General features: G+C 47.8%; 1 protein-coding gene and 1 long non-coding RNA gene across 2 annotated transcripts; one reads left to right on the top strand and one right to left on the bottom strand.

Moving 5' to 3' along the window:
• Positions 1–1,669: 1,669 nt before the first annotated feature.
• LOC124691612 (putative disease resistance protein RGA4) lies at positions 1,670–33,237 on the top strand. The gene is made up of 7 exons (XM_047224905.1): positions 1,670–1,774; positions 1,948–3,003; positions 26,558–26,685; positions 26,836–28,712; positions 31,307–32,314; positions 32,423–32,583; positions 32,923–33,237. The coding sequence occupies exons 2-6, from the start codon at positions 1,963–1,965 to the stop codon at positions 32,542–32,544; spliced, it is 4,176 nt and encodes a 1,391-aa protein (XP_047080861.1). The 5' UTR covers positions 1,670–1,774; positions 1,948–1,962; the 3' UTR covers positions 32,545–32,583; positions 32,923–33,237.
• Positions 33,238–33,313: 76 nt separating this feature from the next.
• On the bottom strand, positions 33,314–35,475 carry LOC124691613. The gene is made up of 2 exons (XR_006999015.1): positions 35,274–35,475; positions 33,314–33,683 (listed from the first exon to the last, which is right to left on the bottom strand). It is a non-coding gene; the product is annotated as an uncharacterized LOC124691613 (long non-coding RNA).
• Positions 35,476–56,171: the final 20,696 nt, after the last annotated feature.

Below are 56,171 nucleotides of genomic sequence, written 5' to 3'. Positions count from 1 at the left end.
AGTTTAATTTTTTATTTCTTCAGACATGGTGGCACCTAGTACATGCGTTTCTCCATGTAGACTTTGTTTTTCAGTATTCCTGGAACTTTCATGTCCTCCGGGTGCTGTTATTTCAAAGAATTGGCATTTTATCATGGAGAACTTTCCTGGAACTTTCATGTGCTCGCATGAATTTGTGCTCAATTTTTTTTTGTCTCTGCCTTTAAAGCAATTCGAACATTTAGAAACATTGTTTTAGTCAAAATCGACTGCTTATGGGGGTGCATACTGAACTACCGTATTTTACTGCAATATTACTACTGCAGCTTCTCTGTTTATGAATTGCTTTCCAAGTAGTCATTCTCTCCACATATTTGTTGGTACTTTTTTCAGTATCCTTTTTTAAATACAAATGTTTGAGTCGCAATAGACTGCTTAATTGAAATGCACAATGAGTTACAGTATTTAACTGCATTAATGCTATTGCAGCTGTTAAATTCGAGAGTTGCTTGCCACTTGTCGTTCTTTCTGCTGATGTGTTGGCACTTTTAAATATCCTTGGTGTTTTAGCATCTAGATGCTTAGTGTCCAGGTCTAAACATTGGATTGCAATTTTACCTGGTGAACTGGATTAAGTTAGTAGCATCTTCTCTGGTAAATTTAGCTGTATTGCAACACTTGTATTTGAAAAAAATTGTAGCTGTCAACAACTCTCATATTTCGAAAATGAAAATAAGAAATGTCTGGAAGACTTAATGTTGAAATTTTCGGCTGCTGATGGAAAAAAAAGTCGTACAAGTGGTGACTCCTATATCTCAAACTACGAGTAGTTATTAAACTCCATTTCAAAGTTTTTGCGGTGAAGGCTTCAACTTCCTTATGTGAGTTATTAAAAATATGTTTGGATTAGAGGAGGCGTCCAGCTGCCTGCTGGTGCTTGCAATCCTCAATCCGATGCATAAGTCATGACTGCATGTGGCTCTGACGATATATACTTGATTAAAGCTAGTGCAGCTCATCTTCCGGTCACGTGCACACACATTACGCGTGCATATCTGCCTTTGTGACCGTTCTGACGCTACTAACTAGCTAATATTAGATCTAGCATCATTTGTAGGAATTGCACATGAATGGCTCCTTTCACGATGTAATTATAGAGACTAAGCAAGACTAGCCAACATACACTACAGTATAAATATGTACTTGATTAAAGCTAGTGCAGCTCATCTTTTCGGTCGGTCACGTGCACATCTGCCTTTGTGACACCGTTCTGATTAGATCTAGTGTCAATTGTAGGAATATCACATGGATGGCTCCATTCACACGGTGTAATTATAGAGACTAAGCAAGACTAACCACCATATAGCATGTGGATGAATCAGTTCACCGAGAGCTAGTGGATGATCTGCACCGTCAAACTCAACCCCTGCTTCTCGCTGCTCGAACTCCCTGAGAAGCTAACCTCCACTCCTCACTCTCGCCCACTCCTCACTCCGTGCTGCCTCCACCTGCTCGTTACGCTCCTTTCCGGCTGCTGCTTACATCTGCTGCTAACGCCGCATCGCTGCTGCTCCCACCTCTGTGTACCCCTGCTTCTCCTTCCGCTTCATACCGTGCTTCTTCCCTGATACTCCATGGCTACACCGTGATGGTGACAGACAGAAGTTGTAGTGGCAGCAGAGCTGCAACAGCAATGTAGGCGACGTGGTTGAGCGGCTACGACGGCGAAGACCTGAAGGAGAAGGGCACCAAAGCTCTTCTCTTTGGGGTTTGCTTGCATCTATTGCTCTACAAGGTAGCTCGCATCTCTTCTTTCTCATGCTTGATAACTTGTTCCTCATGTGCTCCCCTTTTAGCATTCCAGTGTGCTGTCTTGTTTGTTTCTTTCTTTTTCCTTGTATTTAATTATTAGTTGAATGGAGTGGCGAGGAATGATAATGATATGTTGGTTTATCTTCTTTGTTACAGCAAAACGCAGCGAAAATGGGGATGGTCCTGGATGCTTTTGCATCCTACGTGCAAAGCATGCTGACGGAGATGGTGACTGAAGAGGTGCACATGCTGCTTGGAGTCGGAGACGAGATCGAAAAGATGGGCGTCAAGCTTAGGGACCTCAAGAACTTCCTCGCCGATGCTGATAGGAGGAACATCACTGACAAGACCATGCAAGAGTGGGTGGCAGAGCTCAAACGTGCCATGTACGAAGCTGCTGACATCCTCGACCTATGCCAACTCAAGGCCATGGAGCAAGGTCAATCCCCCGTAGATGTTGGGTGCTTCAACCCCTTGCTCTTTTGCATGCGGAATCCAGCCCATGCCCACAACATCGGCACTCGCATCAAGGAGCTCAATAAGAAACTCGGCATCATCAAGGAGCGAGGCGATGCTTTCAGCTTTATCAATCTTGGTTCCTGTGACGATCTTAACAGCAGGGTGCATGCCTCTCATTCTGGTATTCGCAGCCGTGAGACGTACGGAGACTTTAATCGCTCGGATGTAGTCGGCGAGAAGATCGAACTAGACACAAGAGCAATCGTTGATATCATGCTGGCTGAAAAAGAGGGCAACGCCAATATCATGGTTGTAGCAATTGTTGGGGTTGGCGGAATAGGTAAGACCACTCTTGCCCAGATGGTATTCAAAGATGAAATCATTAATGCAGAATTCGACAAGACAATATGGTTGAGCGTCAACCCGAACTTTGACAAGGTTGAACTGATCAAGACAATCATCACGCTCACCGGAGGAGAATACGGTGGTGGAACGGCGTTGGCTGTGCTTCAGCCAATCCTTACTACTACCGTGAAAGGGAAGAAGCTATTTATAGTGATGGATGATGTGTGGAGCCCCATAGCATACAACGACGTGCTTGGAAGTCACTTGGCTAATGTTGTTGCTCGAGGTAGCAGAATCCTCGTCACTACTAGAGATGAAAGAGTTGCTCGAGGGATGAAAGCTATGCTTCCCTACCACCGCGTCGACAAGTTAGAGGAGGATGATGGCTGGTCATTGCTCAAGGACCAGGTACTTAACAAAACTCAAAGCATCTTTCAAAACGGCTACCTCTTAGCTTAATTTGGTGAATATATACTGTTAGCACTGTTGGATATAATTACCTAGTCTCTTATCATCAGTTTGTACTTTTGATTGAGTTGGGTGGTGCATCAATTTTATATGGTATGACAGTCAATAATCTTGCTCGCGCAGTATTAATAGCAAAAGAAAGAAGATTTTACGGCATGCGCCAAACCCACGCTAAGGACTAATACAGCCTACACGGCCCACCTAGACGTGAGGGGAAGTGTTTTTTTTTTTGACAGATGAGAGGAAGTGTTAAATATAAATATACTGCCTAGTCATCTCTTTCAGTCAGACTTTTGATTGAGTTAGCTAGCGAATCAATTTTGTAAGCACATCATTTATGTGTTTTCTTTGTGCATACAAGACGGATCCATACCACACATGGACACTAGGCATGCCACAACACGTGCACACAACCTCTATAGACCGTAAATAAATATAAGGCATAACATTATGAACCTAGAGATCAAACCCAAGTTTGATCAAGTAAAAAACTTGGCTCCTACCAACTAAAATCTATCGTTTTAATGGTTAGATTGAATATACTTGTATGTTGGCAGTAAGGTAATTCTTAAATTTGGGCTAGACTTTCCAAAGGTTTGTTTTCCTTTTAGATTTATGGTATAAATGCAAGAAACTAGCAAGGTGGTACTGTTCTTCCATCATGATCACAGATACACTATCAGTCCTTGAGACAAATTCAGGTATATGTAGACGGATCCATACCACACATGGGTTGTCAATAGTTCCATTTAAAGTGGTATAGTAATAATACGGGAGGGAGGCTCCATGTAGAAAAGCACTATTCCCCTCTAAAGGGTGACACGAGGGAACCTTAGCCACTGCCTTTCTTCGTCCCGTCCTCCTCCCTCACCCATTGCTCCCATCATAGGCTGCAGAATCTGCTCGCAAGACGTCTTCTTTTGGCTCTCGAGGTGGGTGGTGCGCGTGGATGTCCGAAACGATAGGCTAGGTTGGTCGCAGCTTTTCTTTTTTTTTTCGAAAAAGGGCGTTTTATTACTTCAGAGTTTGATGTAATACATCCGGTCTCTGCATAACTAAGATGCAGACAGCCGTTCACGGATACAACCAGAAAAAGAGTTCAACTAAAAGTATATCTCTGAAACAAAAGCGAGCAAATCATGTCGGTGGAGCCGCTATCCTTAGACTATGCAGCCACCCATGTTGGGTAATAAACTCCTTGGACGAATTCTCCAATCGTGTAGACACCTCCATAAAGAGATCGCGGTCCTCCAAGCGCTGAAGTGACGACCATAAACGGAGCGTAGCCGTAGATCGGTAAATCACCTGCATAAGAGAAGCATTCTTATCATTAAAAACCTTGTCATTTCTACATAGCCAGAGCGATCATAACACGGCTAACGCTCCCACCCTGATAAGACTCCTGTACCTAACCTCTACCCCATTTAGCCAGTTGCCGAAAATATTCGTAACGCTACGGGGAGGGTATAAGCTAGATCCTATCTGAATGATTGACCATATAGCTTTGGTAAACCGGCACTGGAAAAAAAGATGTTTAATTGTCTCGTCCTCTTGACAGAAAACACATCTCCTACATCCAAGCCAATTCCTTTTTGCAAGGTTATCTTTGGTGAGGATAACACCGCGACGTAGGTACCAAGCAAAGACCTTCGTCTTTAGTGGTATCCTCAGTTTCCAAATCTTCTTATTATTATACACCGGTTGAATGGGTTGAATTAAAGCTTCATACATGGATCTTACAGTGAATTTACCGTTCTTGGTAAGTTCCCAACGGAATAAATCTTTCCCTTGGACCAATTGAATTGAAACTAATCTCTGTAGCAATTCATTCCAATTGGTTAATCGGGGACCGACTACATTACGTCTGAATGTCATTGATGGTGGAGAGGTTTCCATTACCCTTTGAAGGGTTACATCCTTATGACGTGCGATCCTATATAAAGCTGGATACTGTTCCCGGAGCGTAGTTATCCCCAACCACTTGTCCTCCCAGAAACGAATTTTCGACCCATCCCGAATGGAGAAAGACCCGTGTGGAAAGAAGTGCTTCTTAGTAGCCATAATGCCAGCCCAAAAGTGTGAATCTCCGGGTTTCCAATAAACCTGAGACAACGCTTTTGAACCTACATACTTCCTCCTCAACAAGTTTTTCCATACTCCATCCTCAGTTAAGAACCTAGCTAACCACTTGCCTAGTAGGGCCTGATTCTTAAGCTCTAGATCGTGGATGCCTAGACCACCTTGATCTTTGGGATGGCATATAACACTCCATTTTGTCAACCGATATTTTTTCTTCTCACTATCTCCTTGCCAGAAAAATCTTGATCGGAGATAATCCAATCTATGAAGAATTCCTTTTGGCAACTGGAAGAATGATATCATATATAGTACCATATTTGTTAGTACCGAATTGGTCGCAGCTTTTCTTAGGCAAGTCCGACAATGGTGTCGGCGAGCAACACGCGAGGGTTGAGCAAAGATAGCAGCGATGTTTCCCTGACCGTGCTAGATGGCGAGGTCTTGCTCTAAGACTACTCATAGTGGGAGTAACATAGCTATATTAACATCACACATCACAAAGCATTTTGGTGATATGGCATGATAATAAATGAACAAAGAGAGTGAGGTGGTAACTAGCTATGTTACCATAACATCACACTTCTCAAGACAAGATAAGTCTACAATCTAATAAATATAGCATGCATGATACCACGTAATAAGTAACTATCCACTATGAAGATAATAACCACCATGTTACTACTCTATGTTACTCTCCACTATGACTAGTCTAAGCAACTGTGGTGGTATGTGTTGTGTTTCCATTGAGTGGCTTGGATGATGGCTCTAGGTGGTGGCTCGACCGGGAATAGCCACATATCTAGCAAGATAGCAGCGATTCAGCTTGGATCCAGCTAGTGGTCGGCCATGCGCCCATGGTGGACGTATCGTGAGGCAGATCCACGTTGACCCTTTGGGATGGAACCATCATTAACATTTTATACTTGCTCCGCGGGAAACCCTAGATCCATGGATCCGATGGTGTCGGTATTCCGTCTCGTCTTCGGGGACATCGTCTTTGGAGATGTGCATCGGCCGGAGGGACCAAAGGATGGCATCATTGGTAATTGTCAGGGCTTATGTGGTAACCATGATGGAGTTCAGAAATGTACGGGTTCACGCTAAGGTTGTGGTAGGAATCTTGTGGGTGTGTCCATGAACTCGCCGTGGTCTACTATTTGTGAATTGGGAGCTGTGATGGCTGAGTCTACCTTGATGAGTTGTAGGTGGTCCATCTTTTCTGTCTCTTTGTGGTGCCAACCTTGGTTTTATTCACCTTCCTATTTCGATTTTGGTCTAGGTTGTCGCCCGTATGTGTATGTGTGGCTGAATGTTTGGCAGTGCTTAGTGTGGCTTCATGTTTCTGTTGTGGTGATGGCATCGTTTGCGGTGATGTTCGGACGCGGTGAAAAATCTTGGGAAAGTCTCAACTTCTCCAGAATAAACTGATGTTAATGTAGACGTGAATCCTTTCACTATGAACGATAGTATTGACTCACATCAATGGTCTAAATTGCTTCTCAAGCTTACAATTCAAAATTTCTACACTAGTATAGATATTTAAATTTCGTATATTAATTCCTAAGATGTGTTTCGTTGTTACAAAGATGATTACATAGTTAAAATGTATAAACACATGTAAAATAAAATGGCCACACGGCTTCAGTAATCATCTCAAAGCATACAAATTGTTTTGTACAAGAAAGAAAATTGATCATACATGTAAAACAAAATTCATATGCGTTCCCCATATTATTCGTGTCATGTCTAGAAAATTCTCGTGATGGCTACATGTTATTTATAGATAAAAAAATCATCTAAATATGCGTCCCGACACGGATGTCTCCCTGACCGTGCTAGATGGCGCGGTCTTGCTCTAAGCAATTGTGGTGGTATGTGTTGTGTTTCCATTGAGTGGCATGGATGATGGCTCTAGGTGGTGGCTCGACCGGCAATAGACACATATCTAGCAAGATAGCAGCGATTTAGCTTGGATCCAGCTAGTGGTCGGCCATGCGCCCATGGTGGACGTATCGTGAGGAAGATCCACGTTGACCCTTTGGGATGGAACCATCATTAACATTTTATGCTTGCTCCGCGGTAAACCCCAGATCCATGGATCCGATGGTGTCAGTATTCCGTCTCGTCTTCGGGGACATCGTCTTTGGAGATGTGCATCGGCCGGAGGGACCAAAGGATGGCATCATTGGTAATTGTCAGGGCTTATGTGGTAACCATGATGGAGTTCAGAAATGTACGGGTTCACACTAAGGTTGTGGTAGGAATCTTGTGGGTGTGTCCACGAACTCGTCGTGGTCTACTATTTGTGAATTGGGAGCTGTGATGGCTGAGTCTACGTTGATGAGTTGTAGGTGGTCCATCTTTTCTGTCTCTTTGTGGTGCCAACCTTGGTTTTATTCACCTTCCTATTTCGACTTTGGTCTAGGTTGTCGCCCGTATGTGTATGTGTGGCTGAATGTTTGGCAGTGCTTAGTGTGGCTTCATGTTTCTGTTGTGGTGATGGCATCGTTTGCGGTGATGTTCGGACGCGGTGAAAAATCTTGGGAAAGTCTCAACTTCTCCAGAATAAACTGATGTTAATGTAGACGTGAATCCTTTCAGTATGAACGATAGTATTGACTCACATCAATGGTCTAAATTGCTTCTCAAGCTTACAATTCAAAATTTCTACACTAGTATAGATATTTAAATTTCGTATATTAATTCCTAAGATGTGTTTCGTTGTTACAAAGATGATTACATAGTTAAAATGTATAAACACATGTAAAATAAAATGGTCACACAGCTTCAGTAATCATCTCAAAGCATACAAATTGTTTTGTACAAGAAAGAAAATTGAGCATACATGTAAAACAAAATTCATATGCGTTCCCCATATTATTTGTGTCATGTCTAGAAAATTCTCGTGATGGCTACATGTTATTTATAGATCAAAAAATCATCTAAATATATCTTTCCACGGCTGCTGGAAAGAAGAATTACAAAAAACCTCAACGATTGCGCACCAAGTTCGGAAATCCGCCAAGATTCACCACTATTTCACAGGTTGGTTACAAAAAGATCATCTGCCCCTTTTAACCGTGTTAGCGGTATGAGTAATGCTAGACGCACGGACAAATCCTAGGGAATTTGCTTACGGCCTCATCGTGCAGCAACCTGATTGGACAGAACGAGTGCAGTTTGGGTCCACCAAATTTTCATGCAGCAGCAACAATCTGTTCCGTAAGTATAGCATTATTGTAGCGGTATCCCTAACGAATGGTACTCATTGCCAGGCTGACGTGGTACGGTGGTAATAACTGCTGAGAACAACAAATATTTGACAGATCTCACTGTTGGGTTTGTTCTAAAAGTTTTGAGGCACTTGTCAGCTTCCCTCGCACACCCTCGTATTTCCTTTCTACTCTTTCTCACTCTAATGCAGCAAAGAAGCTCACTCGGGCGGTCCTTTCGTTCGCTTTCCTTCGCTGCTGGTCAAGCTCCTCGCCGTCGCTGCATCAATCCGCTCTCTCATGGTCTTGACTACAACCAAAGCCGACCTATCTGAAAGGGATTGTGCATGTATTTCAAAAAATTACATATGCACAAAGACTGAAGATCTATTCTATGAAGTTGCAATAACAGGATTCGATTGATATCATCTCACCAAGTAAAGCAGAAGAGCTCGATGAAGATGATGATCCAAGCGATCCCCATAGCTAGGCTATACCTCAGCAACGAGGATATCTCCTCCTTGCTCCAAAAACCGAATGGACGACACCCGTCTGGAGCCATAATCCGCGAGGGCTTTGCTGTCCAGTGATGGGCTACCGCGACGCGCCGACTGGCCTAGATGGGCTGGCCTGGCTGGCTCCTTGAGTGCATGGGTGGCCCAGCCGCCTTGCACTCCCCTCTCTTCCTGCAAAACCTTTCCCTCTATTATTCCGATGACCACTAGACAATCTACATTTCACAGGAATAAGAATTCCTCCAACATGAAATATCGCCAGAATGATTCCGAGAATTACTCCCTATATATGGCAAGCCAAGAACAGTTCCGACATTACCCCAAATCACTTACAACGGGCTCGAAGTGACTCCAGAAATCTCTCTTAGTTACAAAATCTACAATTTCAGGCGCTGCCGGAATTGTTCCGAACAACTTCTGTCAACCACATACCATAAATAGAGGTATCACAACAGATTGCACAACCTTAAGCGTGTGACCACAAGAATTGTTCTTAACAGCTTCTCTCAGCCACATACCATAAATAGAACTCTCACAACAGATTGCACAACCTTAAGCGTGTGACCCTATAGGTTCAGTATAGCGCAGTAATGAGTCCGAACACCTTAGGATCAATAACCAACATTGGGATGTGGACATCAATGTTATCTCCGTTGGGTTCTCGATGTTCAGAACTTGAAAGAACCTTCCGTGTTGTTATATGTTGTTCCCTTTGGTACACGATATGTGGTTGTTGGGATTACAAAGACGACCATACCTCGCTAGCGCTCGGCGCAACTTCCCTATAGGGATTGCAGAGCAAAGAGACTAGGGGGAAACGGAGATCATCCCTCCATGGAGCGCTGAGGGTTCTCGGCGAGGATGGGGCTGCACAAAGGCATCAAAATCGACGGTGGCGACATCATCCGACGAAGAAGAAGGCGGCCACTAGTGGAAAACAGGGCTAATGTCGCGGGTGGTAAGGGCCTTTTGTCGCGGGCGGCCAGCCGCGACAAAAGAGGCGCGATAAAACGGTCCCCCTTTTGTCGCGGGTCGGTTACGACCCGCGACATAAGGTCCACCACGTGGCAGGCGCGGGGCGCGCAGGGGACAGGCCCTTTTGTCGCGGGCCGTATTACGACCCGCGACAAAAGGCCCTCTACGTGGCGCGCGCAGAACCCTGCTGCTTTAGGGTTTGAGGGGTGCAACACCCCCCCCCCCCGCCTCCACCGACCCCCCTTTTATTTCATTTTTTCCATTCGAAAATAAAAGTTGCATATATTTGTACGCTACTAGAAGTTATACACGTTCATTCATTATATATATATATAGATCGATCAAACAAATATGGAAGCACAAGTCGATTCCCCTTACATATTCTTCCCTTACATATATATATACATGGAGCTCACGATCGACAGACTAGCGGTACTAACGACCGTCTATTTGGAGGTAGAGCATCCATTTGGACTAAACAAGCCTTTGTTGTTTAATACTTCTCTAACCAGAAGTCCCGCCAGTTCCTCGGCGATTCCTATTAGGTGTTCCTTTGGTTGGAGTATGTCCCGCATGTAGTCGACCTATATACGAAAATGAGATGAGTATGACTATATCAATCTTGATAACGAAATATTGACGATAATAAATAAAGTTGTAAATGTTATTGCTCACCCCGAATTTATTATTGTTCTGCTTCTCAGTGGTTAACATGCGAATGGACTCGCAAACGTAGTATCCACATAGATTCGTTCCTTGTGGCTGCTGGGGGCACGGTACAGGAGTAAATGTTAGCTTCTCTGCCAAGGTAATGTTCTTATGATGTTTCTTCAAAGCTCTCCAAGCCCTGCTAGGCAAAAGAATGCTTGAATGAGTGGATAATTAATTGATATCTCACGAAAGATAAAGCGCAGCGATGAAGGAAATTACACTTGGAGCAACTTCTGCAAGTCGCAGAACCCGTCCACGCCTCTACTCAGTGGGTCTCTTACTTCAACTATTCCCTTATCAGGTTGAATGTCTAGTAGAATCCAGTGAAAGCTGCACATGTTATGTATATACGTCAGGAATTACACTTAACATGGAGTAAGAAAAATTGAATGTGCATAAAAGATCATTAAGACTCTCACTCGTAGTTGTAAGGAAACAATATTGAATCACAGAAAAATTGCTCCCCCAAAAACCTTAGTAGGTTTCCCCCCGTTTCTGAGCCATTATGCTTTACCGTTTGAACATGTATTTTATCTGGGTCAACAAACCCAATATTGATAATATTATTACTTTTGCATTCACTGATCTTCAGTCTGCATAAGAGAACACATAAGATATAATGAGTATGTGCAATGAAAACGAACATGAACTGAATGAAAATGAACTTATATGTAGTTAACAACTTACAAGCAATAGCAACTCATGAGAGATTTGTCGAGGGCTTCTAAATTGAATAACTGCCAGAGTTCATTCATCTCAATATGGATCTCCTCCTGTCGGTAGTAATATTCACGTGGTATACTCGCCAGGATGTACCTTATGTTCTCCTTGCATGCATCAAGGTACCACTGATGCAAATTCCGCATATGTGTTGGCAGTTTTTGCAGCCGCTCTCGGCTGACCAAGTCGGCCCCGTAGACAAATTTAGGAGCTATATCAGCAGTGGCTAGTGCAGCATCTGTGGCACCCAACAATTCCTCCACGGTAACTCCACAGGTATCCGCTAGCTTTGCAGCTTCTTCCATATCGATATCACCACCATGTTCCAGGTACACCTTGGGAACATCAAACACTTTGAGTGGTGGCATCGATTGTTTGGGCTGATCTCCGAGGAGGGGAACTTCCTTTCTCCTTTTGCCTTTTGTCGTTTGCTTGGCCTTGAGGGGTGCACTTGTTGAACTAGACTTTTTCTCGGCTGCACTTCTAGCTGATGATTTGCTCATGCCAGCAATATCCTTCTCCTTAGCCTTTTCTTCCTTCTTCTCGTCAATTACCTTCGCAAGTGTGCGTGTATAGTCATCCTTCTTCTCGTGTAAGTCATACTGCGATGGTGTGTTCAGAAAACTAGTAGCATATTCTATTTGCTTCTCTGTGTATGGCTCTGGCGCTGGAGGTTTTGGCTTATGAAAAAAATCATAATTGTATTTCTTAACAATGGCATCATTTTCCTCCTCAGTACGATCGTAAGGAAGGGGGAGGAACCTTTGGTACTTTTGGGAGGGGCGACATCTTGCGGACAGGACTCTTGAAACGCTTGGGTGCATTCCGAGTCTTAGTGGGCGGAGGCGGCGGCGCTAGAGATGGAGATGGACTGCAGATGTCGTGGTCGACGTCGTACCCATGGGGTGATGGTGGCGACATGTGATCAGTAGGAGGAGGTGATGGTGGCCGGCGATCACCTGGAGGAGGTGATGGTGACCTGCTGGGATGACTGGTACTAGGGGCTACCCAGCCTGGCAGCCTGATGTTCTTCTTTTCCCAGAGAATGATTTCTCCCAGCACCTCTCTGAGTGTAAGCCCCCCATCACCTCCAGGGATTTGGAGCTCCAATGTCTCCCACGTCGGTACAGCTGAATCCACCCCGACACGAGCATAGCCAGCTGGAATCTGATTGCCATGCCATGTTGCCGGCTTACCTTCAGGTCCAAATGCCGGTAAGACATAGCCGACCGCCACCTTAACAGACACCTTCCTGAACACCTCATGGAGATCACAAGGTGTTTGCTCCTTGATTCCATCCAAGGGGTCGCCAGGACCGGCATCTATCATGATCCGTGTAGGTGGGGCCTCCGAGTCGGCCACGCTGCTGTCTCGTCGCTGAGATATGTCGGCGGTATTATCTGGCTGGCGACGTCCCTTAAGTTCATCAATCTCCCGCTGCTGCTGCTGAATCTCCCGCTTCTGCTGGTCTAGTTGCCGTTGGAACTCAGCCATCCGGTCATTCTGCACCTCCAGCTCGCGTTGTTTTGCTCTCGCTCGGCTTCTATAAGTCTCCGCATCATTCGGAAACCCAAGCGCCCACGGAACACTAGGGCCGTAGCCTCTTGTTCGTCCTCCCTTCTCAGGATTACCGAGGACAAGCGTCAGCAAGTCTTTCTCTCTATCGGGAGCAAACTTCAGTGTTCCCGCTTTAATACCAGCCGTCACTTCAATCCATTTTGCTCTGGGTACCCTAACCTTGCTGTCACTTTCAACAAGGTTCCCTGTCTTCATGTCATACTCACAGCCATGCCCAAGGAACCAATTTCGAGCCCTAGTGTCCCATCCTTCTCGCTCAGGTTCTGCAGTGATCCCATTCAGCTTCATCTCAGCCTCTTGTGCATCCCACTTAGGCATGGCTACTTCGTAGCCCCCTCGGCCCGTATGATGGTGATATTTCTTTTCGCTTGCATTCTTCTTGTTTTTCTTTGACAGGTTCACAGCCTCCTCTGATTCTTTGTACTTCACAAATTCTTCCCAGTTATGCTCCTGCTTCGCTAGATAGTTTTCGAATACTGGAGGCTTCTTCTCGGCCTTATAAGCTGACCATAACCGGTTCTTATACGCCCGGAAAAGTTCCCCCATCTTCTTCAGAGCCCATTTCTTCACTAGCGCCCTCTGCTTGGCATTCTTAGAGTCCGATCCCAAATCTGGCAAAGTGAAATGTGACATGAGGTCGTCAAAAAGTGTGTTCTTGTACCTATCGGCAACCTGATCTTCGGACACATTCTTGGTCTTGTTCCATTCTCTAATAGTGATCGGGAGATGATCTCTAACCAGAACTCCGCACTGATTCTTAAATTTCACTCTAACAGTCGCGGGTGCCACCGGTTGGCCTTTCGGTGATATAGCTTCAATGGTGAAGTGGTCTTTTTTGCCCAATTTCTTTGTCGGGCCTCGTTTCTCCAACTTATCTTCGGAGGCCTAAGAGAATAAAAATCAGTTAATTTATATACACATGTACATATAGAATTCCATTAATGCCTCTATACTAATCGTATACCTCGTCACGACCGGAGCCGTCGGCTTCTCCGTCACCGGAGTCGTCGGCTTCTCCATCACCGGAGCCGTCGGCTTCTCCATGACCGGAGTCGCGGGCTTCTCCATCACCGGAGTCGCGGGCTTCTCCAGCTTCTCCGTCGGCTTCTGGACCTTCGCGGATTATGTCCTCGAAAAAGTCTTCCTGTTCCAAGTCTCGACGGATTTCGAATGGATCCATTGTTTCTGCAAAAAAAATTAAATCGATAAGTACATATGTATATAACCCTGTTCCTAACCCTAATCAAACACTAACCAAACCCTAACCCAAACCCTAACTCAAGGAGGGGAAGGCGGCGTGGAGCAGGGAGAAGAGAGCGTGTGAGGTAGATGATCTCGACAATGCTCACGTGACTAAGAGGTTGTTCACGAGAGGTAGAGGAGAGGGAAGTTGCGGCATCGGGGGGGGGGGTTCGCGAGAGGGGAGAGAAATATAGGTGTTTGCGGCGTCGGTTGTTTGCGAGAGGGAGAGAAGAGGGGAGTTGCGGCGTCGGTGGTTTTCGCGAGAGGGAGAGAGAGGTGTTTGCGAGAGGGAGAGGGTCGGCGTCGGTGGTTTTTGCGAGAGGGAGAGAAGAGGGGGTTTTTGCGAGAGGGAGAGAAGAGGGGGTTTTTGCGAGAGGGAGAGAAGAGGTGGTTTTTGCGAGAGGGAGAGAAATTTTCTCTTTTTTTCACCGCTAGGGTTTCAGCGAGAGGGAGAGGGAGTTGCGCGGTGTCTTATCGACGTCGGGTATTTGCGAAACTAAATATCTTAAAACAAAATAACTTAATAAAACTAATTACTAAACTAAAACTTAGACTAACTAACTAATTAACTTAACCAAACTAAAACCATAAAGCAAATACATATACTAAATTACAAGCTAGTTTGCATATACTTACATATACTAAATACATATACTTACATACTAAATACATATACTTACATACTAACTAAACCTAAACTTACATACTAACTAAACCTAAACTAACTAAATACATATACTTACATACTAACTAAACCTAAACTAACTAACTAAATACTAACTATACTAACTATACTCATTAACCTAACTAACTAAACTATACTAATCAATTAAGTATAAAAAAAACTGAAAAATCAAAAAAAAGCAACAACAGCCGGAGGCGCGGCGGCGGCGCGGCCCGAGGCGGTGCAGACGGCGGCGCCGGAGTAGGTGTGGCGCGGCCCGAGGCGGAGCGGCACAGGCGCGGCGGCCCAAGGACGCGCAGGCGGCGGCCCGAGGCGCGCGAGGAGCGCGCAGGCGGCGGCCCGAGGCGGAGCTTGCGCGCGCGGCTGAGGGCGTCGGCGGCGGCGGCGAAATCCGGCAGCCTGGCGGCGCTATTTTGCGCTAGGGTTGGCCTCCAGTGTCGCGGGTGGCGGCTCGCCCGCGACGCCCCTATTTACCACCCGCGGTGGTGGCTCGACCGCGACAAAGACCCTTTGTCGCGGGTCGTGCCACCACGCGACAAAGGTCTCGCAGGTCGAGCCACCACGGCTCTAGGCTGATCGTGGCAACGGCCTAGAGCCGTTGGATGGGCTGTGCCACGGATCAGCCCATCAACCCTCTATTTTAAATTAATAAAACTATTGTTTCAATAACTTTTGAATGGTAACTCAAATACAAATGTTTTATATATGAATATTGATCAGAAAAAGCTAATGAACATGAATATAACATCCATATACCTATTTGCATCTCGCATCATATGAAACATTGATAGTCGTGTATGTTTCACCCCTGTGCACCGCCGCCGTGCCACACGTGTCGCGTCCCGGCGACGCCGTCGTGCGACGTGTAGCCACCGCTTCCATGTGCCTCGCCCCGGTGACGCCGTCGTGCGACGTGTAGCCACCGCTTCCGCGTGCCTCGCCCCGCCGACGCCGGCGTGCGACGTGTAGCCACCGCTTCCACGTGCCTCGCCCCGCCGACGCCGGCGTGCGACGTGTAGCCACCGCTTCCACGTGCCTCGCCCCGCCGACGCCGGCGTGCGACGTGTAGCCACCGCTTCACGTGTCGCCGCCGCTTCCACGTGCCTCGCCCCGTCGCTGCCGGCGTGCGACGTGTGTAGCCGTGACTTACACGTGCCTCGCCACGTGTTGCCACCGCTTCCACGTGCCTCGCCCCGTCGCTGCCGGCGTGCGACGTGTGTAGTCGTGACTTACACGTGCCATGCCTCGCGTGCGCTATATAGAGTGACGAGTGCGGGCGCAACCACACGTCGCTACAGCCTCCTCCGCTCATCCATCTCCGGGATGCCTCCACGTCGTCGAGGGGCGTCCGGTTTCCGTGGCCTTCGAGTGCGTCCGAGCGGTAGGTTCTACGCCGAGATACGCGCCGGTGGCTTCCGCCTCACCCTCGGCACGTATAACACGCCGGAGCTGGCGGCACGCGCTTATGACGCGGCTGCGTGGCGTTTTCGGCAGCCACGGCGCGACATGAACTTCCCGGATGTTGAATCGCTAGAGGAGGCGGAGTTCCTCGCGCCACCGCCGTGCCTCATCGACGATGAGGACCGTCGCCGGCACCGCCAGGTGCAGCGCAGGATCGCCATCGCCGAGCAGGACGAGCAGTTGATGCGCCAGTGGAGGGCGCAGTTCCCCAACGACGTCGACAACACCGACGTGTTCTTCGCTAACCTTAGGGCACAACGCAGGTCCAACAGGCGCCACCGTCGGGCCGTCGCCACCTGCGAGCTCGAGAACCCGAATACAACTTGGACCGAAAACGACCCTCGGTGGGATGACATTTGGACGGAGACAACCTCCGACGACGAGTAGAGACTAGACTAGTAATTTATCTATTTTATTGTAATTTCAATAAAGTCGTTGTCGGTTCTATTAGTTTAAATTTAGTTTATAAAGTCGTTGACGGTTGTTTTTGTTCAATAAAGTGGTTGACACGAAATTTATTACGATTGAACTGGAATTAAAGTACAGAGCTCAACTGAAAATTAAGATACATGGCCAGATTAGAATGTTGGAGCCATTCAGTCATAGTCGTGCCTAGCCCTATAAACATCGCCACTGTAGTCATCATAGTCGCCGACGTCATCGTCGCTAGCATCGGGGTCGCGATTGTTGAACCTCGGCGGGTGAGTACGCGTGGGCTGGGATTGAGGGTAGCGCAGGCGAGGGCCACGATAGGCCATGACGCTCTGGAGAGTCCGGCCGCGCCACCATAAGGATGTGTCGGTAACCTTTTGTCACGGTGGGTGGACGCACTGCTCGATGAGATAAAGCATGTAGCGCACGATGCCCTGTCGAAGGAACAAGACAAAGTAGAAGCGGCTCCGTGCCTATAAAAGGAGCATCGATACGCCTTGCCAAGCAGATCAACAAGCCAAGCACAGTTTCATTCCTATGGATGAAGGAAAGGGTTGAGAAATCTCCCGTGGCGCAGCTTCTCGAAGATGTCGTTGGTGCACATGCCCTACGGCATCTTCGGAAGCTGCACCTCGGAAAAATTTCCCTACAAGCCCGTGAAAGACTCCGTCTCCTCTAACAGTGTTGGGGAAATGGTTCTTATTAATACATAAATGTATTGAGAATACATTCTTACATCGCCATCTACTGTTGTGATCTTCTACGCCGTAGCCATGGAGAATCTTCATCATTTAGCAAGATGCTTGGGTCAATTTTCACCGTGAAGGGCGGAATTTCTTTAAACTTATTATAATCTTCTGACATGTCTGTCTTGTCATCCACTCCCACTATGTTTCTTTTCCCAGAAAGAACTATGTGTCGCTTTGGCTCCTTCGTTGATGTATTCTTTTGTTGATTTCTTTTTCTCGATTTGCTAGACATGTCCTTCACGTAGAAAACTTGAGCCACCTCGTTGGCTAGGACAAATGGCTCGTCCAGGTACGCAAGATTGTTGGGATCCACTGTTATCATACCGTACTTATCGTCTATATGTACACCGCTGAGCTTCACCCATTTGCACCGAAACAAAGGAACCTTAAAAGTGGGTCCATAGTCAAGTTCCCATATCTCCTCTATGTATCCATAATATGTGGTGGTCTGCCCATTCTCGTCTTTTGCATCGAAGCGGACACCACTGTTTTGGTTGGTGCTCTTTTTATCTTGGTCGATCGTGTAAAATGTATTCCCATTTATCTCGTATCCTTGGAATGTACATATGTTTGAAGATGGTAACCTGGCCAACAAGTACAACTGCTCTACAACAGTGGTGTCCGCTTTGATGGAAAAGATGAGATGTCTTTGCAACCAACTACCGAAGGTATTCATGTGTTCACGTGTAATCCATGAATGGGGCTTGCCCGGGTTTATTTCTCGTAAAACATTCTTATGTTTCTCGATGTACGGAGCCACCAAGCTGAAATTGTATAGAACTGTGTAGTGTGCTTGATTGAAGGAAATCTTGTCCCTGCACACCGTTGCTTTCCTTCCTAGGGTGCCTTGTCCAGTCAGCCTACCCTCATACCGAGATTCAGGAACACCAATCGGTTTAAGGTTAGGAATAAAGTCAACACAAAACTCAATGACCTCCTCAGTTCCGTAGCCCTTTGAGATACTTCCTTCCGGCCTAGCTCGGTTATGAACATATTTCTTTAAAACTCCCATGAACCTCTCGAAGGGGAACATATTGTGTAGAAATACTGGACCGAGAATTCTAATCTCTTCAATTAGGTGAACGAGGAGGTGCGTCATAATATTGAAGAAGGATGGTGGGAACAACAACTCGAAGCTGACAAGACATTCGACCACATCTTCCTCGTAATCCCGACAAAGTTTCGGATCCATTACCTTCTGAGAAATTGCGTTGAGGAATGCACATATCTTCACAATGGCTAGTCGAACATTTTCTGGTAGAAGTCCCCTCAATGCCACCGGAAGCAATTGTGTCATAAGCACGTGGCAGTCATGGGACTTTAGGTTCTGGAATTTTTTCTCCTTCATATTTACTATTACCTTTATATTCGACGAGAAACCAGACGGAACCTTGATACTGAATAGGGCTTCAAAAAAGATCTCCTTCTCTTGTTTGGTAAGAGCGTAGCTGGCAGGCCCTTCAAACTTTCCTGGATGATTGTCGTTTCGTCCTTTATGTTGTTTCTGGTCCTCCCGTGCTTCTGGTGTATCTTTTGTCTTCCCATACACGCCCAGGAAACCTAGAATATTCACACAAAGATTCTTGGTCAGGTGCATCACGTCGATTGCAGAGCGGACTTCCAGGACTTTCCAATATTCTCGCTCCCAAAAAATAGATTTCTTCTTCCACATGGGCGCGTGTCCGTCATCGTCTTTCGGAACAGGTCGACTGCCTGGACCCTTTCCAAAGATAACATTTAAATCCTTGACCATGTCAAATATATCAGCACCACTACGGGGTACAGGCTTCGGACGATTGTCTGCCTCGCCATCGAAATGTTTTCCTTTTTTCCTTAAGGGATGCTTGCGCGGAAGGAAACGGCGATTGTACGGGTACACAACTTTTTTGCTTTTTCCCAAATATTTACCTTCAGTCTCATCTAAACAGTGTGTGCATGCGTTGTATCCTTTGTTCGTACTGTCCCGAAATGTTACTAAGAGCAGGCCAATCATTGATGGTTACGAATAGCAACGCTCATAGGTCAAATTCTTGCTCGGTGTGCTCATCCCACACACGTACACCTGGTTTGGCCCACAACTCCAAAAGTTCATCAACTAATGGCCTTAGGTACACATCAATGTCGTTGCCGGGTTGCTTTGGGCCTCGGATAAGCACTGGCATCATAATGAACTTCCGCTTCATGCACAACCAAGGAGGAAGGTTGTAGATACATAAAGTCACGGGCCAGGTGCTGTGACTGCAGCTCTGCTCCCCAAAAGGATTCATGCCATCTGTACTTAGTCCAAAGTATAAGTTCCTTGCCTCACCTGCAAATTCCGGGAACTCTCTCCCGATGTTCCTCCACTGCCGACCATCAGCGGGGTGCCTCAACATCGCGTCTTTCTTACGTTCTTCCATGTGCCATCGCAACAACTTGGCATGCTCTTTGTTTCTGAACAAACATTTCAACCGTGGTATTATTGGAGCATACCACATCACCTTCGCAGGACCCTCTTCCTGGGTGGCTCGCCCTCAACATCACCGGGGTCATCTTTTCCGATCTTATACCGCAATGCACCACATATCGGACATTTATTCAAATTCTCGTACTTCTCACCGCGGTAGAGGATACAATCATTAATGCATGCATGTATCTTCTGCACATCTAATCCTAGAGGGCAGACAAGCTTCTTTGCTTCATATGTACTGACGGGCAATTCATTATTTCTTGGAAACAACTTCTTTAATATTATCATCAATTTCTCAAATCCTGAGTCAGTCACACCGACCTCTGCCTTCCATTTCAGCAATTCCAATATGCTACCCAACTTTCTCTGCCCATCTTCACAACCTGGGTATAACAATTTGTGGTGGTCCTCTAACATCTTGTCGAACTGCAACCTCTCCTTATCCGTGCCACAGTCTCTTCTTGCATCAGAAATGGCCCGACGAAGATCATCATCAACAGGATCATCTGATGCCTGTTCTTCACCTCCTTCTTCTTCATTGACGTCCATTGCGGTATCAAAGCATTCAGAGAACATAGATCGGTACTGGTCATCATTATCTTCTTCTTCTTCGCCGTCTTCCATCATAACCCCTTCTTCTCCGTACTTGGTCCAAACATTATAGCTGGACATGAATCCAAACCGAAGCAGGTGGCTCTTAATGTCTCTTGAGCAAGAGTAATCTTTCTCGTTCTTACATTTTAGACATGGACAACACATAAAACCTTGCTTCGACTTATTGGCCTCGGCCACAAGCAGGAAAGAATTCACGCCCTCTCTGAAAGCGGGAGCACATCGGTTACCGTACATCCATGGATGACTCATCTGCATCATATAAGTACAATTATATGTATCAGATGCAATCACCTTGCTAAAATTAGTATTGTACGGACTATACATATATACGAGAAAATAGTTGCTAACCTTTTAGGATCAAAAAGAGGAGAAATCTTATCAAATAAAACCAAGTGGCATCCCTCTCACAAGCATTCCATCAAACACCTCTTGTGCACATGTAGAAAAAATAAGCTAGCATACACCTCCACCTTCACCACCAAGGAAAAAATGAGGTGGGGGGTGGCTGGCTGCTTCTATATATATAGGCATGGCCCTTTTGTCGCGGGCCGTATTACGACCCGCGACAAAAGGGGTGCCGACAGGAGGCGCCAGCCCTCAGACCCCTTTTGTCGCGGGTCGTAATACGGCCCGCGACAAAAAGTCGCGACAAAAGGCCCTGCCCGCTCCACATGGTTTCGGGGCGACGTGGCCAGGCCATTTGTCGCGGGTGCAGGCGCGCCCGCGACAAAAGGCTCCCACGGAAGCCCTGTTTTCCACTAGTGGGCGATGGTGTTAACTCCGGGAGCTGTGGTCCAATTCCTTTTGTCACAAGGGCGACGACGCGAAACTTCTAGAGACATCGGTGAATCCCGAGGTGGCACGTGGCTAGCGATTTACGCTCATGCGCTACCTCGCGGTCAACGTTGCATTCTAGGCCCACCTGTTGCGCATGTGCATGGTGATGGACAATAGCCACAGACAGCCGCACCGGCTCCAACTAGGGCATCGAGGAGGACTGGCGTGGCACCCGAGAGAAGGTTTGGTCCTCTAGAGCATGGAGGCACTCCATGGAGGGATGCTCGGGGTGTTGCACGCTAGAGGTTGAGACGGCACGGGACGCGGGGCGAGGGCATGGGTATTCGGTGGCGGCTTGCTCCTGGGAGCCTGGGGAGGTATGCGTGGCATGGAGGCTACGGGTGGAACTATAGGTTGGGTCTGGCGCTAGGTATTTTTTCATTTTTATAAAGAAGCACCGCTATGCCACATCATCCTCAGATTGTCCCACTCATCAAGAATCTTGTTAACACGTTTAAAAGGGACAATTAGTGCTCTTTGCAACGAACCTGGTTGATTGTTTTTAAAAAAATTAGGAATCTTGGTGGTTTTGCGAACTTCGTGCGTAATTATGGTGGGTTTTCGAAATTTTCTCACTAGAAATTATGTGGAATTTTGGTGGCGCATTGTCTATACGACCCCACTAGCTGCCTTCTTCTTGAGGTTTTACCTGATGTGTCATTAGTGTCCTATCCACACGCTATTTTTTTACATGTCCCGCCAAAAGTTAAACAAACAAAATTCACATAGTACTAGTCAAAATTGACGCCTAGGTATTCATCGATGAGCCAAAGTTTGAGTTAATAGCATAAACCCACCACATTTCGAGCCAAATTTATCAAATGGTGCCAATTTCGGGTTTCGAGAGAAAAACCTCCATATTTTTCTAAGTTTTCCGCAAATAGAACTAGTCATTCGTTAAACACGAATTGACACTATTTCCGACATGCCGAACCCACAAGAGAAGGGATTTTGTAGCACATACATATTATTTGTTGAGGTGGACATGGCCCCGTGTATCGTTCCCTCTCTTCTCATTCCTTCTCATCAAGTCTCTCAGCAAATTCCCCGCTGTCGTTGCCTTGGATTCCCTCGCCGGGCATTCCACTCCACTGCCCCAAACATTAGAGGCCGTCGGCCCTCCCCTCCATTTCTAGCCACCAACTACAATCGAGTTTGTCTATTTAGTTTATCTATACTTATGAGGGTGGGGGCGAGAGGGTTTTGGAAAGGCCTTATAGCCCCGGGGGAAACCCTAGATCTAGGTCTTCCGGATCGGACGATGATGATGCTCTCTGCGTCGTTCTACCTCTTGGGGTATCGTTTTTGGAGAAGTTGCTGGACGGTGGTGTGCTGCGGTGGTGTGTTGTTCATCTACCGCGTCGATGATGGTGAGTCTTGGCGGCGTGGCGCACCGGGGTATCGGTGTTGGATGCGGGCTGATGAACGCGCGCAGGACGGTGGTGCTGTCAGGCGTCATGGTGGCGTCGATGGAAGGTTGGCAAGGTCAATGCGGTGATCCCTCTTGGAGATGTGGTCGATGAAGACATCGGTAGCGGTTTCTGCAGCGTGTGCAACGGCGTGTGCTGAGGATCTACTTGACGTGTTGTGCTTCTCACTCGCCAATGGGCGGCTTGGGAAGGCTTTCGGTTTTAGATGATGTGCGTTGGTGTATTGTCAGGGTTCATGGTCACCCCCTTCATCGCTGGTGTATTGTCAGGGTTCATGGTCACCCCCTTCATCGCTCTTGTAGGTATAGCGAGTTGTCGCTAGAAAGGTGGCTTCGAGTTGATCATTGTATCTTCCTTGTAAGACTTTGTGAATAATCTAATAAAGAAAAGTTTTGTGCATCCTTTGGATGCAGAGGCTGAGGCTATGCTCCCATTTCGAAAAAAAATGACAATCAAGCGAAACAACGTCAATTCGATCTTAGCGACATATCTGTGTTTTTGCAAAAAGAAAAATAATTATAAAAATGTGGTGGATTTTTTTTCCTGAAACCCAAGAGTGATAGCATCTGATACATTTGGCTTGAAAAATGGTGATTTTATGCTATAAACTCGCCGACGTTGTGTTAAGCTAGGCATGTGTATAGTCGCGCGCTCCCATGTTAGGCAGGGTTAGAAAGCGTGCGTAGTAAATATCGGGCCTCTTTTTTTAGGGAAAACCATCATGGCGGATTTTATCAATTTGAAATCACTGATACGTCATCCACTAAAACACTACTGAGTTAATCAGGTGGTTCCTCAATCCATACAATCGATTGGGCACCCTCTGAATGACTAGCTAATACATGTGCTGCCATATTGGCCTCCCTAGGGCATTGAGCAAATAAAACCTCTGTAAAATTGCGACAAAGAAAACTACACTCCTCATAGATAGCTGCGGCAGGCCGAGCGAGTTTCCTCCATTCTTCACCAGGTTGATGACCTCCATACAATCTGAATTGATTTCTAGTCGGTTGCATCCCATCTGGCCAGCTAGAAGAAGGCTATACCACTGCAGCTTGCTGCTAGAAAGAAACCCTGGTGATCACGAAGAATTGCACCTGTGCTTCTTGTACCTGCATCAACACTGAACCTGGCATCCACGTTCAGTCTTACATAGTCCTCTTGAGGCTTAGTCCATCCATGCCTTACAATCCTTGGCTTGTTCTTCTTCGCATGTGAGTAGTTTAAGGCCAAAGTAGATATCGCTTGTGCCGTTCTTTCCGGTGCTTGGATCGACTCACATTGTGTGGCCTGGCACTGTTCCCACCACACATACCAAACAACCGTCGCAACCAAGTCATTCCTGTCCACGTTAGGGATCAAGGGTGCCTTCGTGGAGAGATCATGAAATAATGCTTCAAGGACTAAACCACCGTCCCTCTCCAAGCTGCAGAACTGAGAAATGATGTCATGCATACCGAGTAATTTCCATATATACGAAACTCTAGGGCACATAAACAAGGCATGTCGCACACTCTCGCGGTCCAAGTGACACAGTTGACACTGCGAACTAGCCTACATATGTCTGTTTGCCAACACGCCATTGGAAGGAATCGCCCAGAGCAAAGTTCTCCAACAATGTATTTTTATTTTCGCTGGCACCTTGAGACCCCATAAGGTTTTCCAAACTAGTAATGACGATGAGGTTCCATAGGCACTATTCCTTCTCACCTCAGCCCAATGCTGATGCTCCCATTCAGCAAAATAAGAAGATCTAACAGAGAAGATCCACGTTTTAGTAAGCTGTCAAGAAATAAAGTCATCCATCATCGCCTCGCCAAAGGAATATTCAAAATATGTTGGACATCTATTGGCCAAAATAAGCTCCTTAGAAGCTCTTTGTCCCAACCATCTGTTTCTCCAGCTATCAATTCTGAAACCATAGTATAAACAATATTACCTCTTCTTGTAGCATTTTTTCTAGTGGGGTGCCAAAGTGTAAGAACTCCCTTTCTTCAATTGACAATTTAAGATATCTCCTGATGGAACGTATTTGGCTCTTAGGACCCTTGCCTAAAGAGAATCTGGCTCTGAAATTAATCTCCAACATTGTTTTGCCAACATGGCTTGGTTAAAAAAATGTCGTCCCTAAAACCCATGCCACCTTGCTTTTTGTAGACACACATTTTTCACCATGCAAACCAATGCATATGATATGTTTGGATAGCTTGAAGACTAACATAGCATACGCAGGAATAGCTTGAATAACGTCTTTTAGGACCACCTCCTTACCACCAAAAGACATGTTCTTTTCCCTTTTCCTTCCAACCAATCAGCAATTTAAAAACTCTACCAACAATATGCTGAAAACAATCTGAACGATCCACCTCCAGCAAAGGGGGCAAGCCGAGGTATTTATCAGTGATAGATTCATAGATTCAGTCACTATATTCATAATTGAGCATACCTATGCTCTAGTGTCAACTTCCGTACACGGACTAAAATAAATGATTGATTTCGCTTCGCTAACAAGCTGTCGTGAAGCAGCACAATAATCGTCAAGAACCTCACGTAGACATGATTGATTAGCAGCATCCGCTCTCATGAGAATAAGGGAGTCATCCGCAAATAAAAGGTGAGATACCGGAGGTGCATCCCTGCAGACTTTGACTCCCAACAAACTCCCATCATTCTCTTCGAACTTCAGTAAACTCGATAAGCCCATAGCAAAAATAAGTATGGTGAAAGAGGATCTCCCTGGCAAAGCCCCCTGGGTGGATAGATATATGTCATGGTCGTTGTACATTCTATCTCCTAAAATCTCTCAACAACATTTACCACCATCCATCGAACTCATTCACAGAAGCCTAGTCCTAAAATCTCGATTTTCTTGTTCCACTAGCTAAAACGCCCTGGACACTTCATCCATTGCTCCGCCTGAACTATCACCACAACACCCTTCGCCGTACACATTGACATGCATTACCTTCTACAGCAGTCCATGATCTTAGCGGGGGTGGGGTTCTTGTTTTTAAAATCTCAATTTTCTTGTTCCACTAGCAAAAACGCCCTGGACACTTCATCCGTTGCTCCGCCTGAACTATCACCGCAACTGCCTTCGCCGTACACATTGACATGCATTACCTTCTACAACAGTCCATGATCTTACTGGGCTGCGCGCAGTTCCAGTCCTTATTCGAGTCCCAAAACGATCGGCAGCCATAGAGAACACAAGATAATGATAAAGGAGAGGGACAAATGGTTGGACCCCAAGCAAACAGCAAAGCACGCTCGAATTTCTTGCACTGCTTTTCAAAAAAATTGCTCTGAGGTAGACCAGTACTAGTGTTTTGTCCGGACAGATCGAGGGGACTACTATGACTAGTAATTTAATTTCCATCAAACATGATTTTGGTATTTTGTATCATGATTGTTGACTTTAAAATACCAGGACAACCCTGACAAACATGATAATATATTCTATTTTTTGCGAATATGTATGTGTAGTATATTTCGACATAGAGTGATAAATTAGAAATGAATACCATAATATAAATGACCATAGGCTGAGCTAATTCGTTGTTTTAGCAATCTCGAACAAGTCGAGCCGAGCTGACTCGGCTCGAATTCCAGCCCTACCTTCGATAGCAATTCATTCAATTGACAAATCAGTTTAGGCAGTGCATTAACAGGCCCATCTTTAGTTTTTTCTATAGGAGATTATTGTTGCTAAAATTGAATTGACACCACACTATCATACCACTATATTTTTCTCTTAAGGCAAACGATTCCTCATTGATTCATGTTTTGTTTAAACTTCCGCAGATAGTCTCTTGTGAAACAGATGGACATGAAATTGATACACTCAAGGATATTGGGTTGCAAATTATAGAAAAATGTGATGGTTTACCTCTTGCTATCAAAGTATTGGGAGGACTCCTATGTCAGAAAGAAAAAACAAACCATGAGTGGAAAATGGTTCTGGATGACTCTATATGGTCGGTCAATGAAATGCCTGAAGAGCTAAACCATGCCGTATATTTAAGCTATAAAGATTTACCTTCTTGCATCAAACAATGTCTTCTACACTACTCACTTCTCCCTAAAACTGAATTGTTTACAAAACATGCCGTTGTCGGCATGTGGATTAGTGAAGGATTTCTTCACGGAACGTCAGACAACTTGGAAGAATTAGGAAGCAAGTACTATAAGGAGCTGATAGCAAGGAACCTTTTAGAGCCAAATGCAAAATACGCTAATCAATCTGTTTGCAGCATGCACGATGTTGTTCGCTCATTTGCTCAATTTGTGTCTAGAGATGAGGCGCTAGCGGCTCATAGTGGAGAAACTAATATTGGAAGTAAGCTTAGTGCACACAAGTTTCTTCGGTTATCCCTAGAGAGCGAATCATCAGAGTCAGATGGATTAGACTGGAGTTATTTACAAACACAAACAATATTGAGAACACTAATATTAGTTGGCCATATAAATATGAAGTCTGCAGATTTGCTGGCCCAGTTTAAAGGCTTAAGAATTCTACATGCACATTCAACTGGGGTTGGTGAATTGGCTAAATTTTTGCATGAGTTCAAGCACTTGAGGTACTTGTCCTTGGAGAGTTCTGATATATCTTCTCTACCGGATAACCTAGGAGAGCTGAAATTCTTGCAGTTCATTAGCCTCTATGGAAGCAAACATTTTGTGAAGATTCCTCATAGCATTGTACAGTTAAGTCAGCTAAGGCATCTTAACTTCAGTGGTACAAGTATATGTGGCATACCTAGGGGGTTTTGTGGTCTAACAAATTTGAAGTTGGTATTGGGATTTCCAGCCATAGAGGAAGGTGATTGGAGCAGTCTGGAAGAGTTGGGCCCTCTTGATCAGCTCACTATGATTGGGCTAGAGGGATTAGAGAATGTAACTGCGCCATCATCTGCAGCAAAGGCAAAGCTTGGCGAGAAGGTGCATCTTACTACACTACAATTATTTTGGCGAGAAGGCATACTAGGATATGATGGAAATATTAAACAGAAAGATAGTGTCTCTGAGGAAGAGCAAGAAAAAACTGAGAAGGTGCTTGATGAGCTGTGTCCTCCGCCCAACTTACATTATCTATCCATCGCGGGGTATTTTGGCCAACGGTTCCCATGGTGGCTGATGTCATCATCAGTTGTGTCCCTCAAGATCTTGAGGGTTCTGTTGATTGAAGATTTGGCTTGCTGCACACTACTTGCCAATGGCCTATGTCAGCTCCCGTATTTGGAGATCTTTCAGATCAACCGTGCTCCAGCTATTAAGCGTGTCGGACCTGAATTTCTGAGGTCCAACCATCAGCAAAGTCTGGGTCCTTCACATGTGGCCGTTGCGTTTCCGAAAACACGTGAGATGAAATTAATTCGGATGGTGGAATGGGAAGAGTGGGAATGGGAGGAGCAAGTGCAAGCTTTTCCTGTCTTGCGGGAACTTATGCTGAAGCACTGTAAATTGATGAGTCTTCCTCCTGGCCTATCCTCCCAGGCAAAGGCTTTAAATAAATTAATCATACGGTATGTCCAGGGTCTCACATATGCAGAGAACTTTGCATCCCTGGTCAGGCTAGAAGTAACTGCACTTCCTAACCTGGAGAGGATTACTAATCTTCCCAGCTTGCAACTGTTAAGCATCGAAAAGTGCCCAAAGCTGAAGGTGCTAGAGGGTGTTCCTACACTCCAGAAGCTCTTGCTCCAAGATAGAGACATGGAGACACTCCCGGAATATATGGGAGTTATAAATCCAAGGTGTTTGGAGCTATCCTGTAGCCTGGTGTTGCTCTTATCCATAGCCGCGGGACAATCTGGTCCTGAATGGGACAAGTTCAGCCACGTTGAGCATGTGAAGGCATATGCACATGAAGGAGGTATTGTAAAGAAATGGTATGTTTTGTACACAGCCAACCCCTACAACTTGGAGACAAATGTCAGCCCATCTTTCATGTGTGCAGGTAAATTAGTAATGTTAGCTCATCTTAATTTATCAATTTGCTCAATTTGTTTCATTTATTGTCTCTGTTTTCTTATATTCATTTGATTTTGAATATACTCCCTCCATTCTCATTCGGCATTCCCCCTTGAATGAGTTGCAAGTCACAATTTACATCGAGTCATTTTTGTCCCGTAAAGGCATTGCCGTCAAAGTATGACTGCTAAGTTTTTTTAGGTCAATCTTGAACAAAATTCAACACCGTGTGTGTGTAGTTTTAATTTGTGTTGCTGCATCTGCGATGTGTACACTATACGTAGCATGCCATATTTGTGAGGGCAGAGTGGACAGGTGCATGCAGTGACACCGAACTCACTAGCCGACCAAGAGAGCATGTTAAGCAGCAAGGCGGATCTGACGGCAGCGCAGCGACGACAGACACAGTAGTCGAGGCGTAGTGGACATTGGTGAAAGACATGCATCTGTCGTCACATCGACCTCCCCCGCTCAGCAGGAACCACAGCGAGGGGTGGACACGGGCCACCGGAGAAGGGGGGTGGTCGAACTGCGGGGAGCCCACACCCCGGATGGAAGGGGAGCGGCAGGGGCTGCCACCTAGAGGCTCATCGCAGGGGCGCGGTGCCGGCCGCGCATGACGAGGCGAGTGGCACACCGGGGGCCAGGATCAACGGCCGGACACCCAAGGCGGAGACTCGGAAGGCGGCCGGACCACGCCGCAGCCGGCATGACGATGCCGAGAGCGAGGTGGAGAACGTTGGGACAACTTGACGACACCGGGAGCCGCAGGGGGCCAGCTATTTGATCCCGACAGGACGGAGAGGCCTGGCGCGACGGCCGGGCAGGTCGGACCGTGCACCCACGGGATCAAGACAGAGAAGACAGCGGTGGCGCCCGAATGCGCGCAGGCTTGGGGGCGGAGTGGCGGCCACGGCGAATCTCGATGGGGCACCGTCGATTGGTGCAAGGGCCAAGGCGAGGAGGCGCGCTGGACGCAGCAGCGGGCCCGAGGCGTAGTGGAACCTACCGTGTGACGACAGATGCATGTCTTTCACCAATTTCGACCTCCTCCGCTCAGCAGGAACCACAACGAGGGGTGGACACGGGCCACCGGAGAAGGGGAGTGGTCGGCAGGGAGCCCACACCCCGGATGTAAGGGGAGCGGCAGGGGCTGCCACCTAGAGGCTCGTCGCAGGGCGCGGCACCGGCCGCGCATGATGAGGCGAGCCGCGCACCGGGGGCCAGGATCAACGGCCGGACACCCAAGGAGGAGACTCGGAAGGCGGCCGGACCACGCCGCAGCCGGCATGACGATGTCGGGAGCCGAGGTGGAGAACGTCGGGACGGCTTGACGACGCCAGGAGCAGCAGGGGTCAGCTATTTGATCCCGACGGGGCGGAGAGGCCTGGCGCGACAGCCGGGTAGGTTGGACCGCGCACCCATGGGATCAAGACGAAGAAGACAACGGCGGCGCTCGAATGCGCGCAGGCTTGGGGGCAGAGTGGCGGCCACGACGGATCTCGACGGGGGCGCCGTTGATTGGCGCAAGGGCCAAGGCGAGGAGGCGCGCTGGACGCAGCAGTGGGCCCCCGACGGAGAGCAACCGTTGCGCACTCGCGGCAGAACCCGGCTGCCGCCGCCGACTGGCGTGACGACCACATGTGCTATGCCTGGAGCGCCAAGGCAGCCCGATTTGAGGTGTTTCTTGGGGTTGGGGGCTTGGATTTGGGGAGGAGGGGGGCCTCATGCTGCTGTCGTCCGCCGCTGGGCGGCTTCCTCCGACGGCAGCGGGGAGGAGGGCGCGGTGGAGGGTGGGGTGTGGCGGCGGCGCGGGTGCCTCGAAATCGCCTGGGAGCGACCCGGAGGCGGGGTTAGGGTTTTCTCGCAAGTTTCGGTCTGAGCATCTCGGCCTGAGGCACCCATGTGGCACCATAAGGGCTTGTTTACTTCTAGTGTATTTATGGGGATGGGAGGGGATTATTTCGTATCCCGGAAAATCCCCACTAGTCCATTTACTTCTCCGGTTTTGAACGAAATAATCCCGAGATATCCCCTCCCATCCCCACATTTTTTGCCTAAATCAAAAACTCTCCAACATTTTTTGGGAAGGGTATTTGAGGGGATTGGGTGAACACCAAATCCCCTCCCATCCCTATATCCATTGGAAAGAAAAATATGAGAGAAGTAAACAAGGCCTAAGGCGACATCACCGACACCATCGTTGAGCGGACACCGTGTGGAGAGGCAGCATGTGTAGGGAGACCAACACAACCAGAGCAGGGGGTGAGTAGGGATGGGGTGGATCTGAGAAAGTCTTCTGAAATGGAGATCTAGCTTTTTATAATTTTGTCATCACTGTTTGTTGACTAATTTTACATTACTTTTTTTTTATTTCGCTTCACTTCCTCATGTTGCTAATTATCTATTGTTCTCGCTGGTTAGCTAAGTTACATGGAAACTCAAAATGAAGAGTGACTTCTGTGATAATTAAAGTTTTGATGTGATTTCTGGATCTCACTAATTTAACCCTGTCAGAGTTGAGCTCTGGCCTTGTAGTTATGGATTGTGTAACCACTTTTACATCTTCTACTCATACAGGAACCTTGTCTTGTTTTGAGGACGCGCAAGGATTTGAGTCTGTATTCAAAATGACAAGGGGAACCTTTAACTACATCTGCAGCTTGGTGCTTGGTCCGACTATGGAAGATATGAACAACTACACATTTACTGACGGGAGGGTGTTGTGTTTACAGGATCGAGTGGCAGTTGCTCTGATAAGGTTGTACTCCAGTGAGCCATCAGAGATCTTGGGATCCTCTTTTGGTGTGCATGAGTCAACCATGAAGTTGGTAACTGATCAGTTCATTGCTGCTATGTGCAAGGAAGCAATACGCCACATATACTGGCCATACTCTAAAATGGATAAGATCAAAGGCAGGTTTGGTAAGATCCACAACATGCATAATTGTTGCGGTGTGATATGTACAACTGACATCCCATTTCGATCAAACTGCGACCATGAGAAGAATGAAAGCATTCTAATGCGAGTCATCGTTGATCCAGATATGAGGTTCACGGAGATTTGGTTGGAATGGGAAGGTAGCATGAACTGGTCTAGCAAATGCCAGGGATATGACATCTTCGAGGACTGCGAGAAGGGTATTGTTCTGAATGGCAGTAAGCTAAAGGTAGCATTAGATGGATCAGCAGTCGGGGAATACATAATTGGTGATGCAAGTTACCCTCTTCTCCCGTGGCTACTCACACCTTACCAGGAAGAAGGCCTCTCAGACTCCAAGTCAGAGTTCAATAGGAGACACTCCGCAGCCACAACCTGCCTGACCAAGGTGCTGGTAAGGTTCCAAGATACATGGAAATTCCTCCAGGGGGAGACGTTGTGTCCTGTCAATGCGGAGACTCTAGCTGTTTCAATCTATGCCTGTTGCTTGTTGCATAACATAATCATAGATATGGAGGATGATGCAGCAATGCCAAGCACTGGGGAGAGAAATTACGAAGTGCGTCAGTTAGTAGATGAGGATGCTGTTAGGGCGAGGGATATGCTGTCGCAATACTTCTGGAGCAGCATGCCATCCGCATCGGAAGGTGAGTTAACACAAGCGATCTTAAATCTTAGTGTGGTCGCTTGGTTGCTCTGTTCACTAATTTGTCATATCTATTTCCTCTTGTTATTTCCATCCTTCGTCTGTTTAGTCGGCTCAGAGGATGTAGAGGAACACCCTGAAGTAGCCGCATCGGGCTTAGGAGATGAAGACAAGGATCAACAGGTGCAGACAAGAACAGCAGAGGAAGAGAGCCAAGAGATCATTCTCTAAAAATACTTCTTTCTGCCACATCTTCCATTTTCGTTCAAGGTACGATGAAGTTCATATTATTCTCTCGATCCAGCAATGTCACAATTTTCTTGTGCCTGGTTTGTTCTTTTGATATGGCAGTAATGTCAGTAAGAATCTTCAAGTGAATAACTCCCTTGAATTACATTTCTTCGAAAGAAAGTTACCTGGTAAAACTATCAGCGATGTGCTATGCAGAGCATCAGTGTCTATTAACTGAACTCTTATCCCTCTCTGTTTGAGAAATTGCTTCAATTGAAGGTTCATTTCATAGCCTGTGTGATCTGGACCATAAATTTCGCTATATATGTTGATATGTTGGTCATATATCTGATACAACTAAAACCTTGGTTTGATCAGTAAAATGGGAAGCTTACATCGTGCTGTTTGGAGCTTTTGAATACATGAATCTGGAGCAGCCCAAGCAATGAAGCAAGAGACTACTTTGATGCTACAGCATGAATTGAAGTTCAACGTTTTTTTAAATTTTAGTAATCTATCTAATTGGCTAGAGATCTCGTTTCCCAAAGGGTCAAATACAAGTGCTGTAGTATGTTTTCTATGCATGAGCTACAAACTTTTATGTGTTGAAAAAACCGATATTCTAGTGTGCATGAGGACTATCTGTGATTTCTATCGAACAGTTGATGTAAACTGAAAAATATGCAAACATAATGCGAGGGAATCATGTATGTTTATCACAGGTGTATGTTTGGTCAGTAATCTTACTCAATGCAGGCACTCCAGATGATAAGTAATATTTTTTCATGCAAAAATACAAATAATAAACCAACTTTTCTGTCACCTTAGCTCATACTTCAAAGGTACTGAGCGACATTTGACAGTATTTACCACTAAGAATGAATTGACAAGGGAAAAGGTAAATCAAATTACCTTGATCTTACCAGAACCAAGACTATTATCTTAGGTCAATTCTTTGTAAGATCAGCCGTCGAACTCCAGTAGTAGTTGGCATGTTGGTTGGTTGTTTGGAGGCAGGAGGAAATGGAGACTTTTTGCTTTGACTTCAAAAGTTCAAAATTCCTGGCCAACTTTTGATAGGGTTCACAACAGGTTGCCACATCACATCATTGACACTGATTTCCTGACTTCTTTAGTTACTGCAAGTTCGAAAAAGTCAGCCAAAAGAAGGTCAATCAAGTAGAGGAAATATCATCAATTAAGTCAACATTTTAGAAAAAAAAATAGTGTAAGTTATATCGGCGACGAATGGATTTTGCACACCGAATTCGGCCAGTCCTCTAGTCTAAATTTATGTAGATATCGCAAGTTCACGAGAAATGAACTATCAACAACGACCTTCAAACTAACATGGCAAACTGCAACTGTATCTATTGTCCAACAAGCTGCAAACTAAATCACAGTGGTGCAAGTTTCAAAAAAAAAAAAAATCACAGTGGTGCAGGCCCCGCAGAATTATTGCGTCTGCTATCTCTAGATGTTTACAATATACTACCACCTCCGTTTCAAGGAATAAGGCGCCCTCGTTTTACGAGCTTTTTGTTTGACCAAGAATTACTTTAAATAGATAAAGATTGTTTATATGAAATTAATATCATTAAAAAGTGCTTTTTAATACGAATCCAACGGTACTAATTACATATAATATAATCAAGATTTTGCTCAATTTTTATGGTCAAAGTTCGTCTTGGGATGCGCGTGCGCCTTATTCCTTGAAACGGAGGTAGGAGTAGTACAATTACAGGACATCTCTGGTTTTCCTCTCTTTGCTACATTTTATACACGCGTTCCGCCACAGGATCAGAGAAAAGTAATTTAATTAGGCCATGTACAGGGAGCATGGGATCATCATTATCTCTGACTGCCGGTCGAGGATCACCGCGCCTTTGTGGCCCTCGAACCACGGCGCCAATCGCTGCCAGCACGTGGTGACGACCGCTGGTGCACCGCGGAGCGGCCGTGGGCGCAATCCTGTGATGACGTCTCGCCTTCCTTGTCCGTCTCTTCATTGCCACGATCTGCTCGAGCGTCGCGAGGACCTCCTTCATCGAGGGCTTCCTCGTGGGCGGCTCCGTCCGTAGCAAGGCAGTTCAGCGTCAGCTGCGCTGACTCAAGGGCTTGTTTGGATTTGTAGTGGACCTCGAACAGCCAAGTAGGGCTTCACCCAGTCTACGAGGCTGAGTCGTTGTCCGTTGGGACGGTTGCGGTCCAAGCCCCGCTGACCTGACAGCTTGTCCAGCATCACAACCCCGAAATGGTAAACGTCGATCACTCTTGACATATACGGAGGACTCGTAGAACTACAAATAGCAACATCTAAATTGTAAATTCTGCGAGGATGAATGGAGCTATGGGATGAAAAACTAACTGGAAATAGAAAATACATGGCATGAATGGGTGCAATTTTCTGTGCATTAATATGCTCTTTTTGTGGAACATGATGTGCTGGCGGCATAGGGATGCACATACAAAAATAAAAACTTTTAGCAAACTGTCAAAATTATCCACTTGAGAGAACCAGTTGTCGTGAATGCGGAGACTATTTGTGTAATTTATTATACTGAATAATTTGCAGGCATAACAGATGTTTGAGGCAGTAATTTTACATTATTGAATCATAGAAGTTATTAGCTCCAAGTGCATTCCAGATAATAAGTCATCAAAGCGTGCCTATTTAAAGAACAACAGAGATGACTGTCTAAACAGATACAGAGGAACTGATATTATACCTGGAGATTCAGAGAAGAGTATGCGCCGGGAGGGACGGCGAGGATGTTGACGGGGTGATGAGGCCGACGGCGTGGTCGTGGTATCGTAGGTTCCCCGCTCCCCTGACCCGGAGGCTGCTGGTTCAGGTCCTCTGTCGTACGCTGACAACGAGAAGCTCCGGCCGTTGGCCGCCGCCGTTCGCGTGCCTGGAAGTTTCGGTGCTCCAGCTTCCGCCCCACGCGACGATTGGCTGGAGGAAGGCGGCGTGCTGGGCGGGTATGGTGGGGGTGATGCCGTGATGGCACTCTGGCCGGTGAGGCGACGGTGGGGAAGCGGCGGAGAAGTACCGGGGAGAGGAGGAGGAGCACCTGGCAGATGGGCCCGTGGCCAGGGAAGTCGAATATACCCTTCAGTAATTTACGTTCTGTAGCATGACCTGTTAATTTGTGGATTGCGCTAAGTCCAGAGAATCACCAAAAATAAATCGATCGACTGTCAATGAATGACCATTCGTCCTCTGTTTTCCAGTCGATGAAGGAATTACTACGTAGTTTTTTTCCTTTCTTGACAGGCATGCTCGTGGAGGCAGAGGAGACGGGCGTGTGCACAGCGGCGAACGAAGTCAGTCAGCGGCGAACGAAGTCAGTCTGCACGGCGAAAGAAGTGGGCAGGTATAGTGCAGAATTGCAGATGGGGACGAAAGGAGGCTGTCTGATGCTTTCGGGAGAGATCTCTACGGCTGTTGCTTTGCTGATTTCAATCGGCTGCTTTGTTGTTACTATCTTGATTGATTTACTAGCTGTATGCTCATATTGATGTCTGCAACTCCTTTACTGAGACACAATATGATGCAAAACCGAATTTGTAAATACAATCTTGCCTATTGATAGATGATGCATTTAAACGCGACTGGACCTGCATATTCGTGGTCGGCGAGTAGCGACTGAACCAACACACAACAAGCTTGCACAAGTTAGCTAAATACTGTCTCAGTCAAACGCATATAGAGAGGGGCACCGATGTTAAGTGGTTTGGAAAAAATGATCGATCAGAAAAATACTACCTGGTCAAGTACTACATCGATCAATCAGTTCAACTGTTGTTCGAGAAGTTGCAACTAAAGGCCGATTTGAGTTGGGTTCAGAGCCTTCCTAGCCTGCCATCACCCAGCACTAGACGCTACTGTGATTCCCACTTTAAATCCCGAAAGTTCCCAAACCAATAACTAATCTCCCTTGTGATAATATGTTTGCGGTGCACGCTCTTGACACGGTAGCGTCAACGTGGCGAGCTTGGCGCTCGTCTTGAAGTGTACCACTGCCCCGACTCGGCATCTCTGAATCTGATTTTCCATGTAATGTGCGTGTACGGCTGTTCTCATGTTTTCCATGTGGTTACGTATCTTTTTTCATGTACTATAACACAACTCTTGAACAAAGTAGGCTACTGATTTCCCCCACGACAGTGCCATCAATAATTTGGCATTTGTCATGTGTGGTACATGATCTTTTATTGTTATCAGAAATGCCGGTTGTGTAACATGATTCTTAGGTAATATTTCCTCTACTTTATAATAGAAGACATTTGGTCTCAAGACACCATCTCAGCTCCACTCCTACCTGCCTCTCCTGCTCTCAAGACGAAGATACGGATCACATCCTCCTTCTATGACCCAAGCCCACGAAATTTAGAGGTTCTTCCACATGACTTCGACGCCAGGGGGCTCTCTAACCTCACAGACCTGCAGATTTCGTGATGCCGAAGTTATGAGGAAATCACCATCAACACTATCATTGTTTGGGTAGAAACACCCGGACTTTCAATGGAGTTGTTGGAGACATTGCCTTAGGGTGACTTCTTTTGAGCTTTCCGCACGGCTTCGAAGTTTCGGGCAGCACAAACCCAAGAGAAGTCACGGCTGCTGCGTGGCTTATTTCCACCGTGAAACTTCCCATACGTGTATTGGGAGAAGCGGGCATAGACCAGTTTCTAGACAGCTTCCCGAGCTTCCCCCATTAGAAATCGAATCGGTACCCGACTTTAACCTTTTTTCCTTCTATTTACAGCAGACTCCACTGTAGAAGAATGTTTGGGAAGTAAAAAAGAAAAAAGAAAAAAATAACGCGTCGTGACTCGTGAGCAGCCGAACTCCGCTACCATACCCCACATCTCGATTCTGTCGTTATGCTTCTCGAGCCCCCATGATGAGCACTCCCTCGTCTCCGCCTTGTCGTTACCACCGTCCTGGCTAAAGGAATCGGCCTCGGACGGTAGAAATCGAGCTCACCGCCCACTTCTTCACCGGCTCCGTCCGTCGTGTTTTCCATTTGTGGCGGCGCCGTCGGGCCTCATGCGCCTTCACTGGCCCCTCCACGAGCTCCAGGGTGAATGCACGCTTCGAACGAACCCTCCTCCTCGCTGTCTCCTGCTCTGCAATGCGCCACCACCGTGAGCCGCCGAACTCCGCCGTTCCGTTGCTCATCAGCGCTAATTCCGGCGACCATCTGACTCCTCACCGCATCCAATCGACATAGGACTCTGCCACGCTTCTGATCCGCGATACCTCACACTTCGACGAGTTTCGGAGGGCCATCCCGACCTCCGGTCAATCTGTTGTGGCCGCCGAACTTGCAGAGTCTCTGTCGACAGCTTCTAGAATTTTTCTCCACCATGGTTTCCCAAGACCGCATCTTACAAGCCTACTTCTGCAGAAGCAGGAGCCCAAAAGAAGTTCCACTTATTCTCCCGTAGATGCACTGAGGATATTATGCTTTGGGCTCCCTCTTTGCCCCTCAACAAACTTTTGATGCTCTCTTGTATGCTTGGTGTTATCAAAGTTGTTCACGCTAGCCTAAGTCCGCCGTAGCTAGGGTCAAAAAAACATTTGGTCTGCAAAAACGTCTTGGCTTATATTAGGGAAACAAATGGAGTATAATATTTGCATTTTCTCGTCCATATTTGGCCAATTGTCTGATGAATCTTATATACAGCGCAACACCACGTCGTGGAATCAATTATCCAACAAAATGAAAAAAGAAACAATATTTGTAATGCATGCAGAAACATGGAGCGCTATGCATTGGTGACATGGCCGTTTGGGGCCTTCGATCACTGCCTCTGTGTGGTGACCACAACCGAGCGGCTTTGGAGGATAATCCCATGCTGGCCTCTCGCCTCAATCAGCTCGAGCGTCTCCATGAGGGCATCTCCAGGGCGCGACCGTTTTCGTCCGTCGTGACCGGAAATGCGTTTGGGTCCTGTTTCAGCGGGGCGACGCAAAGTGACGGGCCGTCCGCGGAGACGCAAAGCTGGCCCAAATATACGCCAGATTTGCGTCTCCGCTTACGCTCCGCGGACGCTCCGCGGTCGTCCGTGTTGGGTGCATCCGGGTCGGTCGGCAGTGAGTAGGTAAGCAAAAGATTTTTTTATTACTATTGATTGGCCAAAAGAACTATCTTTACTGAGATGGTTAGTCTTAACCTAAAACTACAACGGCCGTACCTACTTGCCGTCGCGCGGCCTACACCGGCCTCGGTTACTCGCAGTCGCGCAGCCTACTACTGACCACCGGAGGGGCCGACGCCGTTGTCGAAACGCGAGCGCTTCGCGCACTCCTCGCGCCGCGCACGCCGGCGAGCGGACATCTCGTCCCGTCTGTGGCGTTCGAGGGACTCGGCCAGAGAGGAGTCCCACAGGAGTGTCCTGGCCATAGAGTTGGCCTCCTCCGCTGTCGCCAGGGCCGCCGCCTCCTCCGCCGCCGCCTGGGCCGCAGCCTCCTCCTTCGCCTGGGCCGCCGCCTGCAACCCCGCAAGCTGGGCGACGAAGCGGGCCCTGTCCCTAGCCGCCTCCGCCACCGCTTCGTCCCTAGCGGCGATGGCGACCGCCAACTCTCGGTTTCTCATGTTCGACCCGCGCGGGAGAAGGGCCCCTCCGCTGGAGCAAGTCCAGGTCGGAGCACAGTAACCCCCCAGCCATGGCGATCGCATAGCTGTTGGCTTCCTCCTCCACCAACCGCGCCTGGCGGCGCTGGGCGTCCCCAGCGAGGGTCTCGAAGGACGCGACCAGAACGAGTTGGTCGCCGGTGCAGTCGAAGTGGCCGGGGACGGGGGCGTCGTCGTCCACGATGTCTTGGATGACGGCGTTCGCTGGTGGGGCCGCCGAAGCCTCCGCCATTGCCGCCCGCGCCTCCGCGAGCTCCGCCCTGGTGTCGGCGAGCTCGGCCATGGCGTTGGCGATCTCCGCCCTGGTTGCCGCGAGGCGCCATTCGGTGTGCTCTGCCGCCTCCGCCACCGCCTCCGCAACCTCCACCTCCGCCGTCGCCGCCTCCAGGTCCAGCTGCTGGGCCTCAACGCTGGCGGTGACTACCTCCTCCTCCTCCTGGTGGAGGTGGCGGCACATCTGAACAACGTGCTCCCAACTAAGGTTCTGCCCGGCCATGGATGGATGGTAGGGTTTATCTTGAGGTGTGTCCGTCGCCCCCACCGGTGTCCACCATATATAGCCACGGCAGGGCGGGAAACACGCGTTGGCGCGCAGGTCGTTTCCCGCGCGCGCGAAATGCCGGCGAAACTTGCCAATGTATTGGGCACGCGCGGGAACGATCGTCGTCGCGCGAAAACAGTTAATCGCCGGCGGCAGTCCTCGACGGGACGTAAAACGCCATTAGCGAGCTTGACGTTGTTCCCGCTAAAAAATGCCTCCGCACCGCTGGAGGTACCCTCGACGCAAACGATCGGCCTGGACCACAAGGCGTCCGCGGGCCCTGGGCGGACATTTCGGACATCCGAAATACGTCGGCCCGCTGGACATGCCCTGGGACGTTGGCCTCGAACCAGGGTCCATGAGACGGTGCTCCAAATCGCTCTTGGTATATACTAGATGGCCTATCAGCCTATGCATGGTTCAGAGCAGGTAGTGTAAATAATGTTAAATCCATTAGTTAGTGCAAACAAAAAAAATTGCATACGTGATCGTGATAAGTATTTATGGCAGGAAAATTAAACCAAATTCTGGGATAGTGAATTTGCTGAAACATGGAGGACAATTAAACGTGATTTTGAATTCGCCAGTGATTTTGGGATCCCAATACCAGCGGTTGTTGGGCTGGGCTGCTGCTCGTCCACAACCCTGCTGAAGCGACCGGAGGCTGGGCTTTGCCCTTTGCGGGCCCGACGAGGAGGGGGATGTCTCGGGCGGCGCCGTCGGAGCGACTACGGTCGGATGGATGGTTTTGCGCTAGCGCCGCCATGCCGCCGCAGCGAAACTAGGGTCGCGCAGTGGAGCGGAACGGCGGGTGGCCGCCGGGAAGTGTCCATTTTCTGGCTCTTCATTGTCTCGATCTGCTCGATTGTCTCCCGGATCGAGGGCAAGGAGGAGCAAGCGGACGGACATTGAAGAGGCGGTGGGCGCTCTTCGCCCCCCTTGCCGCTGCCACCGGCACCACGCGCTGCCTCCTCATCACTGCCCTACATAATCGCTCCCTCCCTCTGGTGGGCTCTCTTCCCCCGCCCCCGCCTCTGCTTGCTCTCAGACTCTAAACTAAAATCCCTCTACAAATTAGCAGATAAACTAATGACCTCCTTCAGCGGTTCAGATTTGATTCTGAATTTGCGTGCTTGTACGGGGGCTTCGAACTATGTAGGCTTTTATACCTCGGTTAAATTTCATGTCCCTCATGCTTGTTGTTCAGTTCAGGGTCAGAGCTACAATGGCTTGCAAAACCTTCCCTAAGATTAAGATTAGCACAGGAAGAAACACTGCGGACAAACACAGCGATGAATGTGAAGATATGTAAGACACTATGTACTCTTGCTTCTTAATTTTACTCTGCATAACCACTAAACCTTGGACGTATTGTGGTACTCTAAAGATTTTTTTAAACGTAAGGCCTAGGCCCAGTTTTAAATTAATAAAGCCATAAGAGTCGATACAACACACACCGCAGAACAGAAACCTCCATAAGACAAGTGCTGCCATACAAGTACCCAAGTCTGAAACACATAGAAATAAACAGCCAGAAGGTAGCGAGGAGCCGCGCGAAGGAGGAAAACGTCAGACCACCCATGATGTCGATGTCGTCAGCGTCCTCCGGCCCTGATCCTCGCGTGCAGCCTCCTAACCTCGTCCAGCGCCACGTCCAGCAGCGGGCGGTCCTTCCGTCTGACCAGTACCCTCCGGCTACGCATGTAGATAGACATTTTGAAGATAGCATCGAGTGGGCTGGAAATCGGGGAGCCTTCGATAGCAAGCTTGTTGCGGATGTTCCAAAGCGCCCAACTCTGGGCAGCGAAGGTGTACCAAGCTATCCTACGAAGTCTACCCGTCAAGCCATTGGCAATGGCTACAAAGTCCGCCGCCCCTGCTGGGTCCCAAGAGCAGGCAAGGAGATCCCTAATCCATGCCCACATAAATCTCGCAATGTGACAGGTGAAGAAGATATGATCACAAGTTTCCCATTCCCCACAAAGGGCGCATCGCCCATTCGATGGCCCGTTCCGCTTGAGCAATTGGTCCCCGGAGGGAAGCCTACCACGGATAAGTTGCCATAAGAACACCCTGATCTTCGGCGGTACCCTCGTGCGCCAAATCTCCTTAAAGTGGGTAACCGTCCCCCCTCGGGACAGTTTGGAGTACATCGAGTTGGTGGAGTACTCCCCGGATGGCTCGAGAGTCCAACGAACTACGTCATCACCGTCAGAAGCCGGCGAGAGGTCGAAAATCCTACAGAGGTTGTCCCATTCGACCTGTTCGGCTAAGCCGAAGGTGCGACGGAACCTTATCCGCCATCCCTCATTGGTCCTGACCCCCTGGACAGTAGCAAAGTGGTTGTCGCAGCAAGCAAACAACCGTGGGAAGGTGAAGCGAAGGGGCCCCGTACCCGTCCACCAGTCCAACCAGAAATAGGTTCGACGCCCATTGTGAACCTGGTGCTTAGCACCCAATTTAAAGTACCATTTGATATTTTGTATGGCGTTCCAGAATTGAGATCCTTTGGTGGGAACCGCCGGGGAAAATAGATCATGGTCCCCCAGGTACTTGGCCCTAAGAAGGTCTGCCCACAGGCCTTCAGCGTTCTGGTAGATCTTCCAGATCCATTTTACCATCAAGGCGATATTCATGGACTTGGTGTTGAGGATACCCAACCCTCCAAACACCCGTGGTTTGCACACCGTTTCCCAATCCACCATATGGTACTTGCGTTTGGCCCTCACTCCCTCCCAAAAGAAGCGGGACCTGTGCTTGTCCATGGCTGCATGAGTCGTGTCATGAAGCAAATAGAGGCCCATGGCAAACAACGGGAGGCTGGAGAGGCAAGAGTTGGTAAGCTCAAGTCTCCCGGCGGATGCCAAGAATAGGCCCTGCCAAGGCTCGACCCTGTGGCCAACCTTCTCAGTGAGGAAGTGCCAGTCCGCGACTGAGAGGGGGCGGTCACTAACCGGTAAGCCAAGATAGTGAAACGGCAAGCTCCCGAGCTTGCAGTTTAGGGAGTCAGCCACCCTCTGATGCTCCCTGTCCGTGACCCCTGTCACAACCACTTCGCTTTTCGCGAAGTTAATCTTAAGCCCCGACATGTTCTCAAAGCAGAGAAGCAGAAGCTTAAGATTGGCGAGCCCAACCTCGGAGGGTTCCAGCAGAATCAAGGTGTCATTTGCGTATTGGAGGTGCGTGATCCCGCCCGGGATGAGGTGGGGCACCACACCCTTGAGGTGCCCAGCCTCGGTGGCCCTGGCAATGATAGCCGCTAGAGAGTCCACCATGAAGTCAAACAGGATCGGGGATAGCGGGTCTCCTTGCCGCACACCCCGAGCGTTCCCGAAGTTCTCCCCGATGACGCCGTTAACATTGGCAGCAGTCTGGCCACCCGAGACCAGCTGCATCAAGCGGTGGACAATCATGGGAGAGAAACCCTTCCTTAACATCACTTCTCTCAGGAAGTCCCAACTTACCCGATCGAAGGCTTTCTCAAAGTCCAGTTTGAGGAGAAGGCCCTTGAGCTTCTTGACCCTCAACTCATGGGCAATCTCATGCAAGGCGAGCACACCCTCGTGCAGGCATCTGCCCCTGATGAAGGCCGATTGACTACGGTCTATAGTCCTATGCACAAGTGGTGCGAGACGGGTAGCGTAAGCCTTGGCGATGAATTTAAAAATAACGTTTATGAGAGCGATAGGTCTAAACTGCTTGATGGTGTTAGCTCCCTGGATTTTCGGAATAAGGGATATGACTCCAAAATTAAGGCGCGCGATGTCGACCCTCCCTAGGGCGAAGTCATTAAGAATCTGAAGAATGGGAGCTCTAAGGATGTCCCAGAACTTCTTGAAAAAGAGGACCGGTAACCCGTCCGGACCCGAGGCCGAGTCAGGTTTCATGCCCTCCAAAACCTCATCTGGCTCTTCAGGGGTAAAGGTAAGCTCCAAACCCCTATTCTCCTCCTCGGAGATCCTCTTGGCAGCCGGCCAAAGGTCCTGAGCTAGGGAGAAGACCCTCTCCTCCCCCTCAGCACCCATCAAGCCTTGGAAAAACTGGTATACGTGCCCCATCATCTCCTGCTGGTCAGAAATCTCCCCAGTTTCCGTCAGCAGGCGAGGAATAAGACACTTCCTACGCCTCCCGTTGGCGAAGGCATGGAAGAAGGCAGTACAGGAGTCCCCTTTAAGGGTCCACTGCAGCCTACTGCGTTGTCGCCAGTAATCTTCTTCCGCGCCATCCAGCTGGACGATCTGGTCCTCTAGGAAGTAACGGAGGGCCCATCCCTCCTCATTGAGTCCGGACGAGTCGGCAAGCTCATCAAGCTCCTTAATCTGGGAGAGGAGGTTATCCCGAGCCTCCCTCCGCAGTTTGCCAAGACTGGCCCCCCAACCCCGCAGATGTTGGCGAAGGCCTCTCGCGATGCATTGCCAAAGGTCAATGCTGCATCGGTGAGGCCCCAACTCTTGGATACAAAAGGTCAACTTATCCTTGACCATATGTTCAAAACCGGCTACCCTAAGCCACCAGGATTGGAAGAAAAACCTCGCCGGCCGGCGAATCCCCTGTTCGCCGTCATCCAAGAGAAGGGGACAGTGGTCAGAGCCCACACGGGTGACCGCCGAAAGAGAGCACAGAGGGAAGAGCGTCTCCTAGGACGGAGAGACGAAGACCCTATCAAGGACCGAGCGGATAGGGGAAAGCTGCTTATTGGTCCAAGTGAACCTAGCCCCGGTTCGATTGAGCTCTCGAAGGGAGAGGGAAGCAATAGTGTCGTTAAATAGGCGCACCCTAGGCCAATTGACATTAGCATTGCTCTTATCCCTGGGTCCGTGAATGAGATTGAAGTCGCCCCCCACAATGAGGGGAAACCTGCAGTTACCCACCTCGGCAGACAGTTCCTCCAGGAACTCCCTAGTCCTGGAGTGATCAGCCGGGCCATAGACCAGAATGCAGGTCCATTTGACCCTTCGGCTTCGATGGAAAAGGTCGGCGCTGATGAAGAACCTCCCCTTCCGCCAGGTCCCTACCTCAAAGCAGGCATCACGGAACCCCAGGAGCATCCCCCCGGATTGTCATGTGGCCGGCAACCAGTTCCAGCAGAATTGGCCGCCGCACTCAAGGCTCCGCAGCTCCGAGTCCGTGAAGTCTTGTCGGACCGTCTCCTGAAGGCCTAGAATGTCCACCCTATCACGTTGCATGTACTCTAAAGATGAGACTTCCAACCTGCACCACTAAATTTTTGGCATATGCAATTGGTGCTAATTAAGCATGACCGTTAATATTCAGAAAAGAAAACTCACCTTTCCTTGACTTTGATTTTATCTGGCACACTTGCTTGACTTAGAAATTTGACAGGTGGTTTCCCACCAAATGGAACCGTGTGATGCTCAAAACTGAATAGCTTTTTCCTCTTGTTTTGGGGGACCCAAATCCAGTATAATACTTCTTCCTGGATATTTTTCTTATTCAATCAATACATCTGCTATTGGTCCTGATTTTCCTTTTATTGCTTCAGACCCAAAGGCACATAATTTAAGTTTTTCTATGTGTAGGATTTATTTCTCAGTACATTATCGTAGTTTGGTTCCTGGAACTTTTCATTTCCTGCAGTCATTGTTATTAGGAACAAGGCTGTAATTTTATCATGAGATATGTCTTGGTTCTTACTAGTGTGGTCACATCATTTTCTGGTCAATTTGTTCATCCCTGCCACTAAAGCAATTAGTTTCCAATATTTGCTACACTGTTTCAGTCAAAATAGATTACTTACGAAATTATTGTGTAATAGTATCCCGTTGCCAACAGTATGAGACTCCCAATATATCCCACTAATATTTTGGCATATGCAATTTGTGTGAAGCATTATTTACGAAAATTTGGAAAACAGAAGTCAGTTGTGCTTCATATACAAACTAGATGGTTGATTTGCCACCAAATGCAGTTGTGATGCTTCAAACCAAGTAGTTTTTTTCTCTTTTGTTTGTCCAAAATCTTATATATTAGTTCTCCCCAGGGTATTGGTTATGCAGCCCGACATCTGACATTGGTCCCAAGTTTAGATTTCTATTGCTTCAGATTCCCAGGTTATTGTTTATGCAGCCCTACATAGGACATTGCCAAAGTTTACTTTTTATTGCTTCAGATTCCCAGGTTATTTTTTAAGTAGCCCTACATCTTAGATTGATCCAAGTTTACTCTTTTATTGCTTCAGACATGGAGGCACATAAATACATGTTTTTCTCCGTGCAGACTTCATTTTATGTATATTGTCGTTGTTTGGTTCCTGGAACTATCATGTCCTGCAGGTATTGTTATTTCAAAGAATTGGCTGTTGTATCATGAGAACTTTCCTGGAACTTTCATGTGGTCACACGAATTTGTGCTCAATATTTTTCCCTGCTGTTAAAGCAATTTGAATATTTAGATACATTGTCTCTGCCAAAATAGACTGCTTACGGGTGCATACTGAACGACAGTATTTTACTGCACTATTCTTATGAATTGCTTTCCAAGTGTCGTTCTTTCCGCAAACTTTTTGGTACTTTTTCAGTATCCTTGCTAGCAGAATTAATGTTTTAGCATCTCTATTAGATGCTTAGTGTCTAGGGTTAAACTTTTGATTGCAATTTCCAGAAACTTTTCATGTGCAGTAGGTACTGTTATTTAAAAAAACAGCATTTTATCGTTAGATATGTCTTGGTCCTTACTCCTTACTAATATGCTTGCATGAGTTTCTGCTCAATGTTTTTATCAATGCCATTAAAGCAGTTTGAATATTTTATTTTCCGAGAAAACGCAAAGGACCCATTGCATTGAAAAGATAGGGGTTTGTTTACATCCTCCTAGGAGGCAGAATACAGGCTAAGGAAACAAAAAAATTCAGTGCACATCCCAGCTGGATGACAAAACCACCCGTAGGCCCTGGGCACCTGCTCTAGCCCAGTGTTTAGAAACAGTGTTTCAATCAGAATAGACTGCTTACCGGGGGTGCACAATAAGTTACAATATTTAACTGCATTAATGCTATTGCAGCTTTTAATTTTGTGAATTGCTTGCCACTTGTCGATATTTCTGCTGATGTGTTGGCACTTCTAAATATCATTTCCTTTCAGTCCAAGTGTTTTAGCATCTAGATGCTTTGTGTCCATGTCTAAGCTTTGGATTGCAATTTTACCTGGTGAATTGGATTAACTTAGCATCTCTGGTGAATTGTCTACTATGGTAGCTCAAACTTCTTGAGTCAATTCTTCCTAAGATGAGCAGTAGTTGGCTTGTTGGTTGGTTGGAGAAAGGAGGAGAACGTAGACTTGTTGCTTGCTCTGACTTCAATAGGGTTCACTTGAGACTTGAGAGAAGCAATTGTGGTGAATGTATGGAGACTGTTTGCGTAATTTATACTGAATAATTTGCAGGCATAAGAGATGTTTGAGGCTGAAATCTTTGCCTTATTGAATCATAGAAGTTATTAGCTTCAAGTGCATTCCAGATAGTAAGTCAGCAAAGTGTGGCTATTTTTACAGAAGAACAGAGATGACTGTCTAAACTGACACAGATGACCTGATATTATACCTGGAGATAAAGAGAAGGGTCTGCGCCGGGAGGCTCGGCGAGGATGTTGGCGCGGGTGATGAGGCCGACGGCGTGGTCGTGGTACCGTAGGTTCCCCGCTCCCCTGACCCGGAGGCTGCTGGTTCAGGTCCTCTGTATGCTGGCAACGAGAAGCTCCGGCCGTTGGCCGCCGCCGTTCGCGTTCCGCCCCACGCGACGATTGGCTCGAGGAAGGCGGCGTGATGGGCGGGTATGTTTGGGGTGATGGCGATCTGGCCGGCGAGGCGACGGTGGGGATGCGGCGGAGGAACCACCGGGGAGAGAAAGGAGGAAGAGCGCCTGACAGGATTTTTTTCACTGATTACTTGAAGTGTTCAGGATTCGAAGTTTTGAATTGCCAAAATTGCCCAACCATGAATAGATGTAGAGGAGCATATTAGGGCATGTACAGGTGCTAAGAGTGGACGCTAGGATCGGTTTCCTAGTAGTTACTAGTCGTGAATCCCTGCGAATCCGGGGATTTTCCTTAGCGTCGCTGCTAGATGTGGCGTCGACGCTCCCTATTTTTCTGCACGGAAGTTGTTGTTTTTTTAGCGATAGAAGCGGGAAACAAATCTAGCCAAGCGTCTGAATTAGCGACTCCCGTTGGAGGAATGGACTCTTGCGTTGGACGCTAGGACTGAATTCCTTCTTTTCTCTCCCTAAGCGCCTGTGATTGTACATCGTGCTGCTGCCTTCTGCACCTTCCACAACGGTCCTCTGTCCGTGGCAGCACGAAGCCGAGATGCTGCGCCGAAGGGTAAGGCCACATCCAGACCATGTTTGTCAGACCTAGGCTGCATTAACATTCCCTTCGTTCCATTCATACCTGCCGATCCTTAATTTAGCAGATTCGTTCGTCTGGGTTTAGTTTTGCTAGTTCAGTTCGTGGGTGGGATTTGCAATTTTTCCACCTATATTCCCACTCTATGGTTTACATCATTGATCCATTCGCAACATAATGCATTTCTAAGTACGCAAATTCACTCTAATTTCAAATTGCAATGCGTCACTGGGTTCTCTGGAATAGTAGGTCCAGTTCCACCATCACTATTGTTCAAAACAATGGCAAACCGTGGTCACGTAGAACCCATTTTGATTCCATTTGTCTGCTTCCCGTGGCAGGTAGGGGCAGGCGAAAGATGGTGACAATTAGTGCTAATCAATCGAGCTTGATAGCAATGCATCCAAGGCTGGCTAGCATCTCAAAATCAGAGGAGTTTTCAAAGTTCTGGGACAGTCTCTGTTTTCTTCTCTAGGTATGAAACCATCAAACATAATTGATGTGATTCTTCTGGTTATCGCTAGCTTCCGAGCAAACTGACCGTTTCAGAATAGACATCACTTCTTTCCCTCATTCTTTGCTGTTTCACATCTGTATATGAACAAAAAATTCTTTTGTGGGAAATAAGTTTTTATTTACATTTGTTTAAGAAAAGAGGAGTAGGACCCCAGCCTCTGCATCAGTCCATGCCAGGTTTTTAGTTACATGTCACCAGGTTTGTGTTTTTCAGATAGAAAACAAGAAAAAAAATCACAGCACAAATGACTAGAATACCATCTTTATAGACACCAGGAATAAATGGTATATCTCATAAATTTTGAATGATGCACACTTCACCTTTGTATGAATCTCATGACATTGTAAATCTCACGGTGAACCTCTCTGTACCCATTTCCACGAATTCTGTGGCGTTCACCAAATCTCATATTTCGGAAATGAAAACAAGAAATTCTAAGAAGTTAAACATGAACCTTTTGGTCGCCCATGGGGCAGTGGATCATATGCACATGTATAGTTGTAGCTAAGAATATAATAAACTACACTTACACAATTTTTCCGCTGAAGGCTTCAACTCTGTGAAAAGAAGTAATCTTTTGTGTGGAGTACATGTTTTTTTGCAATATCTTCTCCTACTCGTTCAAGTGGAAGGGAGGGAGGCGCAAGTACTAATTCCTACTCTTCCAAGTGGGAGGTAGAGGCAGGTAGAAAATGGTAAGCAATTATTGCTAATTAACCATGCTTGATAGCAATGCTTCCAAACCTATTAGGCTAGCATCTGTGAGCAAGCAATGGGTGTCTTGTCTTTGTTATAGTAAGGTAATGTGCAGGAAGTTAGGCTAATGTGGAACAATCAAGGAAGCTAGGCTAGTGTGAAACAATCAAACTACTACACCTGCTCCCCTCATTATTTGCTCTATTATTAAAATAGGCGTGCTTCCCTATTGCTACAAATCTTCCATGTCTGTTTGAACAAGTTGATCAGGTTCATATTTGTAAGAAAGAAAACAAAGAAAAGTACAATACCTAGAAGTAGAGTATCATATCTACAGACATCAGGATTAAATGTAGTATATCTCATAAAGTTGTTAATGGAACACATTCTGCAGTTATGGATCTCGTAATATAGTAAATCTCATAGTAAATTCATCTCTTGATCTCTGTACATATTTCAAACAATCTTTAGCTGTCAAGCATCAACAACTCTCATATCTCGAGAATGAAACGAAGATAATTTCAAGAAGACTTTAAAAGACACTACCAGAAACGGGGTATTCCCTGTGAGCTCGCGACCGACATGGATAAAGGGTATCCTGTCAGGCATGCAATCCCTGTGTGGCAACCGACAGGGGTTCTAGACAGGGATAGAAAGACAGGGATAGTGCTCTACTCCTGTGGGTTACCCTTCAGAGATTAGATTCCTGTCAGTTTCAAACCTACAGTTTCAAACCCATAAGCAAATGTGCTAGACCAGTTTTTGGCTAGTCAGGAAACAATACCATTTTTGGTACTCCCTCCGCTCTAGAAAAAAGTTGCTCAACTTTTTCTAGTACGGGTGTATCTATAAGAGCATCCTCACCGGCGTCCCCAAAATAGACGCCGATAAGGGCACCGGAACTGCATCCTTCATTCGGGGAAGGTGTTCCCACACCGGCGTACCCCATACAGACCTGGCCATGGGCAGCCCGGCCCGAAAAACTCGGGCTTGGGCCGAGAAATGTTGGCCCGACTGCCGGGCCGGGCCGGGCCTGGGTAGCCCGAAAACACAGTTTAACACTATGGCCCGACGGGCTTGGTGGGTATTTGGTCCGGCCGGGCCGGGCATGGGCCGGATTTTTTTGCGTCGGGCTTACCTCGGGCCGGCCCGAGGCCCGGCCCGGCCCGACACATGCCCAGGTATAACCCCATACGATAGCCCCCCATACGAAGGTGCTGTAGTCGAGGTTGCCCGCGTCATCGCTGGACAAGTCGAAGGACCAATCGTCCACCTCCTTTTGCGCCGGCACCTCAGAAGGACCGGAGAGGTCGACGAAGTTCTCGCCGTGGTCCATGGCGGACCACACCGCCGTGGGTCGAGCGTCATCTGCCGGTAGTCCTTCTCGACGGAGTGGCCGATGATGAATTGCTGCTCGGGGAAGTCCTACGGGTCGTCGCCGTCACGGAGGGCCGCTTTCGCCTCCATCTCCCACAATTGCCTCTTCACTGCGCGGAGGTGGCGCTAAGGGAGCAGCGCCCTCCTCCTTGATACGCAGCATGGAAGCGTCCCCGGCGTCCTCCAAGCCGGGGCGGAAGCCGTGCGCCATGGGTTGTCGTGGACGACGACGCTGGCTGAAGGAGGCGCGGGCACGGCCGAGCGCGTGTGACCAACGGCGCTTGACGAGCCGGAGTGCGAGTGGGCTGATGTAGTCCTTGTCAGCGTCCTCTGTAGAGGTGGCGTCTCGGTGCCATGCATTGCGCCTGGGGTAGTAGAGCAGGACGCGCGGGGGGTTAACGTTGTGGATGCGCGGGCGATAGTCGTACTCCGCTAGCGTTGCGTCGACATCTCGGCCTTGCCACCAGGCCCGGAGGCCGACGCGATTGAAACGGCCGGCCGAACGCGCGAGCTCGATGTGGCGCTCGCCTTGGAAGCACCCCGGCCATGCCGGGCTGTTCTGCGTGTTCGCCGGCTGGCTTCGGTCGGCCGGCGACATGTGCGCCTACCGCTCGACGATGAGGGCGCACGTCTCCGGTCCAGGGGGTGGCGGTGGCACGGTGTATCCTGTGTTGGATATATGCCACCCATGCGGCAGCTTAAACTGCAGCGGCGCGGGGATGTGCTGCCAGTATAGGACGTCGGCCTCATCGTAGGTGAGTTGCAGCGACCGGAATCCACCGCCTCCGCTACTGCCGCTGGCCTCGGTATTGTGCACCATCGCGAGGTGTTAGCGCTGGTGGGTGTGTCGCGCGGCATCTGCGAGATTGGTGGTGGCGGCGGCTAGGTTTGGAAGACGGGGAAGAATAGAAGTGCGCCGGTGTGGTTTTGTGAAGTAGGTACAAAAAGTATGAAACAAAATGGCATCAATCCTATTTTCACACAGAGTAGACCATATTTGGTATATAATTCCCATTTATTGTGAAATTTCAAGATTTTTAGCTACTTTTGCCCATTTAAATGACTTTATGTCGATTTTGTGAAAGAAATTCAAATTTTAACTGTAAGTGTGTGATAGTTTTCTCCTAAAAAAATTTAAACCTCATTATTACATGCACATGTAGTCATTATATGGAAGAACCACTGAAACTTTCAAAAGATTTAACCCTTTGCTATTAATAGTGAAGCCGGTCATTTTGACCTGTTTTAAAAATATGAAGAAAAATGAAAAATTATAATATATTTTTACATGAAAAACGGATTTTTACTTACGAATCCTCATTTTGAATATACTATATCAAACGAATTCCAAGGTAGTAGATAAACTCAACATGAGAGAGAAAAAATCGTGCAAAACATTGTTCTTAAAGAATTCTCTGTGTGGAGGGATTCAATATTAACCCTGTCCACTCCTTTAAAACCGACAGGGATGGTGATTTTCCTGTAGGTTTTAGACTCACTGACAGAGAATTGTGCTATCCCTGTAGATTATCGAGCGAACTGACAGGGATGGGTTTGCTCTTGGCAAGTCTACGGTTCAGGATCCGGGGAGCAGTTCTTCTAGGGACCCCCCGCTCCCCCGCTCCCCCACCTAACCCTAACACCTTCTCCTCTCCCCTCGCCCCGCCGCCGCCGATGGTCGCCGCCGGGCCTAGCCCGCGCGGTTGACGGCGGCGGTGAGGCCCCCCTCTTCGTGGTCGGCTGGCGGAGGCTCAGCACGCCGCGCGTGCAGGCTCTCCTCGTGGACATGGCGGCGGCGTCCGGTCGATGGCTGCGGGCGGCGCGGGTGCCGCCTGGCCAGCATCTCGCGGGCGGCGCGGCGGCGGCGAGACGGTGGGCGGCGGCGCGTCGGGCGTCCGCCCCACTCGGGCGGCTTCCGGGAGGGCGCAGGGCGCGGGGCGAAGGGTGGTTCGGCCGGCCGGGCAGGGGTCCGGCCCCGTTTCGAGGCCCCTTCCCTCGCGTCTCCTCCGCCGGATCTCGCACTGCCGGCAGCCAGGGTGGTTGCTGGCCGCGGATCACGCAGCGGAAGCCCCTCTCCATCCATTTTCCTCAGATCTGGCGGCAGCACGCGTCGTGGTGGCTGTGGGCTGCCTAGATCTTTGGAGCTGCTCACTCACCTGGTGATCTGCGTGGGGCAGATGCCGGTGAGGTCGGTCGTCGCTTGTTCGTGAGCGGGTGCTGTGCGTCGGTGGCGGTTCTCGGTGCTCTGTTGCGGTCCGGCGGCGCGAGGAGTTTGGTTCCAAGGCGGCGGCCTTGGTCGGTGGGAACCTTGCTGGTTGACGGGCGAGCCAGAGGTTCTGGTGCTGGTCGGTGGCCATGGTCGTGCGGGCGACGTGGTCGCGGCGAGTCGCGTGGTGTGGCGGCGGTTCGGCCGTCGTTCGGCGGCCTACCCTGTGTAGAAGAAGGAGAGGCCACGCCGAGGGGAAACCCTTGCCCTTTTGGGCCATGATGGCGACGTCTGTGGACGCCGTCCCCTTCTTGAAGGCGTCATGGGGCTTCTCTCCGGCCTTCTACTGTCTCCGGGTGAAAACCTAAGATCCTCGGATCGGGCGGTGGCGGCACTCCGGTGTCGCAATCTTCTTGAAGACATCGCCTTGGAGTCCACAACATGTAGCTCTCCGAAGGTTCTGTGCGAAGGTGTCTTCGTTTGGCGATCTTCGGCAAGGCTTGCTTCGTTACCTTCCCCTTGTCGAGCCCCCTTGGTGCTGCTTCTCGGTTTGTGAGCAACGCGTCTTGGTCCCCGGTGGTGGTCGGCTTCCGGTGGCGTTCCTGCGACGGAGGAGTGTTGTTGAGGCGCGCGTGAAAATGGCTCGCTCTCGGGTGAGCTCCGGCCCGACACTGTAGACTCCAGCTCTTCTCCGAGTCTTGTAGACGCTTTGGCTGAGCTTGTTTGTTCGCGCTTCCATTTGTAGCTTCTTTGGTAGTTCGTGTGGGTGTGTGGTGTCGTTCTGTAAGCTGGGTTCAGCACTTTGTATCGTTATCGCCGTTCGGGGCTTTGTTAATTCAAAGTCGGGCACTTGAGTGCCTCTCATCTAAAAAAAAACTGACAGGGATGATAATTTTCCTGTAGGTTTTTGACTCACTGACAGAGAATTGTGCTATCCCTGTGGGCTTGCTTCGGGCCTGACAGGGATATTAGCGGCTCACAGGGAATACCCCGTTTCTCGTAGTGAGATAAACCTTTCTGTTGCCCGTGGGGTGGGTGGCTCATATTTAAAAAAAGGATATACAGGTCTAGCTTCCAGTGAGTCCTACAAAATATGTAGGGACAGCTAAGAATAACTACAATTCAAAATTATTCAGCCGAAAAATGGGTTTCAGACTTAATAGAACCTGCTACTAAGACGTGGAATGAGGATTTGGTGCGATCAATTCTTTATGAAACAGACGCTGAACATGTGCTGAAAATCAAAATTCCCACACATGCGGGTGAAGATTATATTGCCTGGAACTATGAGAAAAGTGGGCATTTCACTGTAAGAAGTGCCTATAAGCTAGCTATGGAGATTCAGTCAATGCAAAATGAGGCTGGTATGAGCAGTAAACCTAGTGGAGAAAGAGATGTGTGGAATCTCATTTGGAAATCAAACGTCCCACCAAAAGTAAGGGTTTTTGGCTGGAAACTATCCTCAAATACTCTAGGTGTTCAAGCAACCAGACATAAAAGAAAAATGGACCATGTGCCAACTTGCTCAATATGTGCAATGGAACCTGAAACGAGCTACCATGCCATGATGAGATGTACTAAGGCAAAAGCATTGAGGGATTGCCTGCGCGAAGATTGGTCCTTACCAGATGAACAAGCTCTTCAATACACCGGTGAAGACTGGGTTCTCGTGCTTTTAAGTCAAGTGGATAATTACATGAGGGCAAAGCTTCTCCTACTATGGGTGAGATGCTGGCATCTCCGCAATAACATGATTTTTGGGGACGGTAAAGTGAGGATTACTCAATCCTCACTCCTTTTGCAATCTTACCTTGGTTCTGTGCAAGACACCAGAGACATTAAGTTTATCATCGATGAGAAAGGTAAATGTCCTATCGTCAGTCAGGTTAGAAATAACGGCCAGACCTGCAAAGAAACTGTTGTTCCATGGAAAAAACCTGCTACAGGCTGGGCAAAATTGAACTTTGATGCAAGTTTCTTAGAAACTGTAGGTACTGGAGCTTGGGGAGCTGTACTTCGTGATGAGGATGGTGCGACTTTAATTTCAGCATGGGGCAGAATTCCTTACTGTCCAAATGCAGAGACTGCTGAGGCAATAGCGGGCTTGGAAGGCATTAGAGCAATAATTCCACATTATGCAGGACCTGTTCATCTGGAGAACGATTGTGCTTCTCTGATTTCGGAACTATGCGCAATTGGCCCCAGCAAATCTGCAGTTGCTGATATTGTTAAGGACATGAAGCTTCTCATTCGGTCCTTTCCCAACAGCTTGATCTCTAAAGTAAACAGAGCTAGTAACCAGGTTGCTCATGAACTGGCTAGGTTAGGCAAAGTGGAGGCTAATAGGCATGTGTTAATCGGTGCAGTCCCTCCGTGTGTGGTTGAACTGGCCAAGGGTGAATATAAAACACCGGATGTGTCTTGAGTTAATATATGCCTAAGTTTCAAAAAAAAAAAAAAAAATTATTCAGCCGAAAGCTTCAACTTTTCCCTATGTTACTCAACTATAAAATATACGTCTGTCATGCATGTTTTGAAAGTGATGTATACGGTCAGTTTGGTCTCTGGTGACTGCTTGTTGCCTGTTAATATTAGAAGTGGCATCAGTTGTACCGTTCAGCAGCTAGCTGCCAACTAGCAGATCAGTCTGATGATTTACAGTTGATTAAAACTAGTCCGGCTCATCTTTTGTTGCCATGTCGCTGTGGATCAAACTCGGACAAGTCAACATGTCATTTAATTTGTGGAAATAGCATGCACGGATTTGACAACCGAGTTTTTATAATTATTGAGACTAAGACTGTCTACCCAACATATTATCGCATATAAGTTGCGTGTAATCTACTAACATGACAGAGTTAGGGAACAAAACAATTTCTGAAGTGAACGGACCTGTTCAAAGTAAGCTATGCATACACCACTTGCCACCCTCATTATTGCTCTATGATTAAAGTTGATGTGCTACAAGTCTTCCATAGTATCTACATTTGAACAACTGCTGTCTTATTTCTTTTGTGGTGACCAAGTTTTACTTTCATGTCAACATGTTCATATCTTAAGTTTCATAAAAAAAATCATATGATGACAAAAACAAAAAAAAGATTCAAAGGTTCAGCATATATGTGTGGAGCATATATTGACAAGGAGTATGCCAAGATTAAATCTCACGAAGTTGTTAATAAAGCGTGTTTGGATATTTATGTGTGTGTAAATTGGAGTACTAAGATTAAGCCAGCCACCACCTCATCAAGGTTTATTTTGTCAAGTTAATTCAGATGTAG

This window comes from Lolium rigidum, chromosome 2, assembly GCF_022539505.1.
Source record: "Lolium rigidum isolate FL_2022 chromosome 2, APGP_CSIRO_Lrig_0.1, whole genome shotgun sequence".
Lineage (NCBI taxonomy): Eukaryota > Viridiplantae > Streptophyta > Magnoliopsida > Poales > Poaceae > Lolium > Lolium rigidum.
This window is presented reverse-complemented; position numbering and strand designations above follow the sequence as displayed.

Bases quoted from the DNA above. Each gene is read 5' to 3' on its own strand.
- LOC124691612 (XM_047224905.1), top strand. From the start codon at position 1,963: ATGGGGATGGTCCTGGATGCTTTTGCATCCTACGTGCAAAGCATGCTG. The intron at 28,713-31,306 runs GTAAATTAGTAA...CTACTCATACAG, and splicing joins CCCATCTTTCATGTGTGCAG to GAACCTTGTCTTGTTTTGAG. The intron at 32,315-32,422 runs GTGAGTTAACAC...TCGTCTGTTTAG, and splicing joins CATGCCATCCGCATCGGAAG to TCGGCTCAGAGGATGTAGAG.